This window comes from Hypanus sabinus, chromosome 1, assembly GCF_030144855.1.
Source record: "Hypanus sabinus isolate sHypSab1 chromosome 1, sHypSab1.hap1, whole genome shotgun sequence".
Taxonomy (NCBI): Eukaryota; Metazoa; Chordata; class Chondrichthyes; order Myliobatiformes; family Dasyatidae; genus Hypanus; species Hypanus sabinus.
The window spans coordinates 2,485,270-2,557,358 of record NC_082706.1 but is presented as its reverse complement, the minus strand read 5'-3'; positions in this window follow the sequence as shown (position 1 = coordinate 2,557,358).

Below are 72,089 nucleotides of genomic sequence, written 5' to 3'. Positions count from 1 at the left end.
CTGCGACACCACTTCACCAAATGGTAAATCTTTCTCCTGTACAGCCTCTCGTCACCACCTCAGAGAAGAGCAGTGGGCTAAGCACACCCACCCCCCCCCCCCCCCCCCGAGGTGCACCAGTCAGTGTTGATCACCAGCAAGGAGGACATATCAAAAATCTACACAGATTGTGGTCTCCCTGTTAGGGTGTTGAGGATCCAATTGCAGAGGGACGTAAAGAGGACCAGGTTCTGTAATTTATCAATCAAGATTGTGGGAATGATAGTGTTAAATGCTGATCTATGGTCAATGAACAGGCTTCCTCCCATAGGTGTTTATATTGCCCAGGTGGTTGAAGGCCTTGTGAAGAGCCATTGAGATTGTGTCTGCCACTGACCTATTGTGGCGATGAACAAATTGCAGTGGGTCCAGGTCCTTGCTGAGACAGGTGTTAGGTCTAGTCATCACCAACCTCTCAAAGCATTTCATCACTGTAGATGTGAGTGCTACCGGGCGATAGTCCCCACGGCAGCTCACATTATTCTTATATAACAGGGTGGGCCATTTCTATGTGGGCCTTCAATTAGATCAGGGCTGGATCTCTCTGCTTTCCATTCTCCATCCCATTTCAGTAAACTTATGGCTGTGAGAAGGGAAATAGATTGATTTCAACTTCGAATATAGACTCTGAGCCTCCACATGCTTTCTTCTCACTACTACCATTGGGGAAGAAGTACAAGAGGCTTAGGTCCCTCATCTACAGTTTCAGGAGCAGTTATTACCCCTCAACTATCAGGTCCCACACCACCAGGTTCAGGAACAGTTATTACCCCTCAACCATCAGGTCCCGCACCACCAGGTTCAGGAACAGTTATTACCCCTCAACCATCAGGTCCCATACCACCAGGTTCAGGAACAGTTATTACCCCTCAACCGTCAGGTCCCTCACCACCAGGTTCAGGAACAGTTATTACCCCTCAACCATCAGGTCCCACACCACCAGGTTCAGGAACAGTTATTACCCCTCAACCATCAGGTCCCACACCACCAGGTTCAGGAACAGTTATTACCCCTCAATCATCAGGTCCTACACCACCAGGTTCAGGAACAGTTATCACCCCTCAACCATCAGGTCCCACACCACCAGGTTCAGGAACAGTTATTACCCCTCAACCATCAGGTCCCACACCACCAGGTTCAGGAACAGTTATTACCCCTCAACCATCAGGTCCCACACCACCAGGTTCAGGAACAGTTATTACCCCTCAACCATCAGGTCCCACACCACCAGGTTCAGGAACAGTTATTACCCCTCAACCATCAGGTCCCTCACCACCAGGTTCAGGAACAGTTATTACCCCTCAACCATCAGGTCCCACACCACCAGGTTCAGGAACAGTTATTACCCCTCAACCATCAGGTCCCACACCACCAGGTTCAGGAACAGTTGTTACCCCTCAACCATCAGGTCCCACACCACCAGGTTCAGGAACAGTTGTTACCCCTCAACCGTCAGGTCCCACACCACCAGGTTCAGGAACAGTTATCACCCCTCAACCATCAGGTCCCACACCACCAGGTTCAGGAACAGTTATTACCCCTCAACCGTCAGGTCCCTCACCACCAGGTTCAGGAACAGTTATTACCCCTCAACCATCAGGTCCCACACCACCAGGTTCAGGAACAGTTATTACCCCTCAACCGTCAGGTCCCACACCACCAGGTTCAGGAACAGTTATTACCCCTCAACCATCAGGTCCCACACCACCAGGTTCAGGAACAGTTATCACCCCTCAACCATCAGGTCCCACACCACCAGGTTCAGGAACAGTTATTACCCCTCAACCATCAGGTCCCACACCACCAGGTTCAGGAACAGTTGTTACCCCTCAACCATCAGGTCCCACACCACCAGGTTCAGGAACAGTTATCACCCCTCAACCATCAGGTCCCACACCACCAGGTTCAGGAACAGTTATTACCCCTCAATCATCAGGTCCTACACCACCAGGTTCAGGAACAGTTATCACCCCTCAACCATCAGGTCCCACACCACCAGGTTCAGGAACAGTTATTACCCCTCAAACATCAGGTCCCACACCACTAGGTTCAGGATCAGTTATTACCCCTCAACCACCAGGTCCCACACCACCAGGTTCAGGAACAGTTATTACCCCTCAACCATCAGGACCCACACCACCAGGTTCAGGAACAGTTATTACCCCTCAACCATCAGGTCCCACACCACCAGGTTCAGGAACAGTTATTACCCCTCAACCATCAGGTCCCACACCACCAGGTTCAGGAACAGTTGTTACCCCTCAACCATCAGGTCCCACACCACCAGGTTCAGGAACAGTTGTTACCCCTCAACCATCAGGTCCCACACCACCAGGTTCAGGAACAGTTATCACCCCTCAACCATCAGGTCCCACACCACCAGGTTCAGGAACAGTTATTACCCCTCAACCGTCAGGTCCCTCACCACCAGGTTCAGGAACAGTTATTACCCCTCAACCATCAGGTCCCACACCACCAGGTTCAGGAACAGTTATTACCCCTCAACCGTCAGGTCCCACACCACCAGGTTCAGGAACAGTTATTACCCCTCAATCATCAGGTCCCACACCACCAGGTTCAGGAACAGTTATCATCCCTCAACCATCAGGTCCCACACCACCAGGTTCAGGAACAGTTATTACCCCTCAACCATCAGGTCCCACACCACCAGGTTCAGGAACAGTTGTTACCCCTCAACCATCAGGTCCCACACCACCAGGTTCAGGAACAGTTATCACCCCTCAACCATCAGGTCCCACACCACCAGGTTCAGGAACAGTTATTACCCCTCAGCCATCAGGTCCTACACCACCTGGTTCAGGAACAGTTATTACCCCTCAATCATCAGGTCCTACACCACCAGGTTCAGGAACAGTTATCACCCCTCAACCATCAGGTCCCACACCACCAGGTTCAGGAACAGTTATTACCCCTCAACCATCAGGTCCCACACCACCAGGTTCAGGAACAGTTGTTACCCCTCAACCATCAGGTCCCACACCACCAGGTTCAGGAACAGTTATCACCCCTCAACCATCAGGTCCCACACCACCAGGTTCAGGAACAGTTATTACCCCTCAATCATCAGGTCCTACACCACCAGGTTCAGGAACAGTTATCACCCCTCAACCATCAGGTCCCACACCACCAGGTTCAGGAACAGTTATTACCCCTCAAACATCAGGTCCCACACCACTAGGTTCAGGATCAGTTATTACCCCTCAACCACCAGGTCCCACACCACCAGGTTCAGGAACAGTTATTACCCCTCAACCATCAGGACCCACACCACCAGGTTCAGGAACAGTTATTACCCCTCAACCATCAGGTCCCACACCACCAGGTTCAGGAACAGTTATTACCCCTCAACCATCAGGTCCCACACCACCAGGTTCAGGAACAGTTGTTACCCCTCAACCATCAGGTCCCACACCACCAGGTTCAGGAACAGTTGTTACCCCTCAACCATCAGGTCCCACACCACCAGGTTCAGGAACAGTTATCACCCCTCAACCATCAGGTCCCACACCACCAGGTTCAGGAACAGTTATTACCCCTCAACCGTCAGGTCCCTCACCACCAGGTTCAGGAACAGTTATTACCCCTCAACCATCAGGTCCCACACCACCAGGTTCAGGAACAGTTATTACCCCTCAACCGTCAGGTCCCACACCACCAGGTTCAGGAACAGTTATTACCCCTCAATCATCAGGTCCCACACCACCAGGTTCAGGAACAGTTATCACCCCTCAACCATCAGGTCCCACACCACCAGGTTCAGGAACAGTTATTACCCCTCAACCATCAGGTCCCACACCACCAGGTTCAGGAACAGTTGTTACCCCTCAACCATCAGGTCCCACACCACCAGGTTCAGGAACAGTTATCACCCCTCAACCATCAGGTCCCACACCACCAGGTTCAGGAACAGTTATTACCCCTCAGCCATCAGGTCCTACACCACCAGGTTCAGGAACAGTTATTACCCCTCAATCATCAGGTCCTACACCACCAGGTTCAGGAACAGTTATTACCCCTCAACCATCAGGTCCCACACCACCAGGTTCAGGAACAGTTATTACCCCTCAACCATCAGGTCCCACACCACCAGGTTCAGGAATGGTTATTACCCCTCAACCATCAGGTCCCACACCACCAGGGTCAGGAACAGAATTACCCCTCAACCATCAGGTCCCTCACCACCAGGTTCAGGAGCAGTTATTATCCTACAACCATCAGGTCCCACACCACCAGGGTCAGGAACAGAATTACCCCTCAACCATCAGGTCCCTCACCACCAGGTTCAGGAGCAGTTATTATCCTACAACCATCAGGTCCCTCACCACCAGGTTCAGGAGCAGTTATTACCCCTCAACCATCAGGTCCCACACCACCAGGGTCAGGAACAGAATTACCCCTCAACCATCAGGTCCCTCACCACCAGGTTCAGGAACAGTTATCACCCCTCAACCATCAGGTCCCACACCACCAGGTTCAGGAATGGTTATTACCCCTCAACCATCAGGTCCCACACCACCAGGGTCAGGAACAGAATTACCCCTCAACCATCAGGTCCCTCACCACCAGGTTCAGGAGCAGTTATTATCCTACAACCATCTGGTCCCACACCACCAGGTTCAGGAGCAGTTATTATCCTACAACCATCAGGTCCCACACCACCAGGGTCAGGAACAGAATTACCCCTCAACCATCAGGTCCCACACCACCAGGTTCAGGAACAGTTATTACCCCTCAACCATCAGGTCCCACACCACCAGGTTCAGGAACAGTTATTACCCCTCAACCATCAGGTCCCACACCACCAGGTTCAGGAACAGTTATTACCCCTCAACCATCAGGTCCCACACCACCAGGTTCAGGAACAGTTATTACCCCTCAACCATCAGGTCCCACACCACCAGGTTCAGGAGCAGTTATTATCCTACAACCATCTGGTCCCACACCACCAGGTTCAGGAACAGTTATTATCCCTAAACCATCTGGTCCTGGCATAGACGTGGACTGTCTACAGCAGACCCGCTAAGCAGCTCAACTACTTCCACTTGAGCTGCCTCCACAGACTTCTCCACGTCTGATGGCAGGACAAAGTCCCAGACACGGAGGTCCTGGAGTGGGCTAGCACCCACAGCGTCTACGTCCTCCTACAGAAAGCTCAAGACAGATAGGCTGGCCACGTTGTCAGGATGTCTGACAGTCGACTACCAAAACAGCTACTGTATGGAGAGCTGAGCCAGGGCAAGTGCTCAGTTGGAGGGCAGAAGAAACTTTTCAAAGACTGCCTCAAAGTGTCCCTCAAAGACCTCAACATCAATCCCAGTAGTTGGGTATCGCTTGCTCTGGACCGCCCAACCTGGTGGAGCAAGACCACTAAAGGAGCATATGCAGCAGAAATCAGACGCACCGCAGAGGCTCAGAGGAAACGTGCTGCGCGCAAGACTCGAGCTACCTCCACTTCCATTGCAGCACCTACCCTCATGTGTCCCACATGTGGGCGAGCTTCCAGGGCCCGGATTGGCCTCACCAGTCACCTCCGGACCCACAGTCACAAACCCTCCACCTGACAGAAGTTGTGGTCGTCTTCGACTCAGAAGGACGAACAACAATCAGGTCCTACACCACCAGGTTCAGGAACAGTTATTACCCCTCAACCTTCAGGATCCTGCACCCGTGGATAACTTCACTAACATAAGAACATAAGAAATAGGAACAGGAGTAGGCCAAATGGCCCATCGAGCCTGCTCCACCATTCAATAAGATCATGGCTGATTTGGCCATGGACTCATCTCCACCCACCTGCCTCTTCCCCATAACCTGAACTCACCTCAACTTTGATTCCACAACCTGTGGACTCAATTTCAAGGACGCTACAACTCATGTTCTCAGTTCTAAGTTTGTCTTCTCTTGCATACTGGTTGTTTGTCAGTCTTTGTGTGTAGTTTTTCATTGATTCTATTATATTTACTTGTTTTACTGTAATGCCTGGAAGAAAATGAATCTCAGGATAATATACAGAGACATACACGACTTTGATACACTTCAAATGCATTTTGAATTACATTTTATTAACTTATTTGTGGTTATATTTTGTTTTATGTGCTGTGTGTGATATATGTTTTATGGGTACTCCATGGTCCAGAGGAAGATTGTTTCATTTGGTTGTACATATGTACAGTGAAATGGCAATAAACTTGAACTTGAAATTGGTAAGAAATTGACTTTGAATTTGATTGCACTAGTTCTAAACTCCGTGGAGATGCTCTGAATAGAGATCAGTATAACTCAAAGGCAGTGTGGAAAGGGATAAACTGAATTGGTCTTTCAAAGAGTTAGCATTGGTACAATGGGCCAAAAGGCCTCCTTTGAACTGTAAGCTTCTCTGATTTGCAGATGATATGAAGATAGGAGACGTAGTGTTGAGGAAACAGAGAGGCTAAAGAAGGATTTAGACAGATTAGGAGAATGGGCAAAGAAATGTCAGATGGAATACAGTCTCAGAAAGTGTATGGTTATACACTTTGGTAGATGAAATGAAAAGGTTGATTATTTTTTTTAAATGGAGAGAAAATACAAAAAAACTGAACTGCAAAGAGACTTGGGAGTCCTTGTGCAGGATTCCCTAAAGGTTAATTTGCAGGTTGAGTTGGTAGTAAAGAAGCCAAATGCAATGCTTCCATTCATTTGAAGAGGACTGAAATATAAAAGCAAGGATGAGATGTTGAGAGTTTAAAAGGAATTAGTCAGACTGCTTATGGAAAATTGTGAGCAGTTTTGGGCACCATATCAAAGAAAAGAGTGTCCAGAGGAGGTTTATTGAAGTGAATCCGAGAATAAAATGGTTAATGTATGAGGAATGTTCGATGGCTCTGGGCCTATACTTGCTGGTGTTTAGAAGAATGAGGTGGGGATCTCATTGGAGCAACACACACAAAACATTGGAGAAACTCAGGATGCTATGCAGCATGTAGCTGATTGGCAGGAGGCAAAGAATGGGAATAAACGGAACCTTTTCTGTCTGGCTGCTAACGAATAGTGGTGTTCCACAGAGGTCTGTGATGGGACCAATTCTTTTTTCAATGTATATCAATAATTTGGATGATGTAATTGATGGCTTTGTTGTAAAATTTGCAGATGATATGAAGATAGGTGGAGGGGCAGGTAGTTATGAGGAAGTAGAGAGGCTACAAAAGAACTTAGATTAGGGGAATTGGCAAAGAAATGGCAGATGGAGTATAATGTTAGGAAGTGTATGGTCATTTTAGAAAGAAGATGAGGAAGAATTTCTTTAGCCAGAGAATGATGAATTTGTGGAATTCCTTGCTGCAGGCAGCTGTGGAAGCCAAGACTTTATGTATATTTCATGCAGAGGTTGATAAATTCTTGATTGATTAGGGTATGAAGGAATAGAGGGAGAAGGCAGGAGATTGGATCAGCCATGATGAAATGGCGAAGCAGCCTCATTGGCTCAATGGCCTAATTCTGCTCCTATATCTTATGATGTGCAGAGGGAGCAAACATATGCTCCAGGCCAAGAGCCTTCATCAGGACAGGGGAAAAAAATGAAGCCAAAATTAAAGGGTGAGCAGAACAGGGAACTGGTGGTAGGTGAATCTGTAAGAGGGGGATAGTAGGTAGCATGGGAAGGAGCAAGGAACTGAAAATGATGTGAGAAACTGGAAGGTGCCACATTGATATCAACACATACAAAATGCTGGAGAAACTCAGCAGGTCAGGCAGCATCTATGGAGAGAAATAAACAATCAATATTTCCGGCCAAGGCTCTTCATCAGGACTGAAAAGGTAGGGGAAGACAACAGAATAAGAAGTTGATGGGGATGAGGGCAGGTGACAGTTGAGACCTGATGAGGAGGAAATTGGGTGGATTTGCGAGGGGATGAGGTATGAAGCACGGAGGTAATAAGTGGAAAGGGTGCAGGGTGAAGAAGAAAGAATCTCATATGAGAGAACAGTGGATCATGGGAGAAAGGGAAGGATGAGAGACATCAGAGGGAGACGATAGGCAGGTGAGGAGAAGAGAAGGGGTGGGAAGGGATCCAGAATGGAGAATGGAAGAATAGAGAAAGGGGAGGGGAGAGTAATGACCAGAAGAATTAATGATGTTCATGATGACAGGTTGGAACCTACACAAACAGAATCAGGTGTTGCTCTTCTGCCCTGAGAAGTGGCCTCATTGTGGCAGATGAGGAGGCTATGGACAGACATGATAGAATGGGAATGGAGATTGGTATGTCAGTATGGAAATGTAGAATGGATGTTGACACAAAGTGTAAAGGATGGTTATTGGACTTAGAACCATAGAACCATAGAACATTACAGCACAGAAGCAGGCCTTTTTGCCCTTCTTGGCTGTGCTGAACCATTTTTCTGCCTAGTCCTATTGACCTGCACCTGGGCCATATCCCTCCAAACCCCTCTCATCCATATACCTGTCCAAGTTTTTCTTAAATGTCAAATGTGAGCCTGCATTCACCACTTCATCTGGCAGCTCATTCCACACTCCCACCACCCTCTGCGTGAAGAAGCCCCCCCAATGTTCCCTTTAAACTTTTCCCGCTTCACCCTTAACCTATGACCTCTGTTTTTTTTTCTCCCCTAGCCTCAGTGGAAAAAGCATGTTTGCATTCACTCTATCAATACCCATCATAATTTTATACACCTCTATCAAATCACCACTCATTCTCCTATGCTCCAGGGAATAAAGTCCTAACCTGTTCAACCTTTCTCTGTAACTCAGTTTCTCAAGTCCCGGCAACATCCTTGTAAACCTTCTCTGCACTCTTACAACCTTATTAATATCCTTCCTGTAATTAGGTGACCAAAACTGCTCACAATACTCCAAATTCTGTCTCACCAATGTCTTATACAACCTCACCATAACATTCCAACTCTTATACTCAATATTTTGATTTATAAAGGCCAATGTACCAAAAGCTCTCTTTACAACCTTATCTACTTGTGACACCACTTTTAGGGAATTATGTATCTGTACTCCCAGATCCCTCTGTTCTACTGCACTCCTCAGTGTCCTACCATTTACCCTGTATGTTCTACCTTGGTTTGACCTTCCGAAGTGCAATACCTCACACTTGTCCTCATTAAACTCCATCTGCCATTTTTCAGCCCATTCCTCCAACTGGTCCAAATCCCTCTGCAAGCTTTGAAAACCTTCCTCACTGTCCACTACACCTCCAATCTTTGTATCAGCAGCAAATTTGCTGATCCAATTTGCCACATTATCATCCAGATCATTGATATAGATGACAAATAACTATGGACCCAGCACTGATCCCTGTGACACACCACTAGTCACAGGCCTCCACTCAGAGTAGCAATCCTCCACTACCACTCTCTGACTTCTTCCATTGAGCCAATGTCTAATCCAACTTACTAGCTCTTCATGTATACCTAGCGACTGAATCTTCCTAACTAACCTCCCAAGCAGGACCTTGTCAAAGGCCTTACTGAAGTCCATGTAGACAACATCCACTGCCTTCCCTTCATTCACTTTCCTGGTAACTTCCTCGAAAAACTCTAATAGATTGGTTAAACATGACCTATCACACACAATGCCATGCTGACTGTTTCTAATAAGTCCCTGTCTATCCAAATGCTTGTAGATCCTATCTCTTAGTATTCCTTCCAAAAATTTACTTACTACCAATGTTAACCATACCGGCCTATAATTTCCCAGCTTACTTTTTGAGCCTTTTTTTTCTGGACTTCTGGAAAAAATCCTGGAGAGGTAGCAATGGGGGACAATGAATAAGTATTTTCCATCAGTCTTCATTGTGGAAGCCACTAGCAGTATGAAGGAAGCTCCAGGCATCTGGGGTCATGAAGTGTGTGAAGCTGCCATTACTGGGGAGGAGATTCTTGGGAAACTGAAAGGTCTGAAGTCACCTGACCAGATGGTGTACACCCCATGGTTTTGAAAAAGCAGCTGAAGAGATTGTGGAGGCATTAATAATGGTCTTTCAAGAATCTCTGGATTCTGGAATGGTTCCAGAAGACTGAAAAATTGCAAATGTCACTCCACTCTTCAAGAAGGGAGAGAGGCAGAAGAAAGGAAACTATAGGCCAGTTAGTCTGACCTCAGTGGCTGCGAAGATTACTAAGGATGCGGTTTTGGTGTTTTTGGAGGGACGTGATAAAATAGGCTGTAGTCAGCAGGGTTTCCTCAAGGGAAAATCTTGCTTGACAAATCTGTTGGAATTCTTTGAAGAAATAACAGCATGATAGACAAAGGAGAATTGTTTGTGTTGTGTATTTGGATTTTCAGAAAGCCTTTGACAAGGTGCCACACATGAGGCTGCTTAACATATTATGGGTCTGTGGTATTACAGTGATAAGGCAGTGGCTAACTGGCAGGAGGCAAAGAGTGGGAATAAAGGGGGCTTTTTCTGAAGATAGATGGAGGGACAGGTAGTTTTGAGGAAATAGAGAGGCTACAGAAGGACAGATATATGGTAATGGGAAAGTCATCTCTCTGACACAGTGGTGTCAAGAAAACAACCTCTCCCTCTATGTCGCAAAAACAAAGGAGCTGGTTGTGGATTACAGGAGGAATGGAGTCTTGCTAACCCCTATTGACATCAATGGAGCTGGGGTTGAGAGGGTGAACAGCTTTAAGTTCCTCGGCATACACATCACTGAGGACCTCACGTGGTCTGTACACACCAGCTGTGTGGTGAAAAATGCACAACAGCGCCTCTTTCACCTCAGACGGTTGAGGAAGTTTGGTATGACCCCCAAATCCTAAGAACTTTCTACAGGGGCACAATTGAGAGCATCCTGACTGGCTGCATCACTGCCTGGTATGGGAACTGTATTTCCCTCAATCGCAGGACTCTGCAGAGAGTGGTGCGGACAGCCCAGCACATCTGTAGATGTGAACTTCCTATGATTCAGGACATTTACAAAGACAGGTGTGAAAAAAGGGCCTGTAGGACCATTTGCGACCCAAGTCACCCCAACCACAATCTATTCCAGCTGCTACCATCCAGAAAACGGTACCGCAGCATAAAATCCAGGACCAACAGGCTCTGGGACAGCTTCTTCCACCAGGCCATCAGACTGATGAACTCACACTGATTTGAGTGTATTTCTATGTTACATTGACTATTCTATTTATCATAAATTATTATAAATTACTATGATTGCGCATTGCACATTTAGACAGAGACATACCATAAAGGTTTTTACTCCTCGTGTATGTGAAGGATGTAAGAAATAAAGTCAATTCAATTCAGAACTGGCAGATAGAATCCAGTGTTGGGAACTGTATGGTCATGCACTTTTGTAGAAGAACTAAAAGGGTTGACTGTTTTCTACATGAAGGGAAAAGAACTTGGGAATCCTTGTTCAGGATTTCCTAAAGGTTGATTTGCAGGTTGAGTCTTTGGTGAGGAAGACAAATACAATGTTAGCATTCATTTCAAGAGGACTGGAATATAAAAGCAAGGATGTAATGTTCAGACTTTATAAAGCTCTGGTGAGTTGTATTGTGAGTGGGTTTTTCCCCTTATCTTAGAAAGGATGTGCTGAAACTGGAGAGTGTTCAAAGGAGGTTAACAAAGATGATTCCATCTTTGTTATATGAAGAGTGCTTGATGGTTCTGGGCCTGTATTCACTGGATTTCAGAAGAGTGAGTGGTGACCTCAATGAAGCCTGTCGAATGGTGAAAGGCCTTGATCGAATGGCTGTGAAGAGGATGTTTCCTATGGTGGGAGAGTCTAAGACCAGATGCGTGTCCTTTTAGAACAGAGATGGGGAGGGATTTCTTTAGCTAAAGAGTGGTGAATCTGTGGAACTCTTTGCCACAGGCAGCTGCGGAAGCCAAGTCTTTCTGTATATTTAAGGCAGAGCATGATAGATTCTTGATTAGTCAGAGAAGAAGAAGGAAGGAGATTGAGGCTGAGCGGAAAAATGGTTCAGCAATGATGAAATGTCGGATCAGACTCGATGGGCCAAATTGTCTAGTTTGCTCCGATGTCTTCTGGTCAAACCGGGATCCTGGTAACTAAAGCAAGGTCTCTGTAAATCTGACTGTGAAGTTGAGCAATCTGGTCTGTGGTGAGCTCTCTCCTGTATGTGGTGATGACAGGACACTGCCTTGTTGTCGGGTGCTGATCTTCTGAAGAGAAACTGCTTTTTCAGTTTCCACTATACCATCTAACCTGCATAATCATAATGCAAATTTCCTGTGTAAACTCCTCTTTCTGTAATTACTCCCTTCTGCCTCCTGTGGTGACCCCGGCTCTTTGGCGTGGACCGCTCCACAAACTGCTGCTTAGTCTAAGAGGACAAGAGTTCTTGTGTTTTCCTCTTGAAATGCAAATAGCAAGTCACAGTAATACCTAATTGGAGGGACAGAATGCATGAATTGAAGACGTGAACTGATTAGTTTCAGCATTCCTTCGCCCCTCACTCGGAGAGTGGATTTTAATTCAGAGGGGTTTACAGCAGGAAGCTGTTCCATTATGTTAAGTTGTACCTCCAAGACTACTCTGCCAGATAACAACAGCTATTTGCATTTATGTAGGAGAGGATCCCAAGGGTTTCACGGGCGCATTATCAGACAAAGATTGACAGCGAGCCACGAATGAGCAGCTACAATAAAAGCTGCTCACAGAACGAGGTTTTAAGGAACATTTTAAAGAATAAGACTGAAATTTCAGCATGTAAGTATCAGCATAAAGAAGCCACGACCACACCTCTACTTCCTTAGAAGATTGTGTACATTTGGCATGTCATCTAAAACTTTATAGGATTTCTATTGATGCACAGTGGGAACATCACTTCCCTCCTGTACTTGACTCCCGGATATTTAAGATACTGTCCGTTATGGTGCCATCATCTGTAAACTTGTAAAAGGGGGTTTCACAGATACTTTGCTCAATGATGTTGGTCCATAGCCTAAAACAGGTTGGGAACTCCTGTTGTTTATTTACTTGTTTGTTTGTTTATTTATTTATTGAGATACAACATGGAACAGGCCCCTCCAGCCTTTTGAGCCACTCCTGATTTAATCTGAGCCTAATCACGGGACAATAGACAATAACCAATTAAACTACTACCAACTGGTATGTCTTTGGGCTGTGGGAGGAAACCGGAGCACCTGGAGGAAACCTACTCAGTCACAGGAAGAACGTACAAACTCCTTACAGGCAGCAGTGCGAATTGAACCCATGGCATCTGTACTGTCAAGTGTTGTGCTAACCACTACGCTACCATGCCACCCCAAGTATTAAGACCATAGAACTTAGGAACAGAAAAACCACAAATCATAGGAGCAGAACTGGGCCATTCAGTCTATCAAGTCTGCTCCACCATTCCATCATGGCTGATTTATTATCCCTCTCAACCCCATTCTGCTGCCTTCTCCCTGTAAACTTTGACACCCTTTCTAATCAACCTCCATTTTAAATAAACCCAATGACTTGGCAATGATTTTTTTCTAGGAGTCAGAGTAGAATCCAGTCGTGTCTGTATAGGGAGTAGAACAGGAGGCTGAGGACTCAGCATTGTGTGAGGCACCAGTGTTGGGGATAATCATGTTTCTGCCTCTCCTTATTGATGGTAGCCTGTTAGTGAGGAGATCAAGAATCCAATAGTAAAGGAGATGTTGAGCGCTATATCTAGCAGACTGGAATTGTAGTCAATAGACAGTAGTCTTCAGTCTGCCTTCAGTATTATATTCCAAGAAAACTCTTAACCCAACTCTGGGATTAGTGCAATAGGAACCTTGACATATAGACTAACAGAGAAGGGATAAATGAAGGAAAGGGAGAGGGAGAAGGATAAGAGGGAGGAGTGAGAGAGAGAGAGAGAGAGAGAGAGAGAGAGAGGGAAAGGGAGATGGAGTGGGAGAGGGAAGAGGGAGGGGGAGTGAGAGAGGAGGAGGAAGAGGGAGAGGGAGATAGAGGGACGGTAGTAGGAGAAGGAGGGGGAGGGGAAGGGTAATGGGAGAGTGAGGGAGAGAAAAAATAAGGATGAAAGTTTTTAAGGCTGATAGTCAGGGAGATAGCTGTTCAGTAAGGCTGGGTTATTTAGGCATAAGGTGTGTGTTTGTAGAGTCTCAGGACCCACTGTAGAGTTTAAATCTAAAACACCATTAATTTCAACAGATCTTCATCTGTAGAAATTAATTAACTATTCTTCAATGGATAAACATAAGAAAAAGGTGAATCACCACCCTCTGGTTTTCTTCTTGCATGGGCTACTCTCCCCTCTCATCAAATTCCTTCTTCTTCAGTCCTTTACCTCTTCCAGCTATCCCTCCCAGCTTCTCACTTCACCCATCCACCTTCCCCCTCACCTGGTCTCACCTATCACCTGCCAATTCGGACTCCTTCACTCCCTTCACCTTCTTATTCTGGCTCCTTGCTCCGCTCCCTTCTCAAATCGAATAGAATAGAACTTTATTGTCATTGCTCAAGACAATGAGATTGCAGTGCTACTTCAGTCCGTGCCAAACCGATACTTACAATGCATGTGGTAAAAACCCCGTATTTACATGCAACAAGTGACTTTGATCGTCCATAACACTCAAAAGCCATTGGCAAGCCGGGCTGTAGCATTATTCAGCTGCACAACAGCCCTCTGGAGGAAGATGTTTTTCAGTCTTACTGTCTTGACTAAGATGTTTTTGTATCTCCTACCAGATGGCAGGAGATTAAACAGACAACGTCCGGGATGGGATGGGTCTTTAATGATGTTACAAGCATGCTGTCAGCATTGAGAGTTGTAGATTGTCTCCAAGTCTGGTAGTTGAGCTCTTGTGTCTAGTCCAAATGAAGAGTCTCGGCCCAAAACTTTGACCATCTTTTTCCCTCCATTGATGCTGCTTCTGCTGAGTTCCTCCAGCATTCGCTATGTGTGGTTAACGGATATGGGCCAAAGGGACAGGAGAGCTAAGCTCAGGCTGAGTCTGGCATTGGACTGAATCGAGTAGATTCCTCCCCCGCCTCTCCATCAGCCTGGAACAGCGCATCGGGCTGAACCGTTCCCTTCTACAGGTATGTATTTGTGGCTGCAGATGGTTTCAGCTGCAATATGCCACTTGCAAAGGGAAATATTCTTATCAGCAGCAAAGCCGATTCAGAATCCCAGCACTGCTGTCTGTGACTGAGCTGGGAGCACTGTTGGTAAATCCGGATGGTGACTAGAATATTAAACAGATAATCCATGCTGCTCTGTATAGACAAGGCAGTTTGGAAGCACTCGAACTCTAAGACACAGCCTCCCTTGAGGGGGGCAGATTCACTATGTAGGCCTGACATTGTGAGTTATTGGAAAGGGACCATATTTCTGTAAGTCATTCCACAACTTCAGGCCACACAAAACCTTTCCAGATGAACAAATATGTCTGAAGGGTAATCACGGCGCTAAAGTCAGAGACACAAGTTGTACATGGTAAACAAGCATAAACACCACAATATAATGGCCAGGAAGGGGTTCTCTCTGTAACGGTCAGGAAAGAGCTGTCACAGTAATGACCAGGAAAAGGTTCTCTGAGTAATAGCCAGGAAATGGTTCTCTCAGTAACAGCCAGGAAAGAGTTCTATCAGTAATAGCCAAAAAAGAGTTCTCTCTGTAATGGTCAAGAAAGAGTTGTCACAGTAATGGACATCTGCCCCTACACCTCTTCCCTCACTACCATTCAGTGCCCCAAACAGTCCTTCCTGATGAGGCAACATTTCACCTGTGAGTCTGTTGGGGTCACACACTGTGTTCGGTGCTCTGGTGAGGCCTCCTGTACATTTGTGAGCCCCAACTTAGACTGGGAGACTGCTTCGCTGAGCACCTATACCTCGTCTGCCAGAAGAAGTGGGATCTCCCAGTAGCCAGCATTTTAATTCCACAACCCATCCCCATTCCGATATGTTAATCCATGGCCTCCTCTACGGTCGTGATGAGGCCACACTTATTTGGAGGAACAACACCTTATATTCTGTCTGGGTAGCCTCCAACCTGGTGGCAATTTTTCAAACTTCCAGTAATGTCCCCCCGCACCCAGCTCCTTCACCATTCCCCCTTTTCCTTCTCTCCTTGCCTGCCCATGGATAACTTCACTCAGCTCAACACTGAACTGATTCCACAACCTACAGACTCACTTTCAAAGACTACAACTCATGTTCTCAGTATTGATGTATTAATATTTATTTTTATTTTTGTTGTTATTGTTCTATTTGTACTGTTAGTCTTTTGCACATTGTTTATTTGTCAGTTTTTGTATGTCAGTTTTCATTGACTCTATTGTATTTCTTGCTTCTACTGTGAATGCCTGCAAGAAAATAAAGCTCAGGGTTGTAAATGGTGACAAACTTTAATAATGAATTTACTTTGAACCTTGAACAATCGGCGGTGGCTGTCATGTATTCCAGCTGTAAGTTTCACCAAGACAGAACCTCTCAAATCCTTGACCTTTACCCTAAAGGGCCGCAGTTGTCTGGGAACACCATCCCTTGCAGCTCATTGTCCCTGGGAGTGAAACCCGGAAATCCCTCCCCCCCCACCCCAAAACCACTGTGCATCCGTTCTCGGCAGGAATTCACAGTGCCATCTCAAGTACGTGCGCATCTGGTTTCTGTGGTCCCCTGACAGAGGAACAGGTGCTGCTTGCACTCTGAGGACAATGCACTAAATCATCTGAATTTTAAAATTCTACCGCGGCACTCATCTGACCAAACTAATTATACACATTCCTCTGTTTCGAGTACAGGTAGCTACAGATGTGCAGAGCTACTCTCAATATATGCTACACCCAAGGCTGGTCTCCCGGGGCTGGTGACAGTCATGAATTTATGGCAAGAAAACTCCATTCTCTGGAGTTAATTGCTGTGAATGTTGATAAATAAGTATGCACAATCAGGCTGTGTTAAATTCCCAGTCCTTTTGACACAGACACAAACAATTTGACACTAAATCAACAACACATCTGATACATTTTGAGAGAAGAAAGCAATTAAATGAAGTTTAATTCGTCAATCCTGGCTCAACACGTGTTATTTAGTTCTTTGTGTGAAGTGGCCGTGTGCGCATTGTACAGACGGGGCCCCTGCCTGCCTCTGCTGCCAGTAGAGCTGCTACATGCCAGGGAAGGAGTGTTTGCGCTTATCATCCATACACTGCTAATTACAGAGAGCTTACTGTGTAGGAGAGAAAATAAATTATAGTTTGCTAATCAGCATGGTACTTATGTTGGTGGAACATCAGAGAAATCATCCAGGTTTCCAGAGTCATAGAGTCAAAGAACAATACAGCATAGAAACAGGCCATTCGACCCATCTAGTCTCTGCCAAACCATTATCCTGCCCTGCAGCATTGACCAGTACCCAGAGCCTAGCCCCTCCATACCCCTCCCATCCATGTACCTATCCATATTTCAGAGGTACAAAGATTTAGATGTTCAATTGTTATCAAAGAATATAACTCTGAAACTCTTCTTCTCCAGATAGCCACAGAACCAAGAAAGAAAAGAACAGCAGTATGATCATCAACCCCCAAATCCCTCCTCCCTGCGCAAAAAAATGAACAAAAATGGATCAGGCATACCACCCCCCAAATCCCCCTCACCTACACACAAAATGTGAGAAAGATTGGGTGCAAAATACAGAATATAAAAACTATAAGACTGAAAAAATATCCATAGTCCAAGTCCATATCTGAAAAGCAGAAAATCTGGGTAACATTCCCCTGGCACAGTGGCAAGCACTTTCCTCTCTGGCTGCAGAGCGATCCCATCGGTGATGAAACAGCAGGAAGCTGGTGCCCACTTTCCACATTTGTCTCAATGTTTCAATCCCCCTCAAGTATTGATCGATGAAATGGAGTCGAACATCGACTCACAGCCTTCTTGCCACAAGGTTCACGCAAGCTCCCTGTGCCTCCAGGGATCGTCTCGGAGACTGCAGAGTGCTGAAATGCCCAAACGTTTTCTGAACTGCAAATCACAGGCTGCGCCAGTTCCAGAATCACATTCAAGATGAAAAACATACGTAAGAGACATAAAAGGTGAAATGTACAGTGTGAAATTTCTTGTGTGTTGAAATTGAACCCGCTATCCATCATTTTTGCTGGCAGCTCATCCCACAGACTCACCACACTCTGAGTGACGAATCTCACACTCCGCTGGGAGCTCGTCCCACAGTCTCACTGCACTCTGAGTGACGAATCTCACACTCCGCTGGCAGCTCATCCCACAGTCTCACCGCACTCTGAGTGACGAATCTCATACTCCACTGGCAGCTCGTCCCACAGTCTCACCACACTCTGTGACAAATCTCACACTTCGCTGGGAGCTCGTCCCACAGTCTCACCACACTCTGAGTGACGAATCTCACACTCCACTGGCAGCTCATCCCACAGTCTCACCGCACTCTGAGTGACGAATCTCACACTCCGCTGGGAGCTCGTCCCACAGTCTCACCGCACTCTGAGTGACGAATCTCACACTCCGCTGGGAGCTCGTCCCACAGTCTCACCACACTCTGAGTGACGAATCTCACACTCCGCTGGGAGCTCGTCCCACAGTCTCACCACACTCTGAGTGACGAATCTCACACTCCACTGGCAGCTCGTCCCACAGTCTCACCACACTCTGAGTGACGAATCTCACACTCCGCTGGGAGCTCGTCCCACAGTCTCACCGCACTCTGAGTGACGAATCTCACACTCCGCTGGGAGCTCGTCCCACAGTCTCACCGCACTCTGAGTGACGAATCTCACACTCCGCTGGGAGCTCGTCCCACAGTCTCACCACACTCTGAGTGACGAATCTCACACTCCATTGGCAGCTCGTCCCACTGTCTCACCGCACTCTGAGTGACGAATCTCACACTCCGCTGGGAGCTCGTCCCACAGTCTCACCGCACTCTGAGTGACGAATCTCACACTCCGCTGGGAGCTCGTCCCACAGTCTCACCACACTCTGAGTGACGAATCTCACACTCCGCTGGGAGCTCGTCCCACAGTCTCACCACACTCTGAGTGACGAATCTCACACTCCGCTGGGAGCTCGTCCCACAGTCTCACCGCACTCTGAGTGACAAATCTCACACTCCGCTGGGAGCTCGGCCCACAGTCTCACCGCACTCTGAGTGACGAATCTCACACTCCGCTGGGAGCTCGTCCCACAGTCTCACCACACATCCGGTGAGAATTGTTGTGGAAATCCATTCTGTTAAGATGCTCTCTTCTCACCAGACCCGTGCAGTGAGGATGCACACAGGGCTGAGTGGGAGGGTCAGCCCTGGGGATGCTGCCGGCTCTTTGCATCACTTTCTTTGGTGGAGCTGACCAGTGCCCTCTACCAGCTATGCAGAGGCAAGTCCCCGGGGCTGGATGGATTGACTGCTGAATTTGTCCGGGCCTTCTGGGACATACTAAGCACCGATTATGCACAGGTACTGGGGGAGAGCATAGTGATGGGTGAGATGCCTTTCTCTCAGTGCAATCTCTGTCCCTCTCTGTCTCCCTCTTGGTGCAATCTCTGTCCTTCCCTCTCTCTTGGCGCAGAACCTCTCTCTTGGCACAATCTCTGTTGCCCACAGAATTGGCACCCAGTATCTGTCTTCAGTGCACAGTACGAGATCTTTGCCCAGACAATGGCCAATCATCTGGGCTCTGTGGTGCCTCAACTGGTCCAACCTAATCAGTCCTACATTGCCCCAGGACGATCCATCCAGGACAATATTCACCTTGTCTGGGATCTGATTTACCTGTGTGAGAGGCTAGTCTGTCAATCGCTTTTCTCTCCATTGACCAAGAGAAGCCTTTTGACATGGTGTTCCAGTCTTTCTGGGTCTCTACAAGTGTTTGTGCTCTATCTGACAGTTGTTCACTACTGCATTGTGCCTAATTAACATCAACTGGTCCTTGACAGCGCCCTTGTGCTTTGGGATGGGGATGTGTTAGGGGTGCCCATGTCAGGGCAGTTTTTGCATGGAGCCATTCCTGTACCTTCTCCGCATGAGGTTAATGGGCTTGGTTCTCCGTGAACCAGACAGGGAGGTCATCCTTTCGGCTGACACCGATGACGTCTTCCTCACGGTCACCGACCCGGTTGACTGACTGCCAGCTGGGCTTCTCAGTTTGTCCTCTGCAAGGGTCAGCTGGAAGTAGAGTGCAGGCCTCTCGGTGGGTCAGTGGCAGGTGGACTCCCGGCCGAGGGGTTGAGTCCCTTTGCGGGGAGCACCGTGCTCCTCCTCTACTTGGGGGTCTACCCGAGCTCGACAGAGGAGGCTTGTCTGGCAAACTGGTGGGACTTGGAGACAAAGATCTCTGCTCAGTGGGACTCTGCCTGGGCCTCCTTCCTGCAATCTCATACTGAGGAAGGGCGACAGTTATAAATCAGCTGTTCACCTCTGTGGTGTGGTACCGGTTGATTACATTAGTCCTGTCCACTGCATTCGAATCCTGGGTCCAAAAGAGGCTGGTAGATTTCTTCTGAGGTAATAGGAGGCACTGGGTCTCTGCTGCGGTCCTGGGTCTTCCGCAGAGGTTGGTCAGTCCTCGGTGTGCGTACGCACCCAGCTGGTGGCCCTGCAGAGATACCGGTGCAGTGACCACCCTCCGAGATGACATGCACTGGTGACGCACTTTCTCCGCCTGGGACCCCGCCTGCAGGAGGGTGCACAGCTCCCAGCAGACAGCATCAGCTCTGAGGGCATTGTCTCAGTTTAACCAGGAGTTGTTTAGGGTTTGGAGTGTGGTTTCATCCAGACAGGGATGCCAGTGCCAGTGGGGTCTGGTGTCATTCCTATCACAATGGATGTCGAGGGTCTCAGGGAGGTGGAGAGGTTCTGGCTGCACTACCACCTGATGGGCTGGAGGTGCTCGTTGGACCCAGGTTGGAATACCACGCGGGAGAGGGTCCTATCCAATGTCAGCCATTTCGCAGGGGTGCCCATCCTGCCCTTCCGTGATACTCCAAAGCATTTCCTGTACGGGCTGCTCTTGCACAACTTTCACTTCCTTGCCTTCGTCTGCCGACCAGACTGACCTTGACCGTCTGTTTTACCGTCTGGCAGCAGAGGAGGTCCCCAGTGGGAGTCTCTTTATGCAGGGGTCCTTCCTCTCTACTCTGGGGACCTGGGGGTGGGGGGGAGGGAAGGCGCTGCATCGGGCAGTACTGCACAGCAGATTCACTGCCACCCCATCCACCTGTCCGTTCTGTGGCCGGGAGGAGTCGGTGTACTACACTTCTATGGAGTGTGAGAGGTTGCAGTGTCTGAAGGGGCTGCCTGTCAGGTTCCAGTTACACTTCATGCTCCTCATGTACAGGCATCCAGTATGGAAGGGGATGGGTCGTGAGGGGTGGGCTTGCTCCTGGGCCTGGCCAAGATGGCTATTCATGGGTCATCTTAGAAGCAGACAGAATCAGTTTCCCTGGCGGAGGCTGTTGGAAGTCATGAGGAATTGTTGTGTCAGCGGTTTTGAATGGGAAGGCTATTTCTATTTGAAGGTGAATGGTATGTTTTTGACCCTGAGTCAGGGGTTGAGAGTGAGGAGGGTTTTCATGCAGGTGGAGCCAATGTTGGCCCCTGTGCTACTTTCGGATGTCCATCCCCCATCCCTGACAAAGCCTTCTTCCCCTCTTCCCCTGTGCGCTCCAGAGGTGAGGTGAGATCAAACATAACCCCATCAGAGCACCTCACGGGGACTTTCAGCTCTGTCAGATGTGCAGGATCAGGTACCGGCTGCTTACTGTCATCCCGTCCTCTGCTTTTGTCTCCAGCACCCAGAAGAGGCTGGTGGACTTCTGGGGCGACAAGAGGCATTAGGTCTCTGCTGCCATCCTGAGTCTTCCCATTGCGGAGGGCGTCAGTCATTGGTGTACGTGCGCACCCAGCTGTCAGCTGTCCACCTCAGATTCCTGTCCAAGATGGCGACGTACTTCCTCCACGTTGCCTGCAGGAGGGCATGAGGCTGCCAGCGGACAGCGCCAGCCTCGCTGGTTCAAGGGAGCTGCTGTGGCTGTGGTGCCTAGACTCATCCAGACAGGGAGGGGAGGGTGCTCTAGCTGCAAGGGGGACTGTGGGTGTTGAGGGGCTCAGGGAGGTGGAAAGGTTCTGGCTGCACCAACACATGATTGGCCGGAATTGCTCGTTGGAATACCACTTGGGAGAGGGTCCCATGTAGTGTGAGCTGTCTAGTGGGGTTGACCATCCTGCCCTACCATGACACTCCAAAGCATTTATTGTACAGACTACTCCTGCACATCTCTTACTTCCTTGGCTACGTCTACCGACCAGACTCACCTCGCTGGACTGTTTCACCATCTGGCAGCGGAGAAGGTCCCCAGCTGAAACCTCTTCATGCAGGGGTCCTTTCCCAGTACATTGGGGACCTGTGGTAGAAGCTGTCACACGGGGTGGTACCGTAACAACAGGTTTTTCGGCAGGTTCACTGACACCTGTCCATTCTGTGGCCGGGAGGAGTCAGTATACCATGCTTACACGGAGTATGAGAGGTTACGAAGAGGATCTACTGCTGGGCTTGCTCCTGGGCTTCGCCAACATGGCCATTCATGGGTCTAGGCGGTGGATTGTCGAGGACTCTGCCAAGGCCGACTACCTGCCCCTCTTTTGAGGATATGTTCGTGCCCAGCTGTCCTTGGAGAGGGAACATTCTGGCACAGTGGGTACAGTGGGGGATTTCCTGGAGCGGTGGGGAACCCCAGGGAATTGATTGCTTTATAGACATATATAAGATAGCTTTATTAATCTTATTTTAAATTGAAATTATTCACTGTCTTGTAAGTAGTTTATGTTTGTACTTTGTTTAGTTTTTTCTGTGAATAAACTTTTGTAGTTTTGTTTAAAAAAGGGGCAGTACTGAGGGAGTTCTGCAGTGCCAGAGGGACAACAATTCGTTGACTAGTTCTCTCGTAACTATTCTACATATCATATTAGATGCATGCTTCTAAATCCATGCCCACACTCTGCAAATCATAGTATTCTTTTCATATTGTTAGTTCATTCTACATTAACTTACAATCTGCTGACATAAAGATATAAGTGATCCAGGTCACACCTGCCCAAGGAGAGGTCCCAATTATCCAGAGATCTGAATCCCTGCGCCCTGCTCCAATTCTTCAGCCACACATTCGTCTAACACCTCATTCTATTCTTATTCTCACTGCCGTGAGGCACAGACAGCAATCATGAGATTACTGTACTACCTTTGAGGTCCTGCTTCTCAGCTTCCTTCCTAACTCGCTGTATTCTTTTTTTCAGGATCTCCTTTTTTTGCCCATGTCAATATGTACCATGACTTCTGGCTGCTCACCCTCCCTGGGATTCATTTCCTTGCAGGTGGTCATAGTAGAACAAAGAAATAATATAGAATCAATGAAAAACTACCAATAAACAAAGACTGACAAACAACCAACGTGCAAAAGAAGAGAAACTGTGAATTGAATTGAATTGACTTTATTACTTACACCCTTCATATACATGAAGATTAAAAACCTTTACATTATGTCTCTGTCTAAATATGCAATGTGCAATTTATAGTAATTTATATAAATAGTATGTACAACAGGACAGAAAATATATCATAGAAATACAAATATGTCAGCAACATGAACAAAATCATATCATAGTAATAAATAAATAATACTGGGAGCGCGAACTTTAGAGTATTGAAAATTAGTCCATAGTTTATGGAGTTGGTTTGGTGTTGAGGTGTGTGGAGTTATTCACACTGGTTCAGGGGCCTGATGTTTGAGAGTAATAATGGTTTCTGAACCTGGTGATGTGGCGCCTAAGGCTCCTGTACTTCCTTTCTGATGGCAGTGAGAAGAGAGCAATATCACTCCTCAAAGTTAATTCCCTGGTGATGTAGAATTTCCTTAATCACTCAAAGTAACCCCTGGCTATGGTTTGGGACAACTTATAGAACGGGAGCCCAAAAAAGCAACGAGTGCTTTGCCAAACAAGAGAGTACAGTACTGCCCCCCTCTCCTTCACACTACTCCATCCTTCACCTCACTTCCGGGACAGCAGTGCATGCTCAGATTGCAGCTGACTAACTGGCTACTTCCCAGGTACAGTGAGGCAAGTGTGACTACAGGCTGTGGAGAGAGCTGCCTGCAGGAATGACGCAGGGAATCCACGGTGAAAAACAGCTTGGCTGGCTTTTCATTCAACCTGTTCACCTGACTGGCAGCTGCTTGCAATGCTTTTCATTGAGGGACTGTTCATTGGCTTCATCACCAACTTTGCCCTTTGCATGTTCCCAAGTCTGAGACTCCCCTCAGAAGCAGAAAGCACCTCTGAATCTATAGCCAGTGACCTCTTCATTAGCTACCTTCTGTACCTGATAAACCAGCTGCTGACTGTATGTTTATAGTCTTCTGCTGCTGTAGCTCATCCTCTCCAAGGTTCGACAACTTGTGCATTCAGAGATGCTCTTCTACACCACTGCTGTAATGCATGGTTATTGAGTTTCTGTTGCCTTCCTGCCAGCTTGAACCAGCCTGGCCATTCTCCTCTGACCTCTCTCATTAACAAGGTGCTTCCATTCATAGAACTGACACTCACTGGACGTGCTTCTGGTTTCTGTACTAGTCTCTGTAAACTCTAGAGACTGTTGTGCATAAATGTGCCAGGAGACCAGCAGTTTCTGAGAAACTCAAACCACCCCATCTGGCATCAACAGTCATTCCGTGGTCAAAATAATTTAGATCACATTTCTTCTCCATTACGATGTTTGGTTTGTAAGAACAACTGAATCTCTTGACAATGTCTGCATGTTATTATTTATTGATTATCTACATGATTGCCTGATTAGATATTTGCATTAACAAGCAGGTGTGTATGCATACTTAATAAAGTGGCCTCTGAGTATATTTTCCAGAGAACTCTTGGTATGTATCATTTATCTTTATAATTTAACATTAGATTCAGATTTATCAGGTTCATTTATTTATCACCCGTACATCAAATCCTACAGTGAAATGCTTCATTTGCGTTAACAACCAACACAACTTAAAGATGTTCTGGGGCAGCCTACAAGTGTCACTGCACATTCTGGCACCAGTGTAGCATGCCCACAATGTTTAACTGAACAACACAAGCAACAACAGTATTCAATCCCCTTTCCTCCCTCTCCCAGCCACCCACACACCCAGCACAGGCCACCTTCATGTCTTTAACCACCAGTCACTGGTCTGGGCACACAAGCTTGCAGACGTCTGACTTCCAGACATGCAGACCCAGGTTTCTTCAGCCATCAGACCTCAGCCTCTGGACTTGCTGACTTTGGTCTTCAATCAATAGACCATAAGACATAGTAGCACAGTTAGGCCAGTCAGCCCATCAAGTCTACTCTGCCATTCTACCATGGCTTTTTTATTATCCCTCAACTAATCCAATTTTGTTGGTTTTGCATTTAACGATTTTAATAATGAAAATTTAAAGGCATCCAGCAGAGAGATTGAGTGGTAAATGGTTACACAATGTTAGACAGCAGACAATCTCCCAGAGGTGCCTCAACAACAACCTCCTACTCAATGTCAGCAAAACCAAAGAGCTTTACTACAGGAGGAGAAAACAAAGGTCCATAAGCCAGTCCTCGCCGGAGGGTCAGAGGGTCAGCAAGTTTAGATTCCTTGGCATTATCGTTTCAGAGGATCTGTCCTGGGACCAGCATGCAAGACATCTGAAACTTTGATAAATTCCTATTTATGTGCACTGGAGAGTATCCTGACTGGTTGCATCATGGCCTGGTATGGAAACACTAATGGCCTTGAAAGGAAAAATGGAAAAACCTGTATAAAGTAGTAGATTTGGGACTCCAATGAAGGTTATTGCATGAGGTATCAGAGGATTGTAAACTCAGCCACTCCAACACAGAGAACACGTCCACACTACCACTGAGGACATCTTCAAGAGGTAATGCTTTAAGAAGATGGCTTCCATCACTAAGGACCCTCACAACTTGGGGCATGTCCTCTTCTCATAACTACCATCAGGGAGGAAGTACAGGAGCATGAAGACATAACAAGTGATTCTGGAACAGCTTCTTCCCCTCCATCAGTGAATTTCTGAATGGTCCATGGACATTAAATATTTTGTTATTCTATCTTTTTACTCTGTACTCTGTAGTGAATTGATGCCTTGCTGCAGATCAGTACAACCAGAGTGGAGAACGCTGTACACATAGCTATGATGTGGAAGTTATTTCCTTGCCGCTGTTAGTTTTCTCAGCTCTAGGTCAGAATGGGTCTTGACCTCCAGTTGTACGTGTCCACAACAGATCTGTAAATTGAATAAGTGCTTCCTTTTTATAACCATATAACAATTACAGCACGGAAACAGGCCATCTCGGCCCTTCTAGTCAGTGCCGAATGCTTACTCTCACCTAGTCCCACCTACCTGCACTCAGCCCATAACCCTCCATTCCTTTCCTGTCCATATACCTATCCAATTTTACTTTAAATGACAATACCGAACCTGCCTCTACCACTTCTACTGGAAGCTCGTTCCACACAGCTACCACTCTCCGAGTAAAGAAGTTCCCCCTCGTGTTACCCTTAAACTTTTGCCCCATAACTCTCAACTCATGTCTTCTTGTTTGAATCTCCCCTACTCTCAATGGAAAAAGCCTATCCACGTCAACTCGATTTATCCCCCTCATAATTTTAAATACCTCTATCAAGTCCCCCCCTCAACCTTCTACGCTCCAAAGAATAAAGACTGAACTTGTTCAACCTTTCCCTGTGACTTAGGTGCTGAAACCCAGGTAACATCCTAGTAAATCTTCTCTGTACTCTCTCTATTTTGTTGACATCTTTCCTATAATTTGGTGACCAGAACTGTACACAATAACAAGCTTGTCTGTTTGCATTTCTGTAAACAAAAGATTGAGGGCACATGATGCTGAAATAAAACTAAACTGGTCTCTTCCTCCAGCACTGCTCAGATCTGATTCAGATTTATTTATCAGGTGAACAGGATAGGAAAAAACACAGTATTCTGGCCTCAGCGGCCCTCTGGGAGAGAATTCCAGAGACTCACTACTCTCTATGAGAAGAAATTCCTACTCAAAAACACGAGATTGTGCAGATGCTGGAAATCTTGAGTAACACACAGAAATTACTGGAGGAACTCAGCAGGTCAGGCAACATCTTTTTAAAAAAATTTTTGAAGTCTAATTTATTTATTTATCTATCTATCTACCTAATATTTATTTATTTATTTATTTATTATTTTACTTTTTTCATTTTTAAAAAAAATTATAAAAATATTTATGGAGGAGAATAAATGTTGTCATTTCAGGCCAAAGCCTTTAATCAAAACTGGAAAGGAAAGGAGAGGAAGATAGAATAAGAAGGTGAGGGAGTGGAAGGAGTACAAGCTGCCAGCAGAAAGGTGAGACCAGCTGAAGGGGCAAGATGAGTGGGTTGGGGGGGGGGAATGAAGTAAGAAGCTGGGCACTGAGAGGTGGAAGAGGCAAAGGGCCGAAGAAGAAGGAATTTGATAGGAGAGGAGAGTGGACCATGGGAGAAAGGGAAGGAGGAGGGGCCCCAGAAGGAGCTAATAGGTGGGTGAGGAAAAAAGAAGGGGTAAGAGAGGAGCCCGAATGGGGAATGGGAAAAGAGTGAAAGAGGAGAGGGGGAAATTGCAAGAAGTTAAGGAAATCAATGTTCATGCCACTGGATTGGAGGCTATTCAGTTGAAATATGATGCAATTCATCTGCAAAATGAGCGTGGCCTCATCATGGCAGCAGAGGAGGCCATGGATTGACAATTTGGAATGGAAGTGGGAAGTAGAATTAAATTGGGTGGTCACTGGAAAATTTTGTCTGGTGTGGTGGACGGAATGAACAAATAAATGGACAAATGATCCCCCGATCTGTGTTAGGTCTCACCATTGTGGAGGAAGCTGCACCAGGAGCAACAGGTACAGTAAATGACCTCGACAGTTTCAGAGGTGAAGTGTTGCTTCACCTGGAAGAAGGTAGTGAGGGAGAAGGTGTAGGGGCAGGTGTAGCACTCTTTTATAAATCAAAACAAATTTTATTTATACTAAAAATATTTACATGAATACAATATGCAATACTTTTTTATTCTCAGACATTGCATTCCATAGTGTTCTATTACATGCCTTAAAACCAGTACGACTGTTGCTACTCATGGCCCCCTTGGGGTGGTATACTAATGCAATATAGGATGGAAGAACATTTGCCCTGCTTTGCCCTGAATGGTGGTAAGGGAAGGGGGAAGAGCACTTCACCTCTTTGCCAGTCTCACTATTTAGACAACAATCCACCTATGGATTGCTCTGTCCAAAATTCACAACCTCACACTTCCCCCATTAAACTCAATTTGCCAGCTTCTCACTCACTCTATCCAGATACAGAGTCCAAATTTGCTCAATACAACAGGCCCTTCCAATTATTTTTATGTTATTGGCAGCGTCAGACTCAGATTCAGAATCGGGTTTGACTTCACTTTTGGTTGAAGACCGGGTGCTGCTGGAGGCAATGGCTTACTAGTGGCTGTCAAAGTAAAAAGTACAACTAAATCCTTAATGACACTTTCTCTGTAAGTAGTTATGATAAGCAATCACCACAAACAATGACGAGGAGAGCAAAGACAAGGCTAACTGAAAGCATATTGAGATGAATTCAGGGCAAGCAGAGCAGAGGTGAGGCAGATTCAGGCCCATCTACCTAAACTGAGAATGAGGTTTGATCAACCTAAGCAGTGGGCCAGTTTGGAAGGGTTGGGTACGGGCGGAAACATGGCGGCGGGCACAGACAAATTGAAATTGCAGGGTGTCGAGCAAAGGGTCAGGCTGGTTCTGCTCGCTGCTCTGTAACGTTTACTTTTTTGGTCACCTACTTACAGGAAAGATGTAAATAAGATTTAAAGAATATGGAGAATGTTTTGCAAGGATGTTAATGGTACTGGAGGACCTGAGGTATAGGAAATAGTTGAATTGGTTTGGACTTTTTTCCCCAGAACATAGAAGATTGAGAGGAAATTCAATAGAGGTATACAAAATTATGAGGGGTATAGATAGGGTAAATGCAAGCAGGCTTTTTCCACTGGGGTTGGGTGCGACTAGAACTAGAGGTCATGGGTTAAGGGTGAAAGGTGAAATTTTTAAGGGGAACATGAGGGGAAACTTCTTCACTCAAAGGATGTTGAGAGTGTGGAATGAGCTACCAGAGTAAGTAGTGGGCATGGTTTGATTTCAACATTTAAGAAAAGTTTGGATAGGTATATGGATGAGAGGGATATGGAGGGCTATGGCGTGGGTGCAGGTCAATGGAATTAGGGAGAGTAATGGTTTGGCTTGGGCTAGATGGGCTGAAGGGCCTTCTGTGCTGCAGTGTTCTCCATAACCAATCTTCAACCTATTCTAATATACTGCTTGATACAGTGAGCGTGCAGGTCCTCTGAAATTCAAATACTGTGTACGTAGAGTATACTGTATATGTAGATGCTAATATACTGTCTGATCCAGTGAGCGTGCAGGTCCTTTAGAATTCGTATAATGTGTACGTACAGTAGTGGTCCCCAACCACTGGGCCGCGGACCGGTACCGGGCCGCAAAGCATGTGCTACCGGGCCGCGAGGAAATGATATGAGGTGGCGATATGAAACAATATGAGTCAGCTGCACCTTTCCTCATTCCCTGTCACACCCACTGTTGAACTTGAACGCACTTGAGGTCATTATGCACGCAAGGTCATCAGTTGCCTAAACCAGAGGTCACTGGTTGGCCTCGGGTAACTGGCTGCCTCGCTCGGCCACCGAGAAGTGCCATTGCTACTGGCCTGGAGCGCGGACAGATGGGCGCCGCCTTTAAACCTGCTTAGCACACTGAATGTTCATGGGGAACCTAGTGCTAAATATTCGCAGACGACCTAATTCTGGCTCAGGGTTGCATAAGTAGCAGAGCAGCTACCTCGCTGCGATCGACTGAAAGTCATCCCTCAAGCCGAACTTTTGTTGGCCTACAAGGGCCTACCTACCTATAAGGGGTGTGGGCCCTGTCACACTCTTTGCTCAGTCGGTCGTTCACTCTGGACTGTGACCGCCATGGCCCCGGCACGGGGACCTCCTGACCTTTCCTTGTCCTCTCACCCCACCACGACCAGCCACACCTGGCCAAGGCATCAAGCGGTGGGTGGGGAGGAGGCTGGAGTTCAGGCCCAGAGGCTGTCAAATGAGGCAATGTGATGCACCATCAATAACTCACACTGAGACGTAAGGCGAGATATCGGCTTTTATTGACTGGAAGAAGGAATCAGGAGTGAGTGTCCATCATACTATGTCCTGGAGACTGAGGCCAAGCGTCAGGCCTCAGATCTCCTTTATACAGGGGCCTGTGGGAGGAGCCACAGGAGCAGTCAGCAGGGGGCGTGTCCCGACAGGCACATAGTTCACCACACAATGAAACCCTCAAAACTGCTTCGGCACCTTGAGTCCAAGCACCCAGCACTTAAGGACAAACCCATTGAGTTTTTTGAGCAAAAAAAACGTGAGCAAGCGGGACAGAAGCTAAGTGCTGAGAACCACGAAAACTAAATTGCGGAATAGACGGGACATAAGGAACCTGCTTCGAATATTGCTGTCTCCCATCAACACACAATGGGACTGTCTTGTTGCAGGGGAACAAGCCCAGGGCTCCCACTGATTCAGCGGTATTGGCGTGATGTAATGATTTTATATGTTCATATGAGGAAAATATGCGCTGTGTGTTTAATATCCAAACGTTCCTTAAGATGTTATGACGCTATTGACTTTTAAGTGAGTTATAATTACAAAGAAGTTACAAGGAATGTTGACGAGGGTAAGGCAGTGGATGTAGTCTATATGGACTTCAGCAAGGTCTTTGACAAAGTTCAACATGGAAGGTTAGTTAAGAAGGTTCAGTCGTTAGGTATTAATGCTGGAGTAATAAAATGGATTCAACAGTGGCTAGGTGGGAGATGCCAGAGAGTAGTGGTGGATAATTGTTTATTGGGATGGAGGCCAGTGACTAGCGGGGTGCCTCAGGGATCTGTTTTGGGCCCATTGTTGTTTGTAATATACATAAATGATCTGGATGATGGGGTGGTAAATTGGATTAGTAAGTATGCCGATGATACTAAGGTAGGTGGTGTTGTGGATAATGAGGTGGATTTTCAAAGCTTGCAGGGAGATTTATGCCGGTTAGAAGAATGGGCTGAAATTTGGCAGATGGAGTTTAATGCTGAGAAGTGTGAGGTTCTACATTTTGACAGGAATAATCCAAATAGAACATACAGGGTAAATGGTAGGGCATTGAGGAATGCAGTGGAACAGAGAAATCTAGGAATAACAGTGCATAGTTCCCTGAAGGTGGAGTCTCATGTAGATAGGGTGGTGAAGAGGGCTTTTGGAACGCTGGCCTTTATAAATCTCAGCATTGAGTACAGAAGTTGGGATGTATTGTTAAAATTGTACAAGGGATTGGTAAGGTCAAATTTGGAATATTGTGTACAGTTCTGGTCACCGAATTATAGGAAAGATATCAATAAGTTAGAGAGAGTGCAGAGACGACTTACTAGGATGTTACCTGGGTTTCAACACTTAAGTTACAGAGAAAGGTTGAACAAGTTAGGTCTCTATTCATTGGAGCGTAGAAGGTTGAGGGGGGATTTGATCGAGGTATTTAAAATTTTGAGAGGGATAGATAGAGTTGACGTGAATAGGCTGTTTCCATTGAGAGTAGGGGAGATTCAAACGAGAGGACATGATTTGAGAGTTAGGGGGCAGAAGTTTAAGGGAAACACGAGGGGGTATTTCTTTACTCAGAGAGTGATAGCTGTGTGGAATGAGCTTCCTGTAGAAGTAGTAGAGGCCAGTTCAGTTGTGTCATTTAAGGTAAAATTGGATAGGTATATGGACAGGAAAGGAGTGGAGGGTCATGGGCTGAGTGCGGGTAGGTGGGACTAGGTGAGATTAAGAGTTTGGCACGGACTAGGAGGGCCGAGATGGCCTGTTTCCGTGCTGTGATTGTTATATGGTTATATGGTTATAATTGGCTTATCACTATATTCATGCGAGGAAAATATGCGCTGTGTGTTTAATATTAAATTCATTAGATAAACCCTTTTAGAAATGAAACTGAGTGTACTACCCACTTATAAGTGACTTGTAGTTGACTTATCACTTATATTCCGGTCATGATTAACTCCCCCCCATCATCGGCCAGTCCACAAGAATATTGTCAATATTAAACTGGTCCGCGGTGCAAAAAAGGTTGGTGACCCCTGACGTACAGTATACTGTATATGTACTGTATACCATCACAGTACACAGTATTGATGGTTCCTCTCCATCAATTCTGTTTGCTACTGATGCACCATCAATAACTCTCGAAGACGTGAGTTGAGATAGGCTTTTATTAGCTGGAAGAAAGCACTGTCAGCAGCGTCAGCAGCAAGATCCCCCACACAACATCCTGGAGACTGAGGGAGGGTCTGTGCCTCCAATCGCCTTTATACCGGGGTCTGTGGGAGGAGCCACAGGAGCAGTCAGCAGAGGGGCATGTCCAGACAGGTATATGTAGTTCGCCACAGCTACATCCATGAAACACTCAATCAAATCGGTTGAACATGATTTACCTTTCATACAACCATGTTCACTTTTTTGATTACATTCAGCTGCTCCAAATAATAATCCTTCCATGATTACAAACTACATCTTGCCAACAATCAATGTTAAACTAACAAGCATATAGTTGCCTACCTTTTGTCTTCCTCTGTTACTGGACAGAGGAGTCACATTTGTGTTTTTTAAAGATTTTAAGTTTAGCTTTATTTATCACATGTACATCGAAGCAGACAATGAAATGTGTCATCTGTGTGAAATGAAATTAATGAGGGTGTGCTGGTTAACTCACTAGTGTTGCCACACTTCCAATGCCAACATAACATGCCTACAACCTACTAATGCTAACTGTGCTTTTTTGGAGTCTGGAAGAATACCAGAGCTCCTAAGTCAGGGGTTTCCAACCTTTTATATGCCATGGACAACTACCATTAACCGAAGGGTCCGTAGACCCCAGATTGGAAACCCATGACCTAGAGGAAACCCATATGGTCACGGAGAGAACATACAAACTCTTTACAAGCAGCAGTGTGAGTTGAACCCCAATCATTGATTGCTAGCTGGCATGGTGAAATGATGCGTTAACTGCTACACTACCATGCCATTCCTGTAAATCAGTTAAGTTTTGGAAAATTTCGAACAACAGTTTTCCTGTCTTAAGCTCAGGTTATTGTTATACACTACTAACCAAAAACAACTTCAAATTGCCACCAGTTACTTTAAAATAATCGAGTGCAGGTCACCGTCACCAAGCAACTTGTGTGCTTTTATTACACTGACTTTTCAATCCGATGTTCCTTCTTGACAGTGATTGTCACTTGTTATTCCATCAGAAACCTTTGTGATGTTTGCAATGTCCTCCATTGTGCAAACTGATGCCATTTCCTCATTTCAAAGTTGTCAAATTTAAAATAAATTTATTATCGAAGTACAGTATATATTGTATATGTCATCGTATGCTACCTTAAAACTCATTTTCCTGCAGGCATTTACAGGAAAATAAAAAAGAGTACAATAAAATTTATGAAAACTATTCACAAACAAAGGCTGACAAGCAATGTGCAAAAAAAGACAAATAATGCAAATAAAAAAAGTAGTGAGAACAGGAGTTGTGCAATCCTTGAAAGTGAATCTTTAGGTTGTGGAATCATTTCAGTTTTGTGGTGAGTGGAGTTATCCATGTCGGTTCAGGAGGCTGATGTTTGTAGGGTAATAACTATTTCTAAACCTGGTGGTGTGGGACCTGATGGTTGAGGGGTAATAACTGTTCCTGAACCTGGTGGTGTGGGACCTGATGGTTGAGGGGTAATAACTGTTCCTGAACCAGGTGGTGTGGGACCTGATGGTTGAGGGGTAATAACTATTTCTAAACCTGGTGGTGTGGGACCTGATGGTTGAGGGGTAATAACTGTTCCTGAACCTGGTGGTGTGGGACCTGATGGTTGAGGGGTAATAACTGTTCCTGAACCAGGTGGTGTGGGACCTGATGGTTGAGGGGTAATAACTGTTCCTGAACCAGGTGGTGTGGGACCTGATGGTTGAGGGGTAATAACTGTTCCTGAACCTGGTGGTGTGGGACCTGATGGTTGAGGGGGTAATAACTGCTCCTGAACCAGGTGGTGTGGGACCTGATGATTGAGGGGTAATAACTGTTCCTGAACCTGGTGGTGTGGGACCTGATGGTTGAGGGGTAATAACTGTTCCTGAACCTGGTGGTGTGGGACCTGATGGTTGAGGGGGTAATAACTGCTCCTGAACCTGGTGGTGTGGGACCTGATGACTGAGGGGTGATAACTGTTCCTGAACCTGGTGGTGTGGGACCTGATGGTTGAGGGGTAATAACTGTTCCTGAACCTGGTGGTGTGGGACCTGATGACTGAGGGGTGATAACTGTTCCTGAACCTGGTGGTGTGGGACCTGATGGTTGAGGGGTAATAACTGTTCCTGAACCTGGTAGTGTGGGACCTGTGGCTTCTATGTCTCCTGCCTGATGCTAGCAACAAAAGGAGGCAATGACATGGATAGTGAGGGCCCTTGATGATGGTGCTGCTTTCTTCTGGCACTGCTCACTGTAAATTTGCTCAATGGTGGGCAGGGCTTTGCTTGTGATTGACAGGGCTGTATCCACCAGCTTTTGTAATGTTTTCTGTTCTTGGGCATTGATTTTTCCACACCAGCCTCTGCTCCAACCATAGAGACGTACAGCACAGAAGCAGGCCCCTCAGTCCCAGTATTCTGAGTGAAGAAGTTTTCCCTCACATTCCCCTTAAACTTCTCATCTTTTATCCTTAAACCATGATCTCTAGTCTTGTGTTTATGATTCTCTTCTGCAATTGAGTTGCCAGTTTGACTGAATCCTTCAATATTCAGACTAAAATCAATGATGGTACTTTCATTTCTGCCTTTGACATTTCCTGTTTTTGGTATGTTCTTTTGAGAAGGAACAATTTTCTTCTTTGCCCTGTTAGTTATTGTCTAGATCGCTTATATTAACCGTGGGCTTGGCTGGCAGGCTTATTACTAATGTCCAAGCCCAACTGCCCCGAGACAGTGGAGATGAAACACTCCGTTCATATAGCAGCAGAATTAGGCCTTTTGGCCCATCAAATCTGCTCCACCATTTCATTGTGGCTGATTTATTATCCATCTCAGCCCCATCCATCTGCTTTCTCATAACTTTGAAGCCTTGACTAATCAAGAACCTATCAACCTCAGCTTTAAATATACCCAATGACTTGGCCTCCACAGCTGTCTGTGGAAATTGATTCTACAGATTCACCACCCTCCTCTCTGTCCTAAAGTAATGTCCTCTGGTGCTAGAATCTCCTACTATAGGAAATGTCTTCTCCACATCCACTCTATCTCAGCCTTTTAATATTCAATAGGTTTCAATGACATCTTCCTCTATTCTTCTAAACTCCAGTAAAAGCAGGTCCACAGGAATCAAACACTCCTCATATGTTCAACGGTACTCTGCTATAGGTTGTCAAATGGACTAAAGAAACTGACAAGGGGAACCTGGGGTCCATGGACCCCTTTGTTTAATGGTACTGGTCCAAGGCCAAAACGAAATTGCGATCCCTGACCTATTGAAAGACAACCTATTTCTGAGTCAGTACAATGTGTCACTTGGAGGTGGTGTCCTGTGTGCGTTCTTCTGTCCAGAGGCTTTGGTTAGGAATGTGCTGGCGATAACTTCCCGCAAACAGCTAATCTGTTCAACCCTTCTAATTAGACCCCCCCATTTCCTTCTATTACCCTGTCACTGCAATGCACTGTCAAACACTTTAACTCACTTTTAATAATGTTGTTTACACTGTAAATAATTTCTAGTATTTATGTGTTCATGCTATAACCTCTAACTTTTTTTAAAGTAATTCTTTATAATTGTTGAACGTTGTATTTTGTTACATCTCGTGCCCACACCATGGCAAACATTTAATACATTTGGCGAACAAAGATTATCCTTGACCCTTGTCCCTCTATGTGTGGCAGTGCATGTTGTAAATATGCACACCGTCACCATGGTTTGTGCTGGTGGGATGAAGCTTGAAGTCCCAGATATGAGGGCTGTCTTGCCCTGGAAGGTGTCCCCAGCACTCATATACCACATTCCTTTGTAACAAGATGTGAACAGGAGTGTATTTCTGTAGGAAATCCTGTTTTAATTGTGTTCTGTCAAATATTCATCATTCCCTAAAGGGGGCAGGTTATTTGACACTTGTACATTTTTATTAAATTCTGCAGTTCATGAATCTATTGTGGTTAAAGACAGGACTCTTGCTGAAAATCAGTTTGGTCAGAATGGGGAACATTTTAATATATTTTCACTATATTCCAATGTAGTTTTATCACTGGGATTTTTTGCATAATCTACAAAATAATTCCCAGAATTTGAACAGATTGAAAAATAGGTGCACTATGAGGAGCATTTGATAATCTATTTTAAAAGTTCCATACTCCATCTGCCTGTTACCATCCCTGGACTGAGTTCAAGAGCCACGAGGTAACGTTGCAGCTTCAGAGCTCTGGTTAGACGATATTTGGGACATTGTGTTTGGTTCTGGTCACCTCATTATAGGAAGGTTGAGGAAGCTTTAGAGAGGGTGCAGAGCAGATTTACTAGGATTCTGCCTGGATTAGAGAGCATGTCTTATGATAAGAAGTGGTGTGAGCTGGGGCTTTTGCCTTTGGAGTGAAGGAGGATGTGAGCCAACTTGATAGAAGTGTACTGGATACTAAGAGGCATAGATAGAGTGCACAGGCAGAGCCTTTATGCCAGGATGGAATAACTAATATGAGAATGCATCATTTTAAGGTGAACTGGAGGAGAGTATAGGGAGGATATCAGAAGTAGGTCTTTTCACACGGAGAATGATAGGCGCATGGAACGCACATTATGGGATAGGCGCAGATACATTAGCAACATTTAAGAGACTGTTAGATAGGCATATGGATGAAATTAAAATGGGGGGGGGCTAAGTGTGAGGGACACTTTAGATCAGATTTTCCCAACCCTTTTGTGCCATGAACCCCTACCATTAACCGAGGGGTCTGTGGACCCTGGTTGGAAACCCCTAGTTTAGATCTTGGTGTAGGTTAAAAGGTCAACACAGCATTGTGGGCCAAAGTGCCTGTACTGTGATGTATTGTTCGGTGCTCATATGTTCATAAGGTACTGACTCCATTGTACAACAATCTATATCCGCCCAATCTGCTGTCACTCCTGATCCAAAAGAGTTTCTAACAGACCCATGCAGTACTAGACAGGGCAAGCTCTACAAATCCCCTGGTAATGACCAAACCACTACGGTAGTAAGAGGATTGTGATAAAACAAGGTAATCATTAAAATAAGTTAGTACATTACTACGTCGGGTACTCTCTAACTTAGTGTATGTTGACACCTGAACTCATTGTGCATAACATAATTAAATCCAATTGATTATCTTCGTCTGAGAACCTGAATCGTTACTCAAGTATGTTAGTATAAATGCAAAACAACTTTCTGTGGCTGCTTTGTTAAGTAGAGAAGTGAAACCTGGTGTGGTCTTTGCTGCTGTAGCCGATCCACTTCCAGTTGAATGTATTGTACATTCGTAGATGTTCTTCTTCACACCTCTGGAGCTCGCATGGTTTTCGATTTCCTGTCAGCTTGAAGCAGTCTGGCCACTCTCCTCTCACCCCTCTCATTAACAAGGTGCTTCCACACACAGAACTGCCACTCACTGGATATTTTTTATTTTTTGTACCATCCTCTGTAAACTCTAGAGACTGCTGTGTGTGAAACCCCAGGAGATCAGCAGTTTCTGAGATACTCAAACCACCCTGTCTGGCACCAACAATCATTCCAGTCAAGTCACTTAGATCACATTTTTTCCCCAGTCTGATGTTTGATCTGAACAACAATTGAACCTCTTGATCTTGTCTGATTGTGGTTTTATGCGTTGAATTAATGCTACATGATTGGTTGATTAGGTATTTGCATTACCTAATAAAGTGGCCACTGAATGTAATGTTCATCTACTTTGCAAGTGGATTTTGGAAAAGAATGCACCAAAGGTTTAAGAAATCAGGTTATTCATAAGATTTGTAGGTGAGGAGCACATTGCTAATGGGATGGTGTGAATATTGGATTAACCAACCCTGAAATGGCACAGACTTATTTCCTGGACTATTTCCACTTGGCATGATTAACTTATTATTATTTATTTATTTATGGTTTTATATTGCTATATTTCTTCACTATTCTTGGTTGGTACGGCTGTAACGAAACCCAATTTCCCTCGGGATCAATAAAGTATGTCTGTCTGTCTGTCTGTCTGTATTATACCTGAGCTGAACTATGTTCCAGTTAATCTGCTATTTCATATAAAGGTTGTATCAGTTGTAATAACCCTGTGTGTTGTGTGAAACCAGCTGCTCTGTCTGATTCACGTTGTGTTAAATACAAAAGGTAGCCAACAAACAGAACATTCAAAGAGCAGTCTTTTGGGTACTGGAGGGCAAGGAAGCATTTTATCTTAAGTCAACTTTATGTTAAATCTTGGCAACGGTTAAAGGTAAACTCGAGAGATGCAGATGCTGGAAATCCAAAGCAATGCATACAAACTGCTGGAGGAACTCAGCAAGTCAGGCAGCATCCATGGAGGGGAATAAAGGGTTGATGTTTCGGGCTGAGACCCTTCATCAGGACTGAAGAGTCTCAGCCCAAAATATTGACTCTTTATTCCCCTCCATAGACGATTAAAGATAAGAGCAGATTCTGAGAGAGAGTGCAGATAGGAGGGGAAAGGGTGTGTTGGAGAGAGGAGGAGAACAGAGATGGAGGGGTCTCTGGGGTAGGTAAATAAACAAACTACAGGTTGGAAACCTGAAATAAAAACTTTGCAGAGTCACTGATCTGAAATATTAACTTTCACCCTAGATGCTGCCTGCTTCCAGCATTCGGGGCTTTATTTCTGAAAAGGAAGTCTTTAAGAGTTAGCAGGGTCTAAAATGGAGGGGTTTAGTGAAGGGGGAAAGGGGAAAGTGTTAAGAGTGAGGGGTACTCAGGGTAATTCATGACAGAGGTAAATGAAGGAAGGAAGACAATAAGGGAGTGGGAGTAAGGAAGAGGAGTGTGGTCAAGAATTTCTGACACCTCCTTCACAGACCTCACAGCAGAGGGAAAGTTAGATGTGCTGGTATCAGGGGCAACATGGTAGCATAGTGGTTAGCACAACACTACTACAGTGTGAGTGACACGGGTTCAATGCCTGCCATTGTTTGTAAAGGGTTAGTGCGTTCTCTCCATAATTGTGTGGGTTTTATCTGGATGCTCTGCTTTACTCCCCAGTGCAAAGATGTATGGGTCGGTTGGTTAATTGGTCAATTAGATGGCATGGCTCGTTGGGCCAGAAGTTCCTGTTACCATGCTGTGTCTCTAAGCCTAAATCTACATCTTATTCTGCAGTGCTTCTTAGTGGTAGTCCTTCACACAACTGGGACAAAGACTTGCTCTACTGGTTAATGGTGATCCACTGTCTTCCAATATGCCCCTGAGAACCAGGCACCACACAGCAGACTCTCAAAGTCAACACTAAATCAGCAAAATGCTCCATATTCACTGCGAAGAGCATCAGTGTCCAATGTTCCCAGTGAGGCTCTAACTGCACAGCTCCATGAGAAGGCATGCTGTCTTCCTACTCCACAGTGGTTTAATTCAACAGACACTTTATTCTTGTCAAGTAAAAGATTCAACCCAAATCCTCCTTTAAGAAATGTGATATTCTACTGACTTCTGAAATGCCTGGTCTGTGATTACTCACAGTGGAGACGGAGCATTCGGAAATGGGAATATTATTTAGAACTTCGAGGCCAGGCATCCAGAGCACAGAGAACTCAATGTAAACAGTGGAAAGAGTTATCCACCTCACTAACTACACTCCCTCCCACACTGCACCCTCTGTGACAATGTTTTCCCGTGCCACATTGACTTCAGTAGTTACACCAGAACCCATAGAACTAACTACAAATGAGATCAGCATTGAGGAACTGGGCTGCAGGCGCAATGCAGACAATTCATTTTACAATATATCTTATTGTAATTTACAGTTTACTTTGTGTATTCACTGCTGAAAAACAACAAATTTCACAACATATGTCAATGATAATAACCTTGATTCAGATGGTATCAAATGTGGTGTACAATGACATCATGAAGGGATTTGCAAAGGTTTGTCACTTGAAAGGCACATTATTAATAAAAACTGTTGTGGGTTATCATATCTTTTGCCCTATGATATTGCCAGTGTGCCAGGATTCAAACTTTCAAAAGAAAGTCACTTAACAATCAAGCGCTTAAATGTTGAAATGGACTATACCAAGTTCTCCAGAAAATCCCAAAGTACTTTAAGTATGATGAATTACCTTAGCCTGAGAAAGGCAGTTCCTCCTCTCAATTCTGCTGCACTATCCATCTGGCTGATCTTTACCAGGTCCATTATCCACCCGTGCTTGGTGAAGCGACTGTTGACAATCACCCACCTGTATCCGGTCTATTACCCACGTATACACTGACTCCTTTGGCACATTCCTGGCCTCCAGTTTAGAGAGCTGCAATTGAACCACCACCTTTTGGTGGAAAAGTGGGTTCATCTTTTCAAAACTTCATGCTGTCTTAAAAAGTTTCTTTCTCCTGGTCAGTTAATCTGATCTACACTTCTGGTTATCCTTTCCCCTATTCTCTCTATCTATTACCCCCATTACTGCACTGCACTGTAAACACTTCAAACCACTTTTTATAATGCTATTTACATTGTAAATACATGGTGGTATTTATGTATTTATGCACATTTTATTCAGTGTCTCTACTTCTAACTTTATTTTTATATAATTCTTCATTATGTACAATTTGTGACATGTCATGCCAACACACCACACTATCTCCTAATACATGCAACGTATATGGCAAATAAAACTGATTCTTGATCCTTCATGTGGAGAACCACACAATTAAAATGAGCCAATAACCTTAAGTTTGGTTCTGCTGGCTGAGGCCAGGAGATTCTTCCTCTCCTCATAGGAAAAGGTTCAATGGGGTTTTTAAATCTGATTACATCACCTGAGTCTGACTTCATGTAAGCTCAAATCTAACTTGACCACTAAGGTTCAATTTTATACAACTGTTAGGGGTTGTAAGAGCCTGTGTAGGTCAGTCTCTACATTATGAATGGGAACCACGGGAATGGATGGTGAATGTTGCGGAGTATAATGGGAACTAACAAACACTTACAGTCCACTGCTATTTATAGCAGTTTAATGGCAGTGTGTATCACAGTGATAATAGAATACTAGTGAATACACAGGAGAGGGGAAAGTATCCTGATTAAATATTCATTATGAAGAAAAATTGCTTTGAGCTATGTTGCCTCAATTACATTCATGTGAATTTATTTCAGAATTTATGTTATGGAGGACCTGCAATGAAATGGGACTGTATATAAAAATTGCATTACTGTCACAGTTAAAGTGGTGAGTTTCAAAGTGCGACTTGGAGAAATATTCAGGTACATAGGAAAGTGTTTGCAATTAAATTAACCAAACTAAAAACAACCCCTGGATGGAAAACCTTTACACGTTGTCCATTGATGGGAATGGCACTAAGTGTTCCTGCAAGAACTGGCCATTCGATCCCTTATAACAGCTCCATCAATAAAATTTCACCTGATTCTCCAGGTCCATGTTACAGACCAATCTCTATTTCATCATGGTCTAGATGAGCACAAAAATCTATTGGTTGCTCTGTACTGGAGAGAGGAGAACCTTCCACTGTGAAGGAGAGAGGAGAACCTTCCACTGTGAAGGAGAGAGGAGAATCTTCCACTGTGCCTGGAGAGAGGAGAACCTTCCATTGTGCTGGAGAGAGGAGAACCTTCCACTATGCCTGGAGAGAGGAGAACCTTCCACTGTGAAGGAGAGAGGAGAACCTTCTACTGTGAAGGAGAGAGGAGAATCTTCCACTGTGCTGGAGAGAGGAGAACCTTCCACTGTGCCTGGAGAGAGGAGAACCTTCCACTGTGAAGGAGAGAGGAGAACCTTCCACTGTGCTGGAGAGAGGAGAACCTTCCACTGTGCCTGGAGAGAGGAGAACCTTCCACTGTGCTGAAGAGAGGAGAACCTTACACTGTGCCTGGAGAGAGGAGAACCTTCCACTGTGAAGGAGAGAGGAGAACCTTCCACTGTGCCTGGAGAGAGGAGAACCTTCCACTGTGCCTGGAGAGAGGAGAACCTTCCACTGTACTGGAGAGAGGAGAACCTTCCACTGTGAAGGAGAGAGGAGAACCTTCCACCGTGCTGGAGAGAGGAGAACCTTCCATTGTGCCTGGAGAGAGGAGAATCTTCCACTGTGCTGGAGAGAGGAGAACCTTCCACTGTGAAGGAGAGAGGAGAACCTTCCACTGTGCCTGGAGAGAGGAGAACCTTCCACTGTGAAGGAGAGAGGAGAACCTTCCACTGTGAAGGAGAGAGGAGAACCTTCCACTGTGCTGGAGAGAGGAGATCCTTCCACTGTGAAGGAGAGAGGAGAACCTTCCACTGTGCCTGGAGAGAGGAGAACCTTCCATTGTGCCTGGAGAGAGGAGAATCTTCCACTGTGCTGGAGAGGGCTGCCCAGGATTTTTCTGCATTTTGGATGTAAACTTGGATTTTAGACTCTTTTTTTCCAGTCTTGTAGTGTTTCTATTCTGTGACTTTTGGTCCGATCTTCTCAGTTATTTTTTGTGCGGAGAGGGGGATTTTAGGGGGCGATATGCCTGAGTGACTTAGTTTGTTTATTTTGTGCTGGAAGAGGGATTTGGGAGTTGATGCGCTTGATCCATTTTGCTTGTTTTTTTTGTCCGGGAAGAGGTATGTGGGGGTTGGTGTGCCAGTTCCACTTGTGTTTGTTCTTTTTTGGGGCATAGGATTTAGGGGTTGATGAGTGCGCAGCCTTTCATCTCATTCTTGGTTTCATGGCAGATCAGAGGATTGAAGAATTGCAGAGTTGTATATTTTGATAATAAATGAAACTTTGAGCCTTTGGATGCAGCCTTCCCATCAACCAAGGCAAAGAACTCCAGAGGCATTCACCACCCATGCCCAGAGCAGAGATGTTCGCCCCCCAACCGAGACCAGGGATGTTCTCCACCCACCCCAGACCAAAGATGTTCTTCACTCACCCTCAGACCAGAGATATTCACCATCAACCCCAGAACAAAGATGTACACTACATTTCACCAGATGAGAAAACTTCCATGCCCACCACCAGTCCAGAGGTGTTCACCACCAATGCTCAGACCAAAGATGTCCAACACACCTACAGCAGTGATATACACAACACACCGCTAGAAGGATGTTCACTTCCCCAGACCAGAGATTTTCACCAACCCTAGAACATACACGCTCATAGTCCATCCTCATTTCATAGATGTTCATCACCTATCCCCAGACCAGAGATGTTCACCAAACCCCGGACCAGTAATGTACGCCATACAATACCAGACCAGCTATATTCAGCATCCCTGGACCAGAGATGTACACCACCCGCTCTTGGATTAGAGACAAACGCTACCCACTCCCAGACTGGTGATGTTCACCATTCAGCCTCAGACCAGAGATATTCACCACTGTCCCACAGACCCAAGATGTTCATAACCTTCCCCAAACAAGAGATGCTCACATACACCCAGGCCAGAGATGTTCACCCCCCACCGAAACCAGGGACGTTCACCACCCACCCCAGAACAGAGATGTTCTTCACTCACCCTCAGACCAGAAATATTCACCATCAACCCCAGACCAGAGATATTCACCATCGACCCCAGACCAGAGATATTCACCATCAGCCTCAGGCCGGTGATGTTCACCATCAACCCCAGGCCAGTGATGTTCACCATCAACCCCAGACCAGAGATATTCACCATCAACCCCAGACCAGTGTTGTTCAGAACTCCCCTGAGACCAGAATGTTCACCATCCATCCCAGACCAAAGATGTTCACCACCCTCCTGAGATCAGAATGTTTACCACCCACCTCAACTGAGACATGATCACTATCCCCAGAGTGGAGATGTTCACCACCCACCCCAACTGAGAGATGATCACTATCCCCAGAGCGGACATGTTCACCACTCACCCCAACTGAGAGATGATCATCATCCTCAGCGTGGAGATGTTCACCACTCACTCCAATTGAAAGATGATCACCATCCCCAGAGTGGAGATGTTCACCACTCACCCCAGCTGAGAGATGATCACTATCCCCAGACCAGAGATATTCACTGCCACAGAAGAATACATTTCACAGCAGATGTCAGTGATAATGAACCTGATTCTGATTCCAATTCTGATTCTTAAAATAAACATCGCAATGAGCAATAAAAACATTAAAGTTATCTCAAATAATCAATTTCAAATTAACACATGGTTTAAATTAGAAATCTTTTATTTAACAGATACAAGTCAGTTGGTTTATTGTAAATATCTGAAATATAAGAGACCAAGTTGACCCATTGTTTGGGGTGAAGAGGTCACCTACTGACTGTCTCTTACAGAGGTTCCCAATCTTTTTTATGCCATGGAGCAATACCATTAAGTAAGAGGTCCATGGAGTCCTGTTTGGGTAGCCCTGGTCTATTAGATCTCACTAAGTTCACATTTATCTATATCAATAGTCTAGATGATAATGCGGTTAACTGGATCAGCAAATTTGCAGATGACACCAAGACTGGGGGTGTAGTGGACTGTGAGGAAGGCTATAATGGCTTGCAGATCAGTCTGCTTCAGCTGGAAAAATGCGCTGAAAATGGCAGATGGAATTTAATGCTGACAAATGCAACGTTTTGCACTTTGGTACGACCAACCAGGGTAGGTCTTACACAATGAACAGTAATGCACTGAGGAGTGTGAGAGAAGAAAGATCTGGAAATACAAGTTTATAATTAGTTAAAAGTGGTGGCACAGTTAGATAGGATTGTAAGGAAAGGATTGCCCTTCATAAATCAATGTATTGAGAACAGAAGAATGTAATGATATGCCGAGGTTGTATAAGATGTTGGTGAGGTCTAATTTGGAGTATTGTGTGCAGTTTTGATCACCTACCTATAGGAAAGATGTAAGCAAGGTTGAGAGAATGTGAGCTTTGGAGGACCTAAGTTATAAGGAAAGATTGAATAGGTTAGGGCAGTATTCTTTAGAACATAGAAGATTGAGATGAGAATTGATAGAGGTATACAAAACTATGAGGAGCATAGATAGGGTAAATTCAAGCAAGCTTTTTGCACTGTGCTTGGCAGGGACTACAGCTGGAGGGCATGGCTTAAGGTTGAAAAGTGAGAAGTTTAAGGGGAACATGAGGGGACAGTTCTTCACTCAGGGGTTGGTGAGAATGTGGAATGTGCTGCCAGCCCAAGTGGTGCATGCAAACTCAATTTCAATGTTTGAAAGAAATTTGGGTAGGTACATTGATAGTAGGGATATGGAGGGCTATGGTTCCAGTGTAGGTTGATGGGAGTAGGTAGTTTAAATGGTTTTGGCATGGACTAAATGGGCTGAAGATCCTGTTTCTGTGCTGTACTTCTCTATGACTCTCTATTTCTTCCCCATTCTGATATTTGTTCTAAAGAATAACTTGACCACTTCTGCATGCTTTTCAAGTTGCTGCCACATGATTGGCTCATTTGATATTTGGGCTGAGGTACATGGTAGCTATGATATTGTCCACTGAGTGTATAACAATTTCGACTAAAAGAAAGAAAACTAAAAGCTTGCTTTCTGTCAGCATTGAATTTGGTGATATTTCAATTGTACACAATGTTATCCGACGTTCCTGTCAGATCTGACTGTATTCAAGCTAAACTATCTGAGACAGCTGTGATCTTCACAAGCAAGATGGACCAGTGAAAGCTGACAGATCTGCTGTTGTGATACCTGTCAGTCTTTGTAAACCAATTATTCAACACTAAAACACTGATCATCTTCTCCGACAGTCCCTGACACTGAGGATGAATCACTGCTGTTCGTATTCTTTTTGTTGAGTTGTCTGGAGGATACTGGGATCTGTAGATTCTATTAGAGGAACCATAAGACCATTAGACACAGGAGCAGGATGAGGCCATTCAGCCTGTTGACTCTGCTCCACCATTCCATCATGATTGATCCCAGATCCCACTCAACCCCATACAATTGCCTTCTTGTAGTATCCTTTCATGTACTGACCAATCAGGAAACTATCAACTTCGGCCTTAAGCTTAGCCACAGACTTGGCCTCCACTGTAGTCTATGGCAGAGTATTTCACCGATGAACTACTTTCTGGCTAAAAATATTCCTCCTTACCTCTGTTCTCAGGGTTGCCCCTCAAAACATCCTCTCCACATCCAGCGTATCTAGTCCTTTCAATATTTGGTAGGTTTCAATGAGATCCCCCTGCATTCTTCTAAATTCCAGAGCATGAAGTCCCAAAGCTGCCAAATGCTCCTCATATGTTAACCCCATTCATTCCCATAATCATTCTTCTGAACCTCCACTGGACTCTCTCCAATGACAACACATCTTTTCCTGAGATTTGGGGCTCAAAACTGTTGACAATACTCCAAGTGCAGCCTGACAAGTGGCTTATAAAGGCTCAGCATTATCTCCTTGCTTTTATATTCTATTTCCCTTGAAATAAATACAAACACTGCATTTGCCTTCTTTACCACAGACTCAACCTTCTAACTCCCTCTACACCTCTGATGTTTGAACCTTCTCCCCATTTAGATAATAGTCTACACTTTTGTTCCTTTTACCAAAGTGCATTGTCATACATTTCCCAACATGGTATTCTATCTGCCGTTTTTTTGTTCAGTCTTCCAATTTATCTAAGTCCTAATACAATTCCATTGCTTCCTCAGCAATGGTACCCCTTTACCTATCTTCGCATCATCTGCAAACTTTGCCACAAAGCCATCAATTCTATTATCTAAATCATTAAGAAACAATGTGAAAAGCAGCAGACCCAATACTGACTCCTGAGGAACACCACTAGTCACCGGCAACCAACCAGAACAGACCCCCTTTTACTCTTACTCGCTGCCTCCTGCCTGTCAGCCATTCCTCAATCATGCCAGTATCCTTCCTGTAACATCATAGGCTTTTATCTTGTTAAGGGACATGGTGGGTAAGAGAGTGCAGGTTTCTTCATGAATTCCTGGGCTCTGTGTTCTCTTGAAGTAAAGATTGGAGCTGCCCTACTTTTGTGGGCAAAAGTTCTTTATTCTAAAGGGTCTCAGTCCAGGAATTGCAGAGGTCAGGTGAAAGGTATTTAAAGTGAAGGTTGAATAATTCTTTATTAGTAAGGATGTCAAATGTTACAGGGAGAAGGCAGAAAGATGGGGTTGAGAGGGATAATAAATCAGCCAAGATGAAATGGTGAAGCAGACTCAATGGGCTGAATGGCCTAGCCTTGCTCCTATTTCTTATGGTTTTATGGAATTCCCACTCTGGTAGAGGATTTTAGAGTTTGTTGGGAAGCTCTGAGAACATGCCCTATCCTTCTGCAAACCTGCGGCTGGGGCAGAGGGAGTAGAGTGCCTTGATTCTGGGTGTACAAACAATGTGACCCACGTAGCCTAACCCAGAGCACCACAAAAATTAAAATCTCTCTAAAATTAACTCATGGATCAAATTAGAAATTGTTCTATTTAACAGAAACAAGTTAGTTGGCTTGTTGTAAATAACATAAATAAAAGGGAACAAGATTACCCACTTGAAGGGGTCACTCCCTGACTGTAAGACAGAGCTGCAGGAGTATAATTAAAGCTGGGGATGTTAGTGCGGAAAAGGACACAGATTTGGTTTCTCAAGTCCTGGTGGTTGTATGGTGGGACTGTGAGCTCTGTCTGTCTCCAAAGAAGAGGAGATAGAGTTCATGACCTTATCAGACCATAAGCTTGCTGCTTGTTTTGGGGTCTTGCTGTACACATTTTTTGTAACCATTTCCAAGACACCAGAGGTGATGGCCACCTAAACTATCTATGCACCTCAATGTTGACTATGTAGTAATTAAAATATGGAAGAAAATATCAAACTTGAATGGGTTACGGACAGTGGAAGTAGACAAACCAATTGTTTTTGTTCTTCCCATGTGCTTGAAAGAATGGGGACTGCCAGTTTGTGAAGCTGCTCTGTGACCTCCATCTAGTGAACTGTTTGATAACTGATTCTTGCACTGGGATAGTCTAATTAGAACAATTGAATGTGGACACAAGGTGTTTCTGCTATTAACCTACTAAATCAGATCAGCAGGCTAGGCAGCATCTATGGAAAAATTGATGTTTTGGGCTGAGATCCATCATCAGGGCTGTAGTTTATACCTGGTTACAATAGTTAGCTGACCAGAGCTTGTAGAGTTTAAACCTGATTACAATAACTAGGTGATCAGAACTTGTTGAGTATATACGTGTGAAACACCCTGGTTTCCTTGGCTACTTAAGTCTAGGAAAGACACTTTTAAGTCCTGCCAAACTTGTGAGATTAAGATGGCTCATCCCACCCCAAACCCTGGTTTGTGTAGATGTTGTGTAATTTGCTATCCTGTTACAAATTGGTGCCACGAAATAACAGACAGTACACTGCATATGATTAAAGGAATTATATTTATGAATCTTAACTAAAGGGCTGGTAAAGAAAAACAAAAAGGGCCCATTCTAATTAAAGAGTCAAATGTGCACAAGCTGGAGCTCATCTTGAACTTCCCTGTCACTCACGCACAGGGCCCTCAGTCAATGTGAACGCCCTCATCACCTTCCAAACGTCGCTCGCATCTTGAACGGGTCTCACACCCATTGTACGCTACAACCGGTTCTCCCCAGCGTCTTCTCTCTTCATCTCCTGATGAATAAAAGCTCAAGACCGACATTATAGTCCCTCACCAAGAAAAACCTCCTGGTAACTGGACGGCACACATTCCACATCATCCCTTATCTTCAACAGTAACCCAAACAGGCTGAAAGCAGAAGAGAGCTGCTAAATGAAATACCTACAGCTTAACAGTAAAGATGTGAACCAGGGCATTGCACTTGGTTACAATAACCAGGTGATCAGAGCTTGTAGAGTATATACCTGATTACAATAACCAGCAGAAAGAGAGGACGATCAGTAATATGACAAAGCACAAACCAGAAAGACAATAAATATTTCCATGGTATCTCAGCTATTTTATCAAAAGCAATTGGATTTCTTGATTGTTATCCAGTAAGTCTTAACATTAAAATCATTTCCTTGCCTGGAGGTTTTAAGCACATATTAAGCACAAGTCTATTACACGGCATTGATTTACATTTTGAATGAGGGGCTTTGTGATGTGGCTACATTGGCAAGATCAGCATTTATCCCACTGCAGATATTGAGTTACCTACTAGGTCTCAGAGGTGCTTCTATTGATGACAGTCCCACGCATGGATGGGTAAGCTGTTTCAGCATTTCCACCCCGTCAGCTTGAAGGAATAGGTGAGGTGTTTCTTGGTTAGGATGTGACCTGGAGGCAAACTGGTAGCTCTCAGCTCTCCGCCATACTCGCTGTTCTTTGATTCTCTGGTTGCTTGTCAATCTTTGCGTGCAATTTTTAATGATTCTGTTGTATGTCTCGGTTCTGTTGTGAATGCCTGTATGAAAATGAATCTCCAAGTGACACATACACATTTTAACAATAAATTTACTTTGACTTTGAACCATTCACTTTTGTGTTGCGGTTTCTAACTCAGAATGAAGAATGCAGATGGAGAGTATGCCGTGAATGAATTAGGGAGTCTAAGGATAATCCAACTTTCCAATGTCACATATACTAAAGAAATGAAGAGCGAGGAATAAGATTTCTGTAGCTGACATCTGTTGACAGATCGCAGTTGCAGATATTTGAGCAAACCTCAATCGGGGAAGAGATATTTTATTTAATCTGCCCCTTTTAGTAAACCACTCAACAAAGCAAAAAAAAAAAAAATGCACTGACAGGCACTGGAAATCATTGCATTTCCACATCACTCTGAGTAGAAAGAGGTTAGACAATGAATTCAAACTGAGGGGAGGGAGGGAGGGAGGGAGGGAGAGAGAGAGAGAGAGAGAGAGAGAGAGAGAGAGAGAGAGAGAGAGAGAGAGAGAGAGAGAGAGAGAGAAAGGTTATATAGGGGTTATATGAAGAATAGGAGGATGACAAGAATGAAGCTTGCTTCAGTATTCACAAGTGAAAAGGATCTTGATCAGGATGAGGTCAAAGTAGAATGGGCCTGTGTGCTTGGTCAATGTGGAGATTTAGGAAGAAGAAGTGCTGGATCTTCTTAAAAACATTAAGATTGATAAAGCCCCAGGGCCGTATATGATACACCCCAGGTTGTTGTCGCAGGAGCATTAGCTATGATCTTTGAATCCTCTTTGGCTTCAGGGGAAGTGCCGGGGGACTGGAGAATGACAAATGTAGTTCCCTTGTTTAAAAAAGGTAATAGGGAGAAACCTGGGAACTATAGACTGGTGAGTCTTACGTTGGTGGTACACAAACTACTGGAAAGGATTCTTAAGAATAGGATCTACGAGCATTTGGAGAAGTACAGTCTACTCATGAATACTCAACGTGGCTTTGTGAAGGGAAGATCATGCCTCACGAGCCTGATTGAGTTTTTTGAAGAGGTAACAAAAGAAATTGATGAAGGTAGGGAAGTGGATGTGGTCTACATGGATTTTAGCAAAGCATTTGACATGGTCCCTCGTGAGAGACTCATCCAGAAAGTCATGAGGCATGGGATAAGTGGAACCTTGGCTGTTTGGATTAAAAATTGGCTTAAAGGAAGAAAGCAGAGAGTAGTTGTGGAAGGAAAGTATTCTGCCTGGAGGTCGGTGACTAGTGGAGTGCTGCAGGGATCTGCCCTGGGACCCCTGCTATTTGTGTTTATAAATGACCTGGATGTAGAGGCAGAAGGATGGGTGAGTAAGTTTGGGGATGACACAAAGATTGGAGGAGTTGTGGATGGAGCTGTAGGTGGTCAAAGGTTACTAGAGGATATAGACAGGCTGCAGAGTTGGGCAGAAAAATGGCAGATGGGAGTTCAATCCGGACAAGTGTGAGGTGATGCATTTTGGAAGGACAAACCAGAAGACTGAATACAGGATTAATGGTCAATTACTTAAGAGTGTGGATGAACAAAGGGACCTTGGGGTTCAAATCCATACATCCCTCAAGGTCACTGCACAGGTTGATAGGGTGGTTAAGAAGGCCTGTGGTATGCTAGGCTTCATTAACAAGAGTAGAGAGGTCATGTTGCAACTCTACAAATCTCTGGTGAGACCGCACTTAGAGTATTGTGTTCAATTCTGGTCACCTCATTATAGGAAGGATGTGGAAGCTATGGAGAGGGTGCAGAGGAGATTTACCAGGATGTTGCCTGTTTTGGAGAACAAGTCATATGAAGCAAGGTTAGCAGAGCTGGGACTTTTCTCTTTGGAGTGTAGAAGAATGAGAGGGGACTTGATTGAGGTCTACAAGATTATGAGAGGCATAGATAGGGTGGATAGTCAGTACCTGCTTCCCAGGGCACCAATAGCAAACACCAGAGGGCATATGTACAATATTAAGGGAGGGAAGTTTAGGGGAGACATCAGGGGTAACTGTTTTACTCAGAGGGTTGTGAGTGCCTGGAATGACTTGCCAGTGATGGTGGTGGAGGCTAAAACATTAGGGGTATTTAAGAACCTCTTGGACAGGCGCATGAATGAAAGAAAAATGGAAGGTTATGGGGTAGTGTGGGTTTAGTACTTTTTTAAAGGATTATATGGGTCAGAACAACATGGAGGGCTGAAGGGCCTGTACTCTGCTGTAGTGTTCTATGGTTCTATGGTTCTAGGGGGAATTCAGTCTGAAGAGAGGGAGAGAGGGAGATGGAGGGAGGGAGGGAGTGTGTGTGTGTGTGAGAGAGAGAGAGATGGAGAGGGTGGGGGAGAGAGAGAGAAAGGTTATACAGGGGGCATTCAGTCTGAAGAGAGGGATAGAGAGGGAGATAGAGGGAGGGAAAGAGGGGAAGAGAGAGAGAGGAGAGAGAGAAAGAAAAAAAAGAAAGAAGAAAGAAAGAAGGTTAGACAGGGGAATTACTATTTCCTACACTGCCTCATAAAGGATAAAACATCTCCCCAGTGAAACAAAGATGTGGAATATTAAACAATATTAAGTCTGTCTTTAATGAAGCAACTCTGTTCTGGTCTGCACATCACACATTAAAGTCACGTTTCTATGAAAAGAAGAAATTAGTGTTCACTGATTCTGATGGGTATGGTAGGAGTATGCAGCTTGAATTAGTGGTCAGAAGATCTGATTCACCGGTCAGATGAGGTAGTGGGTTAAGCAGAGGCTCAGGGAGTTGGGGTGTTGATAGACCAGCTGATCATAAGACCATGAGAGCAAATTGTCCCCATAGAATCTGCTCCTCCATTCAATCATGGTTGATCAGTTATCCCTCTCAATGCCATTCTCATGCAACCATTGACACCCTGAAACCACACTTCAACTTGTCCTTGGCTGAGGTTGGAATTCAAAAGGAAATGGAGATTCACATTTCAGCTGAGGGCTTGAGCCACTTGTCATACTTCCTTCTCCCACCTGTCTCACTCAGGATTTATAGGGGGATGGAATCGGTAATGGAAGAGTTGGGATTAATTGAGGAGCATTTACCAAGGTTTGTAAGCACAATAGACCAAATGGCCTTTTCTTTAGCTATTTCCACCCCAGGAAAAAAGCACTGGTTGTCTACTCTCTCTCTGTAGCTCTTAACATTTTATACACTGCTCATTCTCCTTTGCTCCAAAGAGAAAAGTTTGCTCAATCAATCCTCATAAGACATGCTCTCTAATCCAGACAGCATCCTGGTGAATCTCCTCTGCACCCTCTCTAATCCAGACAGCATCCTGGTGAATCTCCTCTGCACCCTCTCTAATCCAGACAGCATCCTGGTAAATCTCCTCTGCACCCTCTCTAATCCAGACAGCATCCTGGTAAATCTCCTCTGCACCCTCTCTAATCCAGACAGCATCCTGGTAAATCTCCTTTGCACCCTTTCTAAAGCTTCCACATCCTTCGCATAAAGCAGTGACCAGAACTGAACACAATACTCCAATGTAGTCTAACCAGAGTTTTATGCAGCTACATTACCCTGTGGCCCTTAAACACAATTCCCGACCAATGAAGGCCAACACACCATATACCTTCTTAACTGCCCTATAAACTTGTGCAGTAACTTCGAGTGATCTGTGAACTTAGACCCTAAGATCCTCCTGTTCCTACACACTGCTAAAAATCTTGTCATTAACTCTGTTTTCTGTCTTCAGGTTTGACCTTCCAAAGTGAATGCTGTGTCAGGCAGTCAGGACAGTGGGATCAGGAGAAGGTTTCAGAGAGAATGGGGCAGAGAGAGTTTCTGAAGGACAGTAGTCTGGTTTGGGGTCTTTTGGCACGAGCTGTGTAATGGGGCAGAAAGGAAAATGTTGCAGAATGCCGTAGGAAGGAGTGTCCCTGCTGCAGGAAGTGCTTTGTTCAGATGAACAGCTCCATGGAGGAAAGCAATTCTCCTGAAAGAGAGCCAGTTTGCTCGAGTTGGTCTTTGAGGGGAATTTAAAAATGTGGCAGTTTTTTTCACACAGACTGTGGGTTGAGCGTGTGAGCAACAGTTACAACCCCAAATACTCCAGTATTTACCCCACTGCAGATACTGCTCATGTGCACACAGGATTGGTTTAACTGCAATGGGCCCTTTTTAATCTTAGTTATTTTGCTTTCCCTATTAACTGTTTGATAAAGCTGAAATGGTAAATCAGAATCAGACTTTAATCGCCAAGTACCTGTGCACATACAAGGAATTCACTTCCGGCAGATGTTGTCTCTCTGCTCATAACAATAATAATGATAAATATAAATGAAAATATAGATTATACATACAGGTAGTGCAATCCAAGTAATAGTTAGCCGACAGTTAACTGGCAGTTAACTGTTCAGCAAAGTGACCGCAGTAGGGAAAAAACTTCTCCAGTGCCTATTAGTCTTAGTCTGGAGGGATCTGAAGCGCCTACCAGACGGAAGCAGTTCAGACAGTCCGTGCGCAGGATGGAAGGAGTCCTTTATGATGTTCCCCACCCTCTTCTTCAACTTGGAAGAGTACAGGTCCACAATAGAGTGCAGGGAGGCAGCAATATACTTTCTTTATAATTTTATGCAGTGTACGATCTGCTATTTCTTATCGACCGATAAATGTGTACGGGTAATATTTACACAGCATTCACTCAAATCTAGGTCTGTTAATTGGAACATCCCAACATTCTTGCAGAAGTGTCTCGGCCCGATACTCATTTCCATAGATGCTGCCTGGCCTGCTGAGTTCCTCCAGCATTTTGTGCGTGTTGCTTGGATTTCCAACATATGCAGATTTTCTCTTGTTTGTGATCCCAGATTCCCTGTCTGGTTGAACTCCAAATCATACCGACTCCAGAAGTAAGTTGTTTATAAGGTGGCCTGTGGCTGTCAGCTAAGTCAGCTATTGAGCCATGTTAGCATCTGAGTCTGGTGAGAGGGTTACATTTTAATGGGGCTTCATCGGGAGATTTCGGATGCTGTTTTAGGATTGATCAAATCATTTGCGTCTTTAAACTAGTGTTGAGGAAAGTAATTAAGATACTTTATGAGGGATGCCACAGAGATTAAGATTTGGTGTGATTCAAAGAGATTACCCACAAATACAGCTTGCGTTCTGAGCAGGGTGGATGCTCAAAGTCCTGATGAACTCAGAGTGCTGAATTCCAGAGACACCCCTGCGAGTACTCCAGCACGAGATCCAATGCTCACGTCTGAGAGACACACCCCCGAGTACTCCAGCACGAGTTCCAACGCTCACGTCTGAGAGACACACCCCCGAGTACTCCAGTACGAGTTCCAACACTCACGTATAACAGTCAGCCCCCCGAGTACTCCAGTAAGAGTTCCAACGCTGACGTATAACAGACACACCCCCGAGTACTCCAGTACGAGTTCCAACACTCACGTATAACAGACAGACCCCCGAGTACTCCAGTACGAGTTCCAACGCTCACGTATAACAGACACACCCCCGAGTACTCCAGCACGAGTTCCAACGCTCACGTCTGAGAGACACACCTCCGAGTCCTCCAGTACGAGTTCCAACACTCACGTATAACAGACACACCCCCGAGTACTCCAGTACGAGTTCCAACGCTCACGTATAACAGACACACCCCCGAGTACTCCAGTACGAGTTCCAACGCTCACGTATAACAGACACACCCCCGAGTACTCCAGTACGAGTTCCAACACTCACGTATAACAGACACACCCCCGAGAACTCCAGTACGAGTTCCAACACTCACGTATAACAGACACACCCCCGAGTACTCCAGTACGAGTTCCAACGCTCACGTATAACAGACACACCCCCGAGTAGTCCAGTTCGAGTTCCAACACTCACGTATAACAGACACCCTCCCGAGTACTCCAGTACGAGTTCCAACGCTCACGTATAACAGACACACCCCCGAGTACTCCAGTACGAGTTCCAACACTCACGTATAACAGACACACCACCGAGTACTCCAGTACGAGTTCCAACGCTCACGTATAACAGACACACCCCCGAGTACTCCAGTACGAGTTCCAACACTCACGTATAACAGACACACCCCCAAGTACTCCAGTACGAGTTCCAACGCTGACGTATCAAAGACACACCCCCGAGTACTCCAGTACGAGTTCCAACACTCACGTATAACTGACACACCCCCGAATACTCCAGTACGAGTTCCAACGCTCACGTATAACTGACACACCCCCGAGTACTCCAGTACGAGTTCCAACGCTCACGTATAACAGACACACCCCTGAGTACTCCAGTACGAGTTCCAACGCTGACGTATAAAAGACACACCCCCGAGTACTCCAGTACGAGTTCCAATGCTCACGTATAACAGACACACCCCCGAGTACTCCAGTACGAGTTCCAACACTCACGTATAACAGACACACCCCCAAGTACTCCAGTACGAGTTCCAACATTCACGTATAACAGACACCCTCCCGAGTACTCCAGTACGAGTTCCAACACTCACGTATACCAGACACCCTCCCGAGTACTCCAGTACGAGTTCCAACACTCATGTCTGAGAGACACACCCCCGAGTACTCCAGTACGAGTTCCAACACTCACGTATAACAGACACACCCCCGAGTACTCCTCTACGAGTTCCAACGCTCACGTATAACAGACATACCCCCGAGTACTCCAGTACGAGTTCCAACACTCACATATAACAGACACAAACCCGAGTACTCCAGTACGAGTTCCAACGCTCACGTATAACAGACACACCCCCGAGTACTCCAGTACGAGTTCCAACACTCACGTATAACAGACACACCCCCGAGTACTCCAGTACGAGTTCCAACGCTCACGTATAACAGACACACCCCCGAGTACTCCAGTACGAGTTCCAATGCTCACGTCTGAGAGACACACCCCCGAGTACTCCAGTACGAGTTCCAACACTCACGTATAACAGACACACCCCCGAGTACTCCAGTACGAGTTTCAACGCTCACGTCTGAGAGACACACCCCCGAGTACTCCAGTACGAGTTCCAACGCTCACGTCTGAGAGACACACCCCCGAGTACTCCTGTACGAGTTCCAACACTCACGTATAACAGACACACCCCCGAGTACTCCAGTACGAGTTCCAACGCTCACGTATAACAGACACACCCCCGAGTACTCCAGTACGTGTTCCAACACTCACGTATAACAGACACACCCCCGAGTACTCCAGTACGAGTTCCAATGCTCACGTATAACAGACACACCCCCGAGTACTCCAGTACGAGTTCCAACACTCACGTATAACAGACACAACCCCGAGTACTCCAGTACCAGTTCCAACACTCACGTATAACAGACACACCCCCGAGTACTCCTCTACGAGTTCCAACACTCACGTATAACAGACACACCCCCGAGTACTCCAGTACGAGTTCCAAAGCTCACGTATAACAGACAGACCCCCAAATACTCCTGTACGAGTTCCAACACTCACGTATAACAGACACACCCCCGAGTACTCCAGTACGAGTTCCAACACTCACGTATAACAGTCACCCCCCCGAGTACTACAGTACGAGTTCCAACACTCACGTATAACAGACACACCCGCGAGTACTCCAGTACGAGTTCCAACGATCACGTACAACAGACACATCCCCGAGTACTCCTGTACGAGTTCCAACACTCACATATAACAGTCACCACCCCGAGTACTCCTGTACGAGTTCCAATGCTCACGTATAACAGACAGACCCCCGAGTACTCCAGTACGAGTTCCAACGCTCACGTATAACAGACACACCCACAAGTACTCCAGTACGAGTTCCAACTCTCACGTATAACAGACACAATCCTGAGTATTCCAGTACGAGTTCCAACACTCAAGTATAACAGACTCCCTCCCGAGTACTCCAGTACGTGTTCCAACGCTCACGTATAACAGTCACCCCCCCGAGTACTCCAGTACGAGTTCCAACACTCACGTATAACAGACACCCCCCTGAGTACTCCAGTACGAGTTCCAACGCTGACGTATAAAAGACACACCCCCGAGTACTCCAGTACGAGTTCCAACACTCACGTATAACAGACACACCCCCGAGTACTCCAGTACGAGTTCCAACGCTGACGTATAAAAGACACACCCCCGAGTACTCCAGTACGAGTTCCAACACTCACGTATAACAGTCAGCCCCCCGAGTACTCCAGTACGAGTTCCAACGCTCACGTATAACTGACACACCCCCGAGTACTCCTCTACGAGTTCCAACGCTCACGTATAACAGACGCACCCCCGAGTACTCCAGTACGAGTTCCAACACTCACGTATAACAGACACACCCCCGAGTACTCCAGTACGAGTTCCAACGCTCACGTATAACAGACACACCCCCGAGTACTCCAGTAGGAATTCCAACACTCACATATAACAGACAAACCCTCGAGTACTCCAGTACGAGTTCCAACACTCACGTATAACAGACACACCCGAGTACTCCAGTACGTTCCAATGCTCACGTATAACAGACACACCCCCGAGTACTCCAGTACAAGTTCCAACACTCACGTATAACAGACACACCCGAGTACTCCAGTACGTTACAATGCTCAAGTATAAAAGACACACCCCTGAGTACTCCAGTACGAGTTCCAACACTCACGTATAACAGACACACCCCCGAGTACTCCTGTACGAGTTCCAACACTCACGTATAACAGTCACCCCCCCGAGTACTCCAGTACGAGTTCCAACACTCACGTATAACAGACACACCCGCGAGTACTCCAGTACGAGTTCCAACGCTCACGTACAACAGACACACCCCTGAGTACTCCTGTACGAGTTCCAACACTCACATATAACAGTCACCCCCCCGAGTACTCCTGTACGAGTTCCAATGCTCACGTATAACAGACACACCCCCGAGTACTCCAGTACGAGTTCCAACACTCACGTATAACAGACACCCTCCCGAGTACTCCTGTACGAGTTCCAACACTCACATATAACAGTCACCACCCCGAGTACTCCTGTACGAGTTCCAATGCGCACGTATAACAGACAAACCCCCGAGTACTCCTGTACGAGTTCCAACACACACATATAACAGTCACACCCCCGAGTACTCCAGTACGAGTTCCAACGCTCACGTATAACAGACACACCCCCAAGTACTCCAGTACGAGTTCCAACGCTCACGTCTAAGAGACACAACCCCGAGTACTCCAGTACGAGTTCCAACACTCACGTATAACAGACACACCCCCGAGTACTCCAGTACGAGTTCCAACGCTGACGTATCAAAGACACACCCCCGAGTACTCCAGTACGATTTCCAACACTCACGTATAACTGACACACCCCCGAATACTCCAGTACGAGTTCCAACGCTCACGTATAACTGACACACCCCCGAGTACTCCAGTACGAGTTCCAACGCTCACGTATAACAGACACACCCCCGAGTACTCCAGTACGAGTTCCAACGCTGACGTATAAAAGACACACCCCCGAGTACTCCAGTACGAGTTCCAATGCTCACGTATAACAGACACACCCCCGAGTACTCCAGTACGAGTTCCAACACTCACGTATAACAGACACACCCCCAAGTACTCCAGTACGAGTTCCAACATTCACGTATAACAGACACCCTCCCGAGTACTCCAGTACGAGTTCCAACACTCACGTATACCAGACACCCTCCCGAGTACTCCAGTACGAGTTCCAACACTCATGTCTGAGAGACACACCCCCGAGTACTCCAGTACGAGTTCCAACACTCACGTATAACAGACACACCCCCGAGTACTCCTCTACGAGTTCCAACGCTCACGTATAACAGACATACCCCCGAGTACTCCAGTACGAGTTCCAACACTCACATATAACAGACACAAACCCGAGTACTCCAGTACGAGTTCCAACGCTCACGTATAACAGACACACCCCCGAGTACTCCAGTACGAGTTCCAACACTCACGTATAACAGACACACCCCCGAGTACTCCAGTACGAGTTCCAACGCTCACGTATAACAGACGCACCCCCGAGTACTCCTCTACGAGTTCCAACGCTCACGTATAACAGACACACCCCCGAGTACTCCAGTACGAGTTCCAATGCTCACGTCTGAGAGACACACCCCCGAATACTCCAGTACGAGTTCCAACACTCACGTATAACAGACACACCCCCGAGTACTCCAGTACGAGTTTCAACGCTCACGTCTGAGAGACACACCCCCGAGTACTCCAGTACGAGTTCCAACACTCACGTATAACAGACACACCCCCGAGTACTCCAGTACGAGTTCCAACGCTCACGCATAACAGACACACCCCCGAGTACTCCAGTACGTGTTCCAACGCTCACGTATAACAGACACACCCCCGAGTACTCCAGTACGAGTTCCAACACTCACATATAACAGACACAAACCCGAGTACTCCAGTACCAGTTCCAACACTCACGTATAACAGACACACCCCCGAGTACTCCAGTACGAGTTCCAACGCTCACGTATAACAGACACACGCCCGCGTACTCCAGTACGAGTTCCAACACTCACGTATAACAGACACACCCCCGAGAACTCCAGTACGAGTTCCAATGCTCACGTATAACAGACACACCCCCGAGTACTCCAGTACGAGTTCCAACACTCACGTATAACATACACAACCCCGAGTACTCCAGTACCAGTTCCAACACTCACGTATAACAGACACACCCCCGAGTACTCCTCTACGAGTTCCAGCACTCACGTATAACAGACACACCCCCGAGTACTCCAGTACGAGTTCCAAAGCTCACGTATAACAGACAGACCCCCAAATACTCCTGTACGAGTTCCAACACTCACGTATAACAGACACACCCCCGAGTACTACAGTACGAGTTCCAACACTCACGTATAACAGACACACCCGCGAGTACTCCAGTACGAGTTCCAACGCTCACGTACAACAGACACATCCCCGAGTACTCCTGTACGAGTTCCAATGCTCACGTATAACAGACAGACCCCCGAGTACTCCAGTACGAGTTCCAACGCTCACGTCTAAGAGACACAACCCCGAGTACTCCAGTACGAGTTCCAACACTCACGTATAACAGACACACCCCCGAGTACTCCAGTACGAGTTCCAACGCTGACGTATCAAAGACACACCCCCGAGTACTCCAGTACGATTTCCAACACTCACGTATAACTGACACACCCCCGAATACTCCAGTACGAGTTCCAACGCTCACGTATAACTGACACACCCCCGAGTACTCCAGTACGAGTTCCAACGCTCACGTATAACAGACACACACCCGAGTACTCCAGTACGAGTTCCAACGCTGACGTATAAAAGACACACCCCCGAGTACTCCAGTACGAGTTCCAATGCTCACGTATAACAGACACACCCCCGAGTACTCCAGTACGAGTTCCAACACTCACGTATAACAGACACACCCCCAAGTACTCCAGTACGAGTTCCAACATTCACGTATAACAGACACCCTCCCGAGTACTCCAGTACGAGTTCCAACACTCACGTATACCAGACACCCTCCCGAGTACTCCAGTACGAGTTCCAACACTCATGTCTGAGAGACACACCCCCGAGTACTCCAGTACGAGTTCCAACACTCACGTATAACAGACACACCCCCGAGTACTCCTCTACGAGTTCCAACTCTCACGTATAACAGACATACCCCCGAGTACTCCAGTACGAGTTCCAACACTCACATATAACAGACACAAACCCGAGTACTCCAGTACGAGTTCCAACGCTCACGTATAACAGACACACCCCCGAGTACTCCAGTACGAGTTCCAACACTCACGTATAACAGACACACCCCCGAGTACTCCAGTACGAGTTCCAACGCTCACGTATAACAGACACACCCCCGAGTACTCCAGTACGAGTTTCAACGCTCACGTCTGAGAGACACACCCCCGAGTACTCCAGTTCGAGTTCCAACACTCACGTCTGAGAGACACACCCCCGAGTACTCCAGTACGAGTTCCAACACTCACGTATAACAGACACACCCCCGAGTACTCCAGTACGAGTTCCAACGCTCACGTATAACAGACACACCCCCGAGTACTCCAGTACGTGTTCCAACGCTCACGTATAACAGACACACCCCCTAGTACTCCAGTACGAGTTCCAACACTCACATATAACAGACACAAACCCGAGTACTCCAGTACCAGTTCCAACACTCACGTATAACAGACACACCCCCGAGTACTCCAGTACGAGTTCCAACGCTCACGTATAACAGACACACGCCCGAGTACTCCAGTACGAGTTCCAACACTCACGTATAACAGACACACCCCCGAGAACTCCAGTACGAGTTCCAATGCTCACGTATAACAGACACACCCCCGAGTACTCCAGTACGAGTTCCAACACTCACGTATAACATACACAACCCCGAGTACTCCAGTACCAGTTCCAACACTCACGTATAACAGACACACCCCCGAGTACTCCTCTACGAGTTCCAACACTCACGTATAACAGACACACCCCCGAGTACTCCAGTACGAGTTCCAAAGCTCACGTATAACAGACAGACCCCCAAATACTCCTGTACGAGTTCCAACACTCACGTATAACAGACACACCCCCCGAGTACTACAGTACGAGTTCCAACACTCACGTATAACAGACACACCCGCGAGTACTCCAGTACGAGTTCCAACGCTCACGTACAACAGACACATCCCCGAGTACTCCTGTACGAGTTCCAATGCTCACGTATAACAGACACACCCACAAGTACTCCAGTACGAGTTCCAACTCTCACGTATAACAGACACAATCCTGAGTATTCCAGTACGAGTTCCAACACTCAAGTATAACAGACTCCCTCCCGAGTACTCCAGTACGTGTTCCAACGCTCACGTATAACAGTCACCCCCCCGAGTACTCCAGTACGAGTTCCAACACTCACGTATAACAGACACCCCCCTGAGTACTCCAGTACGAGTTCCGACACTCACGTTTAACAGACACAATCCCGAGTACTCCAGTACGAGTTCCAACACTCACGTATAACAGACACACCCCCGAGTACTCCAGTACGAGTTCCAACGCTGACGTATAAAAGACACACCCCCGAGTACTCCAGTACGAGTTCCAACACTCACGTATAACAGTCAGCCCCCCGAGTACTCCAGTACGAGTTCCAACGCTCACGTATAACTGACTCACCCCCGAGTACTCCTCTACGAGTTCCAACGCTCACGTATAACAGACGCACCCCCGAGTACTCCAGTACGAGTTCCAACACTCACGTATAACAGACACACCCCCGAGTACTCCAGTACGAGTTCCAACGCTCACGTATAACAGACACACCCCCGAGTACTCCAGTACGAATTCCAACACTCACATATAACAGACAAACCCTCGAGTACTCCAGTACGAGTTCCAACACTCACGTATAACAGACACACCCGAGTACTCCAGTACATTCCAATGCTCACGTATAACAGACACACCCCCGAGTACTCCAGTACAAGTTCCAACACTCACGTATAACAGACACACCCGAGTACTCCAGTACGTTACAATGCTCAAGTATAAAAGACACACCCCTGAGTACTCCAGTACGAGTTCCAACACTCACGTATAACAGACACACCCCCGAGTACTCCTGTACGAGTTCCAACACTCACGTATAACAGTCACCCCCCCGAGTACTCCAGTACGACTTCCAACACTCACGTATAACAGACACACCCGCGAGTACTCCAGTACGAGTTCCAACGCTCACGTACAACAGACACACCCCCGAGTACTCCTGTACGAGTTCCAACACTCACATATAACAGTCACCCCCCCGAGTACTCCTGTACGAGTTCCAATGCTCACGTATAACAGACACACCCCCGAGTACTCCAGTACGAGTTCCAACACTCACGTATAACAGACACCCTCCCGAGTACTCCTGTACGAGTTCCAACACTCACATATAACAGTCACCCCCCCGAGTACTCCTGTACGAGTTCCAATGCGCACGTATAACAGACAAACCCCCGAGTACTCCTGTACGAGTTCCAACACTCACATATAACAGTCACACCCCCGAGTACTCCAGTACGAGTTCCAACGCTCACGTATAACAGACACACCCCCAAGTACTCCAGTACGAGTTCCAACGCTCACGTCTAAGAGACACAACCCCGAGTACTCCAGTACGAGTTCCAACACTCACGTATAACAGACACACCCCCGAGTACTCCAGTACGAGTTCCAACGCTGACGTATAAAAGACACACCCCCGAGTATTCCAGTACGAGTTCCAACACTCACGTATAACAGACACACCCCCGAGTACTCCAGTACGAGTTCCAACACTCACGTCTGAGAGACACACTCCCGAGTACTCCAGTACGAGTTCCAACACTCACGTATAACAGGCACACCCCCGAGTACTCCAGTACGAGTTCCAACACTCACGTATAACAGACACACCCCCGAGTACTCCAGTACGAGTTCCAACACTCACGTATAACAGACGCACCCCCGAGTACTCCAGTACGAGTTCCAACACTCACGTATAACAGACACACCCCCAAGTACTCCAGTACGAGTTCCAACGCTCACGTATAACAGACACACCCCCGAGTACTCCAGTACGAGTTCCAACACTGACGTATAACAGACACACCCCCGAGTACTCCTCTACGAGTTCCAACGCTGACGTATAAAAGACACACCCCCAAATACTCCAGTACGAGTTCCAACACTCACGTATACCAGACACACCCCCGAGTACCCCTGTACGAGTTCCAACACTCACGTATAACAGTCACCCCCCCGAGTACTGCAGTACGAGTTCCAACACTCACGTATAACAGACACACCCGCGAGTACTCCAGTACGAGTTCCAACGCTCACGTACAACAGACACACCCCCGAGTACTCCTGTACGAGTTCCAACACTCACATATAACAGTCACCCCCCCGAGTACTCGTGTACGAGTTCCAACGCTCTCGTATAACAGACACACCCCCGAGTACTCCAGTACGAGTTCCAACACTCACATATAACAGACACAAACCCGAGTACTCCAGTACCAGTTCCAACACTCACGTACAACAGACACACCCCCGAGTACTCCAGTACGAGTTCCAACGCTCACGTATAACAGACACACCCCCGAGTACTCCAGTACGAGTTCCAACACTCACGTATAACTGACACACCCCCGAATACTCCAGTACGAGTTCCAACGCTCACGTATAACTGACACACCCCCGAGTACTCCAGTACGAGTTCCAACGCTCACGTATAACAGACACACCCCCGAGTACTCCAGTACGAGTTCCAACGCTGACGTATAAAAGACACACCCCCGAGTACTCCAGTACGAGTTCCAATGCTCACGTATAACAGACACACCCCCGAGTACTCCAGTACGAGTTCCAACACTCACGTATAACAGACACACCCCCAAGTACTCCAGTACGAGTTCCAACATTCACGTATAACAGACACCCTCCCGAGTACTCCAGTACGAGTTCCAACACTCACGTATACCAGACACCCTCCCGAGTACTCCAGTACGAGTTCCAACACTCATGTCTGAGAGACACACACCCGAGTACTCCAGTACGAGTTCCAACACTCACGTATAACAGACACAAACCCGAGTACTCCAGTACGAGTTCCAACACTCACTTATAACAGACACACCCCCGAGTACTCCAGTACGAGTTCCAACGCTCACGTATAACAGACACACCCCCGAGTACTCCAGTACGAGTTCCAACACTCACGTATAACAGACACACCCCCGAGTACTCCTCTACGAGTTCCAACGCTCACGTATAACAGACATACCCCCGAGTACTCCAGTACGAGTTCCAACACTCACATATAACAGACACAAACCCGAGTACTCCAGTACGAGTTCCAACGCTCACGTATAACAGACACACCCCCGAGTACTCCAGTACGAGTTCCAACACTCACGTATAACAGACACACCCCCGAGTACTCCAGTACGAGTTCCAACGCTCACGTATAACAGACACACCCCCGAGTACTCCAGTACGAGTTCCAATGCTCACGTCTGAGAGACACACCCCCGAGTACTCCAGTACGAGTTCCAACACTCACGTATAACAGACACACCCCCGAGTACTCCAGTACGAGTTTCAACGCTCACGTCTGAGAGACACACCCCCGAGTACTCCAGTTCGAGTTCCAACACTCACGTCTGAGAGACACACCCCCGAGTACTCCAGTACGAGTTCCAACACTCACGTATAACAGACACACCCCCGAGTACTCCAGTACGAGTTCCAACGCTCACGTATAACAGACACACCCCCGAGTACTCCAGTACGTGTTCCAACGCTCACGTATAACAGACACACCCCCGAGTACTCCAGTACGAGTTCCAACACTCACATATAACAGACACAAACCCGAGTACTCCAGTACCAGTTCCAACACTCACGTATAACAGACACACCCCCGAGTACTCCAGTACGAGTTCCAACGCTCACGTATAACAGACACACCCCCGAGTACTCCAGTACGAGTTCCAACACTCACGTATAACAGACACACCCCCGAGAACTCCAGTACGAGTTCCAATGCTCACGTATAACAGACACACCCCCGAGTACTCCAGTACGAGTTCCAACACTCACGTATAACAGACACAACCCCGAGTACTCCAGTACCAGTTCCAACACTCACGTATAACAGACACACCCCCGAGTACTCCTCTACGAGTTCCAACACTCACGTATAACAGACACACCCCCGAGTACTCCAGTACGAGTTCCAAAGCTCACGTATAACAGACAGACCCCCAAATACTCCTGTACGAGTTCCAACACTCACGTATAACAGACACACCCCCGAGTACTACAGTACGAGTTCCAACACTCACGTATAACAGTCACCCCCTCGAGTACTACAGTACGAGTTCCAACACTCACGTATAACAGACACACCCGCGAGTACTCCAGTACGAGTTCCAACGCTCACGTACAACAGACACATCCCCGAGTACTCCTGTACGAGTTCCAACACTCACATATAACAGTCACCACCCCGAGTACTCCTGTACGAGTTCCAATGCTCACGTATAACAGACAGACCCCCGAGTACTCCAGTACGAGTTCCAACGCTCACGTATAACAGACACACCCACAAGTACTCCAGTACGAGTTCCAACTCTCACGTATAACAGTCACAATCCTGAGTATTCCAGTACGAGTTCCAACACTGAAGTATAACAGACTCCCTCCCGAGTACTCCAGTACGTGTTCCAACGCTCACGTATAACAGTCACCCCCCCGAGTACTCCAGTACGAGTTCCAACACTCACGTATAACAGACACCCCCCTGAGTACTCCAGTACGAGTTCCAACGCTGACGTATAAAAGACACACCCCCGAGTACTCCAGTACGAGTTCCAACACTCACGTATAACAGACACACCCCCGAGTACTCCAGTACGAGTTCCAACGCTGACGTATAAAAGACACACCCCCGAGTACTCCAGTACGAGTTCCAACACTCACGTATAACAGTCAGCCCCCCGAGTACTCCAGTACGAGTTCCAACGCTCACGTATAACTGACACACCCCCGAGTACTCCTCTACGAGTTCCAACGCTCACGTATAACAGACGCACCCCCGAGTACTCCAGTACGAGTTCCAACACTCACGTATAACAGACACACCCCCGAGTACTCCAGTACGAGTTCCAACGCTCACGTATAACAGACACACCCCCGAGTACTCCAGTAGGAATTCCAACACTCACATATAACAGACAAACCCTCGAGTACTCCAGTACGAGTTCCAACACTCACGTATAACAGACACACCCGAGTACTCCAGTACGTTCCAATGCTCACGTATAACAGACACACCCCCGAGTACTCCAGTACAAGTTCCAACACTCACGTATAACAGACACACCCGCGAGTACTCCAGTACGAGTTCCAACGCTCACGTACAACAGACACACCCCCGAGTACTCCTGTACGAGTTCCAACACTCACATATAACAGTCACCCCCCCGAGTACTCCAGTACGAGTTCCAACACTCACGTATAACAGACACCCTCCCGAGTACCCCTGTACGAGTTCCAACACTCACATATAACAGTCACCCCCCCGAGTACTCCTGTACGAGTTCCAATGCGCACGTATAACATACAAACCCCCGAGTACTCCTGTACGAGTTCCAACACTCACATATAACAGTCACACCCCCGAGTACTCCAGTACGAGTTCCAACGCTCACGTATAACAGACACACCCCCAAGTACTCCAGTACGAGTTCCAACGCTCACGTCTAAGAGACACAACCCCGAGTACTCCAGTACGAGTTCCAACACTCACGTATAACAGACACACCCCCGAGTACTCCAGTACGAGTTCCAACGCTGACGTATCAAAGACACACCCCCGAGTACTCCAGTACGATTTCCAACACTCACGTATAACTGACACACCCCCGAATACTCCAGTACGAGTTCCAACGCTCACGTATAACTGACACACCCCCGAGTACTCCAGTACAAGTTCCAACGCTCACGTATAACAGACACACCCCCGAGTACTCCAGTACGAGTTCCAACGCTGACGTATAAAAGACACACCCCCGAGTACTCCAGTACGAGTTCCAATGCTCACGTATAACAGACACACCCCCGAGTACTCCAGTACGAGTTCCAACACTCACGTATAACAGACACACCCCCAAGTACTCCAGTACGAGTTCCAACATTCACGTATAACAGACACCCTCCCGAGTACTCCAGTACGAGTTCCAACACTCACGTATACCAGACACCCTCCCGAGTACTCCAGTACGAGTTCCAACACTCATGTCTGAGAGACACACACCCGAGTACTCCAGTACGAGTTCCAACACTCACGTATAACAGACACAAACCCGAGTACTCCAGTACGAGTTCCAACACTCACGTATAACAGACACACCCCCGAGTACTCCAGTACGAGTTCCAACGCTCACGTATAACAGACACACCCCCGAGTACTCCAGTACGAGTTCCAACACTCACGTATAACAGACACACCCCCGAGTACTCCTCTACGAGTTCCAACGCTCACGTATAACAGACATACCCCCGAGTACTCCAGTACGAGTTCCAACACTCACATATAACAGACACAAACCCGAGTACTCCAGTACGAGTTCCAACGCTCACGTATAACAGACACACCCCCGAGTACTCCAGTACGAGTTCCAACACTCACGTATAACAGACACACCCCCGAGTACTCCAGTACGAGTTCCAACGCTCACGTATAACAGACACACCCCCGAGTACTCCAGTACGAGTTCCAATGCTCACGTCTGAGAGACACACCCCCGAGTACTCCAGTACGAGTTCCAACACTCACGTATAACAGACACACCCCCGAGTACTCCAGTACGAGTTTCAACGCTCACGTCTGAGAGACACACCCCCGAGTACTCCAGTTCGAGTTCCAACACTCACGTCTGAGAGACACACCCCCGAGTACTCCAGTACGAGTTCCAACGCTCACGTATAACAGACACCCTCCCGAGTACTCCAGTACGAGTTCCAACACTCACGTATAACAGACACACCCCCGAGTACTCCAGTACGAGTTCCAACGCTCACGTATAACAGACACACCCCCGAGTACTCCAGTACGTGTTCCAACGCTCACGTATAACAGACACACCCCCGAGTACTCCAGTACGAGTTCCAACACTCACATATAACAGACACAAACCCGAGTACTCCAGTACCAGTTCCAACACTCACGTATAACAGACACACCCCCGAGTACTCCAGTACGAGTTCCAACGCTCACGTATAACAGACACACCCCCGAGTACTCCAGTACGAGTTCCAACACTCACGTATAACAGACACACCCCCGAGAACTCCAGTACGAGTTCCAATGCTCACGTATAACAGACAGACCCCCGAGTACTCCAGTACGAGTTCCAACACTCACGTATAACAGACACAACCCCGAGTACTCCAGTACCAGTTCCAACACTCACGTATAACAGACACACCCCCGAGTACTCCTCTACGAGTTCCAACACTCACGTATAACAGACACACCCCCGAGTACTCCAGTACGAGTTCCAAAGCTCACGTATAACAGACAGACCCCCAAATACTCCTGTACGAGTTCCAACACTCACGTATAACAGACACACCCCCGAGTACTACAGTACGAGTTCCAACACTCACGTATAACAGTCACCCCCTCTAGTACTACAGTACGAGTTCCAACACTCACGTATAACAGACACACCCGCGAGTACTCCAGTACGAGTTCCAACGCTCACGTACAACAGACACATCCCCGAGTACTCCTGTACGAGTTCCAACACTCACATATAACAGTCACCACCCCGAGTACTCCTGTACGAGTTCCAATGCTCACGTATAACAGACAGACCCCCGAGTACTCCAGTACGAGTTCCAACGCTCACGTATAACAGACACACCCACAAGTACTCCAGTACGAGTTCCAACTCTCACGTATAACAGACACAATCCTGAGTATTCCAGTACGAGTTCCAACACTGAAGTATAACAGACTCCCTCCCGAGTACTCCAGTACGTGTTCCAACGCTCACGTATAACAGTCACCCCCCCGAGTACTCCAGTACGAGTTCCAACACTCACGTATAACAGACACCCCCCTGAGTACTCCAGTACGAGTTCCAACGCTGACGTATAAAAGACACACCCCCGAGTACTCCAGTACGAGTTCCAACACTCACGTATAACAGACACACCCCCGAGTACTCCAGTACGAGTTCCAACGCTGACGTATAAAAGACACACCCCCGAGTACTCCAGTACGAGTTTCCAACACTCACGTATAACAGTCAGCCCCCCGAGTACTCCAGTACGAGTTCCAACGCTCACGTATAACTGACACACCCCCGAGTACTCCTCTACGAGTTCCAACGCTCACGTATAACAGACGCACCCCCGAGTACTCCGTACGAGTTCCAACACTCACGTATAACAGACACACCCCCGAGTACTCCAGTACGAGTTCCAACGCTCACGTATAACAGACACACACCCGAGTACTCCAGTAGGAATTCCAACACTCACATATAACAGACAAACCCTCGAGTACTCCAGTACGAGTTCCAACACTCACGTATAACAGACACACCCGAGTACTCCAGTACGTTCCAATGCTCACGTATAACAGACACACCCCCGAGTACTCCAGTACAAGTTCCAACACTCACGTATAACAGACACACCCGCGAGTACTCCAGTACGAGTTCCAACGCTCACGTACAACAGACACACCCCCGAGTACTCCTGTACGAGTTCCAACACTCACATATAACAGTCACCCCCCCGAGTACTCCAGTACGAGTTCCAACACTCACGTATAACAGACACCCTCCCGAGTACCCCTGTACGAGTTCCAACACTCACATATAACAGTCACCCCCCCGAGTACTCCTGTACGAGTTCCAATGCGCACGTATAACATACAAACCCCCGAGTACTCCTGTACGAGTTCCAACACTCACATATAACAGTCACACCCCCGAGTACTCCAGTACGAGTTCCAACGCTCACGTATAACAGACACACCCCCAAGTACTCCAGTACGAGTTCCAACGCTCACGTCTAAGAGACACAACCCCGAGTACTCCAGTACGAGTTCCAACACTCACGTATAACAGACACACCCCCGAGTACTCCAGTACGAGTTCCAACGCTGACGTATCAAAGACACACCCCCGAGTACTCCAGTACGATTTCCAACACTCACGTATAACTGACACACCCCCGAATACTCCAGTACGAGTTCCAACGCTCACGTATAACTGACACACCCCCGAGTACTCCAGTACGAGTTCCAACGCTCACGTATAACAGACACACCCCCGAGTACTCCAGTACGAGTTCCAACGCTGACGTATAAAAGACACACCCCCGAGTACTCCAGTACGAGTTCCAATGCTCACGTATAACAGACACACCCCCGAGTACTCCAGTACGAGTTCCAACACTCACGTATAACAGACACACCCCCAAGTACTCCAGTACGAGTTCCAACATTCACGTATAACAGACACCCTCCCGAGTACTCCAGTACGAGTTCCAACACTCACGTATACCAGACACCCTCCCGAGTACTCCAGTACGAGTTCCAACACTCATGTCTGAGAGACACACCCCCGAGTACTCCAGTACGAGTTCCAAAACTCACGTATAACAGACAC